The 71819-nt window shown below is 39.5% G+C and overlaps 6 protein-coding genes across 7 annotated transcripts in view; 4 read left to right on the top strand and 2 right to left on the bottom strand.

Annotated features, from left to right (window-relative positions):
- cryba1l2 (crystallin, beta A1, like 2) overlaps positions 1–447 on the bottom strand; it is a 31790-nt gene extending 31343 nt beyond the window's left edge. Inside the window, exon 1 of the mRNA XM_056371397.1 lies at positions 318–447. The gene's annotated coding sequence lies outside the window, so the exon portion shown is untranslated. The remainder of the gene's footprint in view (positions 1–317) is intronic.
- Positions 1–3164, top strand: part of rtn4rl2a (reticulon 4 receptor-like 2 a) — a 3743-nt gene extending 579 nt beyond the window's left edge. The window contains 3 exon segments of the mRNA XM_056371395.1: positions 341–567; positions 706–939; positions 1112–3164. Coding sequence (XP_056227370.1) covers positions 341–567; positions 706–939; positions 1112–1972 — 1322 coding nt within the window. The 3' untranslated portion in view covers positions 1973–3164.
- Positions 3165–16321: 13157 nt separating this feature from the next.
- LOC130167061 (N-acetylaspartate synthetase-like) lies at positions 16322–19905 on the top strand. Its single transcript, XM_056373030.1, has 3 exons — positions 16322–16394; positions 17991–18116; positions 19221–19905. The coding sequence occupies exons 1-3, from the start codon at positions 16322–16324 to the stop codon at positions 19613–19615; spliced, it is 594 nt and encodes a 197-aa protein (XP_056229005.1). The 3' UTR covers positions 19616–19905.
- A 3685-nt stretch (positions 19906–23590) lies between these two features.
- LOC130166918 (CD209 antigen-like) lies at positions 23591–28622 on the top strand. Its single transcript, XM_056372765.1, has 7 exons — positions 23591–23732; positions 24092–24205; positions 25562–25660; positions 25774–26568; positions 26772–26914; positions 27599–27708; positions 27834–28622. The coding sequence occupies exons 2-7, from the start codon at positions 24100–24102 to the stop codon at positions 27970–27972; spliced, it is 1392 nt and encodes a 463-aa protein (XP_056228740.1). The 5' UTR covers positions 23591–23732; positions 24092–24099; the 3' UTR covers positions 27973–28622.
- Positions 28623–37442: 8820 nt separating this feature from the next.
- On the top strand, positions 37443–48642 carry LOC130163496 (up-regulator of cell proliferation-like). The gene is made up of 13 exons (XM_056367753.1): positions 37443–37527; positions 37944–38030; positions 38673–38762; positions 39181–39267; positions 39788–39871; positions 40337–40393; positions 40644–40721; positions 40870–40998; positions 42341–42638; positions 42730–42775; positions 43479–43748; positions 43857–44123; positions 45199–48642. Exons 5-13 carry the CDS (start codon positions 39861–39863, stop codon positions 47670–47672), a joined length of 3630 nt encoding a protein of 1209 aa, XP_056223728.1. The 5' UTR covers positions 37443–37527; positions 37944–38030; positions 38673–38762; positions 39181–39267; positions 39788–39860; the 3' UTR covers positions 47673–48642.
- Positions 48643–48681: 39 nt separating this feature from the next.
- Positions 48682–67596, bottom strand: cabp2a (calcium binding protein 2a). Of its 2 annotated transcripts, none has more exons than XM_056367775.1 (7): positions 67462–67596; positions 66638–66820; positions 51691–51721; positions 50555–50689; positions 49671–49780; positions 49379–49526; positions 48682–49034 (listed from the first exon to the last, which is right to left on the bottom strand). In XM_056367775.1, exons 1-7 carry the CDS (start codon positions 67519–67521, stop codon positions 49009–49011), a joined length of 693 nt encoding a protein of 230 aa, XP_056223750.1. In that variant the 5' UTR covers positions 67522–67596; the 3' UTR covers positions 48682–49008. The 2 variants fall into 2 exon arrangements, with proteins under 2 accessions (XP_056223750.1, XP_056223741.1); XM_056367766.1 differs by lacking the exons at positions 66638–66820; positions 67462–67596 and adding exons at positions 55016–55237; positions 55531–56043.
- Positions 67597–71819: the final 4223 nt, after the last annotated feature.

Raw genomic sequence — 71819 nt, 5'->3', positions numbered from 1 at the left:
CATGTACAGGATGTGAAGTTGAATAGAATAAGAACTTTCTGTCAACTCTAAAAAATAGTCTCTATGTTCTGACCAGCAGTTTTGCGGTGATCCTGTGCGTAATGGTCAGTGCAAGTGTAGTGCTGAAGCGTAAACTTCATGTATCGTTGAAAGATCTTCATCCTATTATTCTAGACGCATTTACAGTAAAAACAATATCACCAAAATGAAGATACGATGTCAACATGCAGTAGAAAATGAGCCTTTGGACTGTATAGGGTTGTAGCTATGTTTGTTGGTAATGGCTGATTTCAGCATCATGGACAGCTCCCACTCACCTCTTCCCCTCTCTCTCCTCCAGGCGGTCTCTCCCTCTGGCTGGTGGTGTGGCTGGTCCTCGGCAAGCCAAGTCCGGCATCGGCGTGCCCGCACTTGTGTGTGTGCTACCCGACGCCCATGACTGTGAGCTGCCAGGCGCAGAACTTCACCGCCGTCCCGGTCGGAGTGCCCTACGAATCGCAGCGCGTGTTCCTCCAGAACAACCGGATCACGGAGCTTAGAGTTGGCTCTTTTGGCTTCGGAACTCAGGTAAGAAGGAGTGTGGAGAAGTGTGAAGCTGTCTCTTAGACTACATTTCAACATATTTTTTTCCCCCATATTTTAAAGTTGAATAATATCCACAGAGGAGAATGATCACCTTTGCATCTTTGCGTTTTCTTGCCTCAGGTTCTGTGGCTGTTCTCCAACAACATCACATGGATTGAGGCAGGGGCCTTCAGTGAGCTGAGGGACTTGGAGGAGTTGGACCTGGGGGACAACCCTAACCTCCACAGGCTGGAGGGGGGAGCCTTCCGCGGCCTAGAGAAACTCCAGAGCCTCCACATGCACCGCTGCCGGCTCACTGCCCTGCCCCATGACATCTTCCACAAGCTTTACAGCCTGCAGTTCCTCTATCTGCAGGTAGGGGCGCTGGAGAGTCATGCAGATAACTGATGCACAGTTGGACACTCACTAATGCAGCCACCCACACATGCACATACACACAGCATCACAAATGTCCAAATATTACAAATCCCAGAGTGTCTGTGCTTCTCATGCTAAACCCTTTTCCATTTCTTCATTTCTTCTTCAGGAGAATAATCTGCACTTCCTGCAGGATGACATCTTTTCTGACCTCATCAACCTGAGCCAGCTTTTCGTGCATGGCAACCGTATCCGCACCCTCTCAGAGAACGTGTTCCGCGGCCTGGTCAACCTTGACCGCCTTCTTCTCCATGACAACCGCATCAGGCAGGTGAACCGCCGCGCCTTCCGCGACCTCGGCCGCCTGACCATGCTCTTCCTCTTCAACAACTCCCTGGCTGAGCTGCCTAGCCAGACCCTGAGGGACACCCAGGGCATCGAGTTTCTCCGCCTCAATGCCAACCCATGGTCCTGTGGCTGTGAGTCCCGCGCCCTGTGGGAGTGGTTCCGTGAGGCCCGTGTCTCTTCTTCCGAGGTGATCTGCGCTTCCCCTTCCACCCGCCGCGGCCAGGACCTTCGCTTCCTTCGTGAGATGGACTTCGCCCTCTGCCCCCTGCCCGACCCCGGCTCCATCGCTGGCTCCACCACCACCACCTTCAGCACCAAGACCCGCTGGTGGTTCCACAAGAACAAGCCCCAGTCGTCCACAAAAGGCATCTTTGAGAAGGCCTCCGAGACTGTCAAGGCCGGTTTGTACGGGAAAGGCCCATCCACGACCACCTCAGTAGTCAAGTACGAGCTAGGGGAGGAAGAGCTGGCGCTGCCCAAACTTGACCCAGAAGAGTACTGGGCAAACTATGGCAACGAAGACTCAGGTGTCACTCTGCGTTGCTTCGAGCTTGAATGTCCACCTGAGTTCGACCTGCCTCCATCTTCCTCCTCTCCCTCATCCTGCTCGCCCTCTCTCTTCTCACTACTAGCCCTTTCTGTTTTCACCCTCTGCCTCAACCTCCACCTATTATTCGGCTGAATCAGACTCTTAGTACCACTCCCCATGTCCTTCCCGGCCTGTTTTAAAGGCTGTGAGGACCCCTGTTAGACTCTCTACACCCCCTTTGCCTGTGTTGCTGTAAGCCTGTTCTCAAGGCACAGCCAGGGAGATAGGGGGACGGTTAGATTCTGAATCTACCACCTACAGGGCTTAACACTTTTCAGGGCTGCTAAGAGTTCTTCAGCTATTCATATATATCTACAATACTCTACAGGTATGGCTTTCTGTGTCTCACCTGTACGATGTCACAATTCCCTGTAATCAGGGCTATGAGGGCTGAGTACATCTCTAATGTCAACATGATTTGATAGCAGTTGTGAATGATGTTGTCAATTTTGTCACCTCAGCTTAGTTAACTAACTAGTGCTATTAGTGCATCCAATTAACTGGCTGCTACAATTACTACGATTACTGTTAGAATCAGTGCACAGTAATGACAATACTGTAACCACTTAAAGTGTCATGTAAATAGTTATATATTCTGTGAGTGTTCGAACTGATATCTGTGGTCCAGCACCATCACTTTCATCTTTATCCAGGAAAACTGTGAAGGCTAGTGCTTCTACAGGACAGAGCACAATGCACAGTGAGGCTGAGTGTTTACCAGGAGAGAGAGAGAAGAGAAGAAAACATACTGTGAAGCTGGGAGGGAGGGAAGATAGAGAGAGAGAGAGGGAGAGAGAGAGAGAGAGAGAGAGAGAGAGAGAGAGATGAATGCAGGGATGTCAAAGAAGAAGGAAGAGTGACAAGGAAAATAACAGCGACAGCAGGGGAAGGGATTTTGTTTTAAAGAGACAGGATTAGAAAGAGGAAGAGAAAAAAAGGAGAAAGGAGGGGGGGACAACATTCATGCAGCAATAAGAGAAGAGGCAGCAGCGAGAGTACAGCGAGACACTGGGAGAGACAGTGCTGGTCGTAGAAGCGGCAACCTGCAGGAGAAAAGTAATAAATCCACACATCAGTAGTTGTTCCATCCATCATACCATCCACCACTTTCTGCAAATATGGTGTCGTTTGAGACAACCACAGGGAACGGTTGCTTCCTGTCTGGAAGCCAGAGATATTTGGTTGTTGGATGTCTTTCTGTGACATATTGATATAATGTGTAAAGATTGTTGACTTGGATGCAGATAAAGATCTAGATAAAAAGATATACTGAATATTTCCTGAATCATGTCTATGTCTATCATGCTTTTTTTTGGGGCAATGTTTTACAGAATGGATTTTAAAAAGGGGGATTTAAGGTGCTCTACATGGTCATTTGTTTTCCGAAAAGGAAAAGCGACAAACAAAATGTGGGACAAAAAAAACGAGTAAAGACAAAAATCCACCAAAAAGTAGCAGATTGCCGGTGTGTGAATAAGCCATGATTAAAGCAAACTTAAAAGGACTGACCACATGGACCTGATGTCGCAGCCAGAGGCCACTTATATTGGCTCTGGCTGTCATAGGCATCTGTGTGTGTGTGTGTGTGTGTGTGTGTGTGTGTGTGTGTGTGTGTGTGGATAAATGAGGATGAATGGATTCACAAGCTGGCAACACTGCAAAAGGCAAATACGTCACTAGGTTTGTTGCTCCACTGACTCATCGTTGGGCGATGCCAGATGGACAGACTAGGTGCAAATTGGCTGATTTGTAAATACGCTAAGAGAGCATTGGGAGAGCCTGGAGCTGGAGCGGGCACAGGACAATTTAAGACTGACAGACTGACATGCCGACAGACTGATGGAGAGGACGCAAAGTGATAGAGAAGTGGGCTTTAAGGACGAGGCTGCAGGCTTCGTTAACTGCTGAGGCAGCAGAAGTAGAGCAAAAATAGGAAGAAGGAGGAAGTTACCAAATATAGGCATCCACTCGTTCTCCTTCAGCAGCTTTCATTAATCGCTCCCCACATTCAAAACAAGTTTACACATTGCCTTTGGGAAGTACTATATGTGTGCTGATGTATAGCAACGCCTATCTTCTATCCTTTTATTTCCGCACAGCTTTTCTACAGCTCTTGCAATATCTCAAGGGCAGTTAAAGGATGGAAGAAAAGGGTCCGTAGCTCCAACAGAGGACAAGGCCAATATGTAGTGGGAGTGAAAGAGTAGGAGGCAATTCAAGTGAGGCACACACACACACACACAAACACACACACACACACACACACACACACACACACACACACACACACACACACACACACACACACACACACACACACACACAGATCCACTCACAAAGCCAGTTAGCCTTGCTTCAACAGAAGATTGGATTAGACTTTTTTTTTTTTTCCCTCCACCCAGTTTTCAGAGTTACTGAAAATTATTGCCTCTTTTAGATTGTTTTTTTTTTTTTTGTCAATGGAGTTCCTGGTTGAGAATTATTTTGGGAAATATTCAGTGTCATCTCGCTGTTTAGTCGCTTATTGAGTCTTGTGGAGGAGGTAGAACTGAGCCCGGGTGCTCTTCAGTGGCCATGACAGTGAGGTCACTGTCAGACGACCAAAGTGCCAGTTATGCCATTTTACCCAGTTTCCTTGTTTAGTCAGTCAGTGTGCATGTCCTGTGTTTTGTATATAAGAAAGAAACAATAATTGTATATTGCAGATTGGCTTATTTGTTATTCATTTTTACTGTAAAAGAAAAAAAGATGTTCTTGAAAGATGCATCATAAAGAAAGAATAAATTCATACTTGTTTTAACAAAACATTCTTTTTTTTATGTGAGTGTTTCATTCTGTGACTTGGCTCCTGTCCACCCAAAGCAATAAAATCTCAGATACACACCTACACACACATACATGCACACACAGACACATTTGCCATTGTGTAAGTCCTCCAGGTGGTTGTCCAGCTTTCTCAGCTATGAACTATTCAAGTGAGAAAGATGCAGAACAGGAAGTGTGGAGATGAAAACAGAGCATGAGCAGTATCAACTTCATTACTATTCACCAGCATCTCAAACACCTGCATACGACACCTGCTCTCACATTGTGCTGACAGAGCGTCTGCAAACAGGAGAAAACAACAGCAATGATAGTAATTAAACAATAATGATAATTAGCGGGGTTGAGCATCACCTACGGGAATACAACAACTGTGAAAAAAGCATTAAAACACTAAAACAGGATAAAATCAATGTGGTGCTGAGCATGAGCAGCTAGTTTGTGATATCCAGACAGGTGTACCCCAAAATGTAATGGACATATGATTATGTCTTCCTATAAGAAAAGAGAACTTGAACATGTAATGACAACTGACAAAGAGTGAAAGGATAATTTCCTTTTTTCATGTCAATATCTGTCCAAAACTCACATGGGTGAGTGAGTAATTCTTCTTCCTGTCATGGCAAAACATAAATAGTTTGTTAATATATTTTAATATGTGAGTTATGAATTTTGACCGGAAAAGGGGAAACATTGACCTACTGGTGGTGGTAAAGGAAAAATCAGAGGGTAGTCATCAGGATTCGGGACCATGAACAATCCATTCAGAATTTTCTGGACTGCACACTGACACTGACACATCTAGAGCCACGCTGCTAGCACGGCTAAAAGCTCAATAGCAAATTGTATTTCCAGGAACAATATCTGGGTTACTTTAGACACTCACTGTTCTTCATAAGGAGTATTTATTCAATAAAATAACATAACATACACACATAACAGAAGATAAAAACAAAAAACTATCTCTATAATTTGATATACTAGGGATAAGTGAGAAAAAAAGTTCCTTTTGTAATTTGATCCTGTGATGTGTGTAACAACCATACTGAAGCCAACTTTTGCCAAAACAATGTGGTAAGTTCCTCTCGAGACATGTTTTAAACTACTACCACTAAAAATACTCTGCTATGATTAATATTTTGTTGGTTTTCACACATAAAAAGTGAAAAAAAATTGGACAACTTGGCTGGAAGCACATCTAGACTTAATTCCTAATTAAGAAATTCTGGATCGGGCCTTGTGCCCCAGCCACCACCACTGGTTGCGCTAGATTGACAGGAGTAAGAGCAGAGAGTATCAAGATGGTTAGTGTTAGAGGAAATGTCAGAGAGAATCAGCCACATGTTTGAAACTCAGTCAGACTCAGACTCAGATGAGGAGTCTGTTGTGCCGAAATCGGCAACTAGCAGATATATCAGAGCGGTTAGTGTAGTTAGCATCTTTTATTAGTTTATGCTGTTTGTTAGCTTGTAACTGGCAGTGGCTGTCACAGTGTTAGCGGTTGTGCTAATGCAAACTCTAATCTATGTACTGACAAGGTCTCGGGTTCATTTTGCCCGCCCCTCGTCCCCACAGGTTGACAGGATTGGTTCATTAGGTATGTGATGTATGAAACCCTGGCTGTCTGAATCCGTTTTTATGTTTTTATGATTTTATTGGTTCACTGCAGTTCCAAGGTGGAAATACTCAGTCATGGTGGCGACTGATTATTTCACTCATGATATGTCTTGTATTATATATATAAACAGCATCTGGACATGTTGACAAGGTTATAAACTTGATTTTCATTGTAGGGGTCTTTAACAGCTGGCAGCTGTTCTGCAGCCGGATTGTTCTTGCCCAGTTCAAATGAATTTGTTTAAATGTTTGCTTATAATGAGTTCATTTGTGGTTGTTAAAAATAAGCTTTTGACTTTGTTATTGCCATGGGATCTTTTCGTCTTGCATAGAGTTATTGGGCAGACAGGTAAATATACAGACAATATTATTTGGTTGGTGTATTTATAGATATATACTTTGCTCATGCACAATTTAGTAGGAGAGGCATTCTTCAATAAAAAGAACTCTTTTTTTTTTTTTTACAACATTTTTCTTATACTCTTCCAACAATATGTTTAGAACAGACTTCATTCTGTGCGAACAGACAACAAAGCAAACAGAGAGCTGTTACATGCAAAAGTCACACTCACACTGCAAACACACACACATTGAGATCACACTGGCACGGAGCTCACACAGTGGAATCACAGCTTGTAATGCCTATATAAGGATGAAACAAGCACATCAGACAGCTCATACTTCACATTCCCATTGGTCTTCAAGCTTTTGTGTGGCAGAAAAATTCCATGACGCACCTTCTTCGCAGAGTACATAAACTGTGTGGCTTCAATTGGACGACATCCATGTCACTCAACCACCAGACACAATAGGAATCAGTGAGTGAGGTAGGGAGGTGGGGCGAGAGCCTGTCTGTGGAAGCTATGTGCAATAGATGAATATTAATGACTCGGTTTATTCATGAGAAGAGGGGGGGCAAAGCAGAGATGGGGAGGAGGCTGGTTAGTGCGCGCTTCTTCAAGTGCGTCACCAGTTGGTTTACAACTTGTCTCCACCTGCTGGGCCCCCGTCCTTCATTCTTCCTCGCCTTCTCACTCACATTAACACACACATATTCACAAACATGCAAACAATTTCTCACTTTCTCAGACGCAATTAGCATGTTGTTCATCTTTTCATGTGTTCAGGGATTGAGTTTATGCAACATCTCAGACTCCATCATAACATCTCTGTCTGTGAAGTAGAAATGTGTCACCTCTATTCTCCCATTTGTCAGTGAATCTGTTCAGTCAGTAGCTGCGCCTAATTTATTTCTATGCCCAGTCTTTGATTTCTTTTCACCCATGTTTTCCTTTTTAATTACTTAATTATTTTTAATCACTGTAACATTATTTGCTTGCAGTGTCTTCAAAAAAGCCCTTTGTGCACATTTTTTTCATTTGTGTGATTTTGTCTCTCTCTCCAGTGCTAGGATTCAAAATATTTTCCATATCAAAGAGATGAGAATAGAAGTCAGCAGCTGCGACAAGGCAACACAAAGACCTTTGATCTGGTGTGCATATCTGTTTGATGTATATGAAACACATGCAAGGCTGAGAGCATGCTTGGAACTGTATGAATATGCAATGTACGGATACATACTGTACATGAGAAAACATATGGACACGTATACAAGTGGTGGGTGTATTAAAAGCTACATCTGTACAATGCAATGCAACTCAGAACAGCAAATAATACCTTAAATAAGCAAAAATGTTGAGTCACATAATTTCTATGGCAATATCTGAGGCCGGGGTGTGTGATGTTACATGCATGATCATGTCAGACAATACAGACCCCCGTATTTGTGTGTGTGCAACAAAAAGCCAGGAAAAGGTGAGAAGACATTGACGCCAATATGGGGTGGAAAACAGAGCTCGCCGTGAACAAAATGAGATGAAAATGAGAACTTGTGTGAAAGAGAGGGAGACAGAAAGATAGCAACAGAAGAGGTGTGACGTTTGAGTCATGTTCTTGGATCTCTTCGCAGCTGAGAACATTTGGAAGGCTTAAGTGTGCATGCACACACACGTGCGAACGCACTCGCGTTGGCAGTGTTTGCCATTGCTGGTACGCCTTGAGAGAAGGCCCACTGGAAGACAGACGTTCCTCATCGCATCACACAAGTGGGATTCACGCACATGCCTGCCTACACACACAAACACACACACACACACACACACACACACAACCACACACACACACACACACACACACACACACCTACAGCTATGCAAACAAAAGATATACTCTTATGTGCATAAGTGCGATATTTTCTCAACTAGTTAGCTCCAAAATATGCACGTTTTCGAAAACATAACCATTTGCATTTCAGTATGATTTATATTTTTTCTGAGGTGATGAATGCGTCATGAATTCTGCTATTCTGTTTCAGAATATTTCAAATATATTCTTTTATAAAATTCCACCCTTGATGTACGCAAGAAAAACTCCACACCGAGCTGAGTGCAACGACATGTCATCACAAACACACAGCAAACAGATGGACACACTCATATACAGATGTCTCAGATGGATTCTGACATCATCTGTGAGGTTGTTAAAGTGTGATGATAAAGAGAGAATAGGAGGAGGAGGAAGAGCGGGGGCTAGAGAGGAATGTGAAAGACGGGCAGTGAAAACAAAGGAGAGAACAGAAAGCCAACATACAGCTGTGATTATGGGTCAAGACGCAGCAAAATAGGAATTTGATACAGGAGGCTGTTATTTGTTTCCCATTTAAAACCAACAGTCGTCATTGTTTTGTTTATTCTTGACCTTTTCACATTCTTAATTGTGTGTTTACTGTATTATTCTACTAACTAAACTACGATCTTCTCTTAAACTTAACTTAACAATGACAATATAGTATATTATACAACAGCTAGTTCTTTTCTTACTTTAGTGAGTTCCTTACTTTGCAAAGATGAATATTTTCCAGAAATAACATTTGATTTAAATGATGTCTGGTCGTCAGAAGAGGATGAAGGGAAGAAGCCTGGATACTTCAGTGCACTACTGAGGTATCGTGTAGACAGAGTAGCAAGCTAGTGTAACACTGTGCAGGTCAGGAAAATGTTTATGTGTTGCTTAGCAACAGTCCAGTACCAGTCCAGTTGCGTAACTATTTGTGTTTTCTTTGACAAATAAATTATAAAGTAAACAAACAAATCATGATCTGTTGTCGCTTATTTAACTGAGACCAATGGCTGTTTAAATATATCTATATGTATCACTTTCAAGAACTAAAGAAGAATTCAATACTGAATGTAAGACTACTGTGCACCACATTTATGTTCTCTCATTAAATATGATGGAGAGTGGCACTTGTGGTGAGCAGAGGGTTTGCAGGAGAAAGAGAAAAAGTTGTACAATGTTTCAGAAAGAAAAAGGATAACTGAACTTGCTTCATGTTGGCTTCGCTCTCAGTGTCCACCAGCATCATTAGCCCCTGAAAATCTGATTTTAAAATCCTATCCCTAACCCTTAAACATTCATGACTAAATATGCAACAATCTGAGTCAAAGGAAAAAGAAAAGCATCCCTGCGTAATATTCTTTAAGGGTTAACACTCAAAAACTGGTGTGGTTTGATCAAATTTGATCGACGGTGACCTGGCAACACAATCAAACAACCAAAGGACTGTCTTCATATTTTGATTCAAATGTTTCTCAGTCCTGATTGGTGCATGGAAATTTATGATATTACTTATTTACAACTAAGGTCTTCCCCTGTATAGCCTTGATGCAAATCAATTTCCCTTTAAGGGGCAGTAAAGACACTGTGAACCCACCTCAAACCACTGAGAAAATCACAGATGAGAAAAAAAAAAACACTATTATGTGAAATAACTAAAATAGTTCTAATTTTGACAAAACACCTGTGTGTTCATGCACCCCTGCTCGAAGCTGAATTTAAGCTAATATACCCCCCAGCTGGCCCGGGTGTAGCTCAGGACTGACCAGGACACCTATGAGGAGTTGCAAAATGACAAGAAAACTGCTTGCTTGTCAAATCATATATGACATGGAGAGACCACTTCCCCTCAGGAATTTTTCAGGATAAATAATTCATAATTTTCACCCACAGTGGATACAGAGTGGTTTGGAATTGAACTCTGCAGTTATGACTATTTTATGATCTGGAGGAAGCAGTGGTTTGTCCCACAGTAAATTCTTCAGGCTGATGTTATTAACTGCCAGAGGGCAAAAACCTCAGAGAAAATATTTTTGGAAACTAGGGGGTGGGCATGTCTGATCTCTCTATCTCATATAATCATGATACAGCACCAATAAATTAATCCTCCTACTCCTCTGTGTCCTAATTTCCTTCTGTGTCTCACTGATTAAAACGGTCACAGACTAACTACAGCACAAGCTTTAACCAAAACCTCTCCATGAAGCTGGCCCTCTCCAGATCACTGCCTCCTTCTTTTGACTTCCTGTCCACGTTTTTCAGACTCACATGGAGCCTCTCCACCTGTTTTCTCTTAATCACAGCTTTCTCTTGTATCCTGCGGCACAGAACGAAACTTTGTGTTCATCCCAACATCTTCCTACCTCTTTGTCTCTCTTTCTCTCTCTCTCTCTCTCCAACTCCTCATCTAATCTTCCTCCCCTCTGACATCCTTGAGTGCATCCTGTTCTGTTCTACCGGTGATGACTGTCCATATCACTGAGGTGTCCTTTGCACTCACCTTTCTATTGCATCTATATTGTTTCTTCATATTTTCTCTTCACATCTTTGTTATTCTGGATAGATAAAATGCAGAAACTACAAAATTAGAGGGACCTATTTAGGTCCATCTACAGATCAAACCATGAGATATTCATACAGTCATATTTATTCCAAAATAAAAACCTGAGTATATGTTTTTATAACTTAGACCAGGAGGACACTATATCACTTAATTTAAACTTGATACCTCCTTGGACATTAAATGTACCCTCAAATTTTCATTAATATAGATTTATTTTCTTCTTTTAACTCATTCTAGCTCATATCTTTAAATACCCTTACCCTCATCTATTTATATCTTCTCCTAAAGAGTAACAATGCTGTGTCTCTAATCAGATAATCCAGTCTGTACGCTCACATGTAGTACTGACTCACTACTGTAGTGCGTCACTTCCGGCAGGGTAGTATTGTCCAAAATCAAACAATGCTATTGTGCACTCACCAGAAATGACAATAGCGTCATGTGACCGTGATCGCTCGCTTGACTCGAGAATGCACGGTGTACTTTCATGTGTGTGCCCCTGTCAACGTAAAGACGTTGGTAGTGACTCCACTTCCGGTCCGCAGCTGAGATGGCGACTATGAGAAGAGTCCAGACTATCGCATCTTTTTATATATATTTTTGACTGATTTGAGTGCACCATCCGGGTACTTGCAGCGAACTGCATGTTGCCATACTTGTCAATATGAATGGCATATGCTCTCAAACTAGCTACACTGTACACTTCATGGGTCAACGTGGCCACAGGTGCAACAAAGCACATTTCTGAACTCAACCAGAGAGGGTAAAAAAACTGCTTTTCTGCCTGATGTTGTTGCTCTTTAATGTCTTTTATGTGTTATGTAAAGTACTTTGAGTGGCTGGAGGTTGAAAGGTGTTATACAAACAAACTTACCTTGCATTGCCTTTTCTTCTCTCAGTGTCTGTTCGTCTACAATGAACAGGTTTCTTCCTGTGTCTGATTCCTCCACTGTAAAGATTGATTGATCAGAGGGACCTGGTCAGAGCTAGAGCTATGAGGACAGTATTATTGTCTTGTCTCTACTACTGTAGAGCGGTTTAGAAATAAAACAATTCAAATATTGATTTGCAGGGTTATGGGTGGAATTGTTGTTTAGAAACCCAAAATCTACAAAACACAGACATCAGCAGACACTTGTCATTAGCCATATAGATATACTGCAGCCATCATCACTTCTTGCTTCTTCTTTCTTCTTCTTTAGGTTTTTTAGACAGTTAGCCAAGCAGTGGTGCGTCATTTTGGAGCGGATGTGTTGAGTGAGTGGGTAAAGGGGAGGAAGGGTGTTGTTCTGAGATGTTGATGTTGAAAACTCTATTGAGCCTTCAACTTTTGGCACATTGCACCATGTGGATGGTTAGCTGGTCAGAAAGTGAAACAGATGATTAGTTGAGGTTGACTGAAGGTGACTCATTGTCCAGTAAAATGTATTCAACAGTTGACCATAAACAAAACTCCAGGTTCAAGATGTTTGTCCGACTGCATTGAGAGCTAGGAGTCCCAAACTTTTCAGGGTTGAAAGTGCACATTTGAACCTCTTTGATTTTATTTTGTTTCTAATCAAAGTACTCAAACTACTTGAGTAAAAATAATAAAAACATAACTTTGTCTTACTCTCTGATTGCACTGTAAACAGTTTGAGGGGGTGACTAATGCTCACCAGGAAGCAGGAGAAACAGCAGCAAACACAACTTTACCAGAGGCATGGCGGGGGAACGTAGAAATGACAGACCCGCACAGAGACCTTGACACTATAGCCCTCTCAGCACAGTCTGAACAAGGCCTCCTGTGGTTTCGCCTCCGTGCAGCACTAAATAACAAACATAACAAGGACAGTTGTTTCCCTGCAGTGTAAGTGAGAGAACTGCTGCTACTCTGAAGAAACTGCGTTCCTGGCTCTGATCCAGTTCTCTCTTCTCCTTTCCAGGGAGAGCAGAGAAATTAGCATAAATGACTGAAGTCTTAAACGGCTGCTGGAGTTCACTGCCTCCCGAGCTCTTTGGGGACATGGCTTCGTTTAGAATCTTGTTTTGGTGTTTGGTCAGACAGACACTTGAACAGAAGCCTTTTTTCTGCATTTCTATATTGCTTCAGTTGTATGGTTTCAGTTAAACATCATTCAACAACATTCAACATCCTTTGCAGCCAAAGACATTAGAATAGCTGGGACCAGCAGGATAGTGCACTTATTTTTGAGGTTTTTGACAAACTGTTCTGAAACTGTTTAATCTTCTTTTTTGAAGGTGTGGGTTCCCTAGTCAAATTTTGTTCATATAAATTATGGTGTATTTACATCCTCTGTGGGAAGGTTTTTCTGGATGGCAGTACACAATTTGCATAGTTCAAATTTTACTGCATAACAAAATGTGTCTCCTGTAATGGCTTTAGCTGTGGGTGCCTTTTGAGTTTACTGAGTCACCAGCTAAATTAAGTTAAAAACATGCTATCATTTATGCCACTGCAATTCTAGGATAAACAAATGTTTAAATGTGTCTGGGGGAACACTAGATACGGATGATCAAAGTGTGGCAAATCAGTCAGAGGCTTAAATGACATCGCGGGCTGACAGGAAACTCTCCTGGCTCCGAGCAATCTTTACCCTGTCTGACCTTGAAATCAATACACACAGTGATGAAAAGCAGAAAATATTTTCTCTGGAAAGGATCAAAAAATGATGCAATGACTAACTGACTGGAAACGCTCCCTGAATCCCAGGTGCTACCACTTAGGTCAGTTTCAGTTTAGACTGAGGTTTTGTAAAGCTGTAAAACAATTCAGTGTGGCTTTAAAGGAACAAGTCCACATTTTGAGAATTACCCGACACTTCGATCAGAATACTGATACCACTTTTGTGGCTGTGCGTTAAATGCGGAGATAGAGCCAGGGGGTGTTTCGTTAAGCTTAGCTTAAAAACTGGAAGCAGGGTGAAACAGCTGGCTTAGCTTCCCTCAAAGTTAAAAAATGAGCTTATGTGATGATAAAGACTCCAGAAACTTTGATGAGAGCCAACCTAGCTGTTTCCCCCCTGCTCCCAGTCTGCTAATGCCTCCTGGCTTTAGCTCTATAATAATTGCACAGAGAAGCATGAGAGCAGTGTTCACCTTCCCGTCTAACTCTTGAATATACTTTTAACAATGCTCCCTTGAGGCTAGTTAACTAGCACTCAAAAATATGCAAGGCAGGAATTCATATGTAAATAGTTGATGATAACTGGTGAATTTACAGTACAAGATCATTTATGTAATTTCAGGTTTTTATTGCTTCACAACTGAGAAATTCTCTGTCGTACCCATTGATCCTGAACGTGCTGAATCATTCATTTCCTTATGCTAAGGAAAGTACAGCACAGAAGAAGAGGGTTAAATAAATGAAAATAAATATGATAGATATGATGCTAATCATACAGGAAAAGTCAGTGGTAGTGAGTGGGAGGCAGCGTGTGCTCATAGTATGTATATTGAAGAAAGGAATGAGGTATGAAGAGAGTTTGTGTGGGTGCGTTGTCTTCTTTGTGATCCTGTGTGTGAATATTTAAAAAACTATTCAAGGTTTGTCTTATTAATGAGCGCCCGTTTTACATTATTGAGAGATGTAGCTTCACATTTACACATTTTTTGCTGGTCTTATTATCTAATTATGTTTTCCTCTAACTTATTTGTAAAACCGAAGGAATGTGTGCCATCGCTCAGATCACGCTGACATAGTTGCAGGTAATGATCCCAGTTTTTCTTGTTTTAGCCTTTCAGTCATGCCTTCCTCCACTCCAACATACCGTCTATGTGTCAGTATCATTTCACATGCATCACAATAGGCGTCATCACAGTTAAATATAGAATCCAACTGGTCCCACCCTCATGTCACATTTGGCATGCTTGCTTTCGTCTAATATACACTGATTCTTTTTGATCTCCAAAGACCCTTTGAGAGATCTTGGACTACAAGTGAGTCACTCTCCGCCAGTATCCCTGCCTCCCCCAAACCCCTTGCCTCCTGCCATCACCACCGTGGTCTATTTTCATTCTGTGGAAGTTATGATAAAATGACTGTATTACATTAGCTACTTCCCTTTGTAGTACTAACGGCTAAACCGTATCTTTTGTGGCTAAATCTTAAGTCTTGAGCCAACACAGAAACAGTTTGTGTTTGTGCATCTTCTTTACTGTAGCCTCTCAAAGCCTGCTTCCGTCATTTGTCTGTATCATTTATGAGCAATCTGAAGTTTGGTGGTGGATTAAACATTTTCCTGAACCATATGCATTTAGTTTCAGATAATGAAGAGAATCTTATCAAACGTGATGCCATCCAAGCAGTGACTCATCATCACCACCATTATTTTTCATTAATGATCCCAGGTCCATTAACGGTGCTTTTAAACAAGTCACCCACATCACATCTAATGTATTTAATATAGAAGAAGACATAGAAATAGGAAACAAAAAACAAAACAAGACCTTTTAGTTTAATAAGCAGCCAGCGATGATGAGTGGTGATATTTACTGACCATCAACAGGTAGTTTAATGTTAGCACCTGCTGCACACCTCTCTCCAGAAATCCTCTTCTCACAGTGAGGCACCCTCCAACTCTGAACAAACCCAGGTGATTCCTTTGTGTAGCCTTACGCTCTGCTCTGTCTAACTCGAACAGCTGATCTGCAGAGTAACGCAATGCGCAAAGTAGTAATACAGTAGTTCAATGGTTCACAAACTGTAGTTCAATCAGGAGAGACTTTTATTGCCATGTTCAAAACAAGAGAAGAAAAGTGAGAGATGTGAGAGTCTTTGGCGATTAGACCCCATCGTGATGTCATCATATGTGAAAAACGGGGTGAGGCTGTGCAAAATATAGGAACCACACTTTGATGAGTTTCCCCTTTAAATGTCCTCAGTATTATTGGCTGGAACTTGCTTTGTCTCCTTTCACAGAGAGCAACGCATCTTTTAACATATGGGAACTGATAATACAAGGGTGTGTGGCCTCCAAACATGTGTCAGGGATCTTATCTCTAGCAGGCCTCACTGAGGGAAAAAAACAGAGAGAAACAGACACATACATGCAACACACAGCACAAGAAAGCATTATTGAGGAAGGTTGGCACTGGCTGTATCGTATAATTCTTTTTTTGATATGGAGCAAAAAGCACACGAAAAGAATGAGAAAATACATAACAATGGACATAAAAATGGACTTCAAACTATAGTCGTGCGTGAGTTTACGCCAGTGGATGAAGCGGACGTACAGCGGATCTTTTATGAAGGGCTGATGGAGATGGTACCGGACACTGCCTTCAGAGGCTTGAGACATCACCCTGAGAGTCTCCTGATCTACACTGCTATGACAGGTAAGATAACAACATAAATGACACCTTTCTGTGATTGGCTCTGCAGCTCGGAAACAATTTGTAAGCGGTAATAGAATTACACTGATCAGCAGCCCTGAAGAGGAGAGTGTGAAAAGAGCAACCAGAGAAGATTTTCTTCTTTAAGATATATTTTAAAAACATTTTCTTGATTGCTGCAAAAACAGCATTAATTATTGTGTTTTCCATGTATGTACAATATATACACCGCGTTCCAAATTATTATACAAATTGGATTTAAGTGTCATAAACATTTAATTTCTTGTTTTTCAATTAAACTCATGGATAGTATTGTGTCTCAGGGCTCTTTGGATCATTGAAATCAATCTCAGACACCTGTGATAATTAGTTTGCCATTACAAAGCAGCAAACAGGTATTTGAAGCCGCTTGTGTCCCGCGAACCTCAAGGTGTAGGATCCTCCAGAGATTTGCAGTTGTGCATAAACCTGCTAACCCCTAAACAATGCTCACAAGCAGAAACGGTTGCAGTGGGCTCAGAAATACATGAACTAGACTAATGTTCAAACAGTCTTGTTTACTGATGAGTGCCGTGCAACCCTGGATGGTCCAGATGGATGCAGTAGTGGATGGTTGGTGGATGGCCACCATGTCCCAATAAGGCTGCGACGTCAGCAAGGAGGTGGCGTTTTGGGCTGGAATCATTGGGAGAGAGCTGGTGGGCCCCTTTATGACCTTGGCAAAGTATGTAGAGTTTCTGACTGACCACTTTCTTCCGTGGTACAAAAAGAAGAACCGTGCCTTCCGTAGCAAAATCATCTTCATGCATGACAATGCACCATCTCATGCTGCAAAGAATTCCTCTGTGTCATTGGCTGCTATGGGCATGAAAGGAGAGAAACTCATGGTGTGGCCCCCATCTTCCCCTGACCTCAACCCTATTGAGAACCTTTGGAGCAGTTCACATCAAAACAGCAGCTCTGGGAGGCTATTCTGACATCCTGCAAAGAAATTCAAGCAGAAACTCTCCAAAAACTCACAAATTCAATGGACGCAAGAATTGTGAAGGTGATATCAAAGAAGGGGTCCTATGTTAACTTGTAACTTGGCCTGTTAAGATGTTTTTGATTTAAATAGCTTTTGATTTCAGTAAATATGACCTCCTAATGCTGCAAATTCAACAAATTACCATTTTTGGTTCTTTACTACCTATAAAATGTTTTGAAACTCTATTGTGCATAATAATTTGGAACAGTTCATTTTGACTTTTATTTTTGAAAAAAATACTGTTATCATTGGGAGGTTTGTTCGATAAAATTTTAATTATACTTTAACGATTGATGACTTGAAAATTATACTGACTGTCATTTGCATCGACTATTTAGAAAAATCGGAGAAAAATAACATTTGCATAATAATTTGGAACGCGCTATATATATATATATATATATATATATATATATATTAATCAGATATAACATTGTGTTTGTTCTTGCTCTGTTGTGTTGTTTTCTTGTTGTTGGCCTCAACTTTAGATTTTTGTCACACTCACACATCTGTCCATATCTTATCTCCGGCAGTTCTATGTTTTGTCATTACCATGTGTTGGTGGGTGATAGGACTCCTCCCAGCAATTGTGCTGTGTGGGCGCTACTTCTACAGCAGACGTGTCATCCATGGTTACCTGGAATGCGCCATGAGCAGAGACATGGGTGACATTGAAGGGTTTTACACGAAATCACCAGGTATATATTGCTTATTTTGTAATTTCATTTACATTTCATAGGCTGTATGCACTGAAAAGACTCTCTACACCTATTTCTGACTTACAGTGATTGTAGATATTGTACAGTACCCAAGTAAAATGTTTCTGAATCGTAATTCCTCTTGTATTTCCCATTAAAGCATGCCAATACATAAGAATGACCCACTGAGCATAACATAGTCAGTGTTTTCTAATCCTGTAAAGCCAGACATCTTAAGTTTTAATAAACTATAGTAAAATATCAGTTTGCATATATACACATGTATCAACTAAAATGTATTGAATCCTGTTTCCTAGTTCTGTCACAATACTTTTTTATTTCAAGGCCTGAAAAATGTTAAAGGGCCAAAACAATCAAATTTTACCTAGCAAAAACTTATCATAACTGTTTTGTTTAATTGATAATTACTACAAAAGTTGTTCTTTCAGTTGGAAGCCTTGGCATCTATGTTTACTAGTCATCTACAAATGTTAGTAGATGATGTAGATGAGATTAATGAATGAGATTAAAAATTTAAAATATATACTCTTTAGCCTTATTTTGTCGATACTGGCTGGCTTTTTTGTAACAGGATAATTTTAAAAAAAAAGTTTTTTTTTGGTGTTTGATTTTTTGACAACATCTCTAAATGAAATACAGCATCAGAATTTGTAAAGGAAATAACGTTAAAGTTCTGGACTTAATTAATTATTGTCTGTGATGTCCACCAGCTTTAACGGAGATGGAGACAGATATTCTATGTCTGGTAATATGAAATATCACAACTTATTAGCTAAAAAATATAAAATTAGATCATATGAAACACAATTACAGCAGTACATTACATCACTGAAAATTAGCAGCCATATTGCTGCTAAAGTTCACCAGTTTATTAGGATAACTGGTCTTTCTAAAGTAATGCCTGATAATGAACGAACAGGAAGTACAGACCACAAACCTGTAATAGGTTGAACATGGAAGAAAAAGGGCTTTGTTCTTGTTCTTTAACTTATTGGAAAAAATATGAATTATGATTTAAACTGAATGATTATTGGATGATATTTTGTTTTATTCGCCATGTTTATGCTGTGCCCTCCACATCAGACTCCTGTCTGTGGGTAGCAGTGCTGGAAGGCAAAGTGGTGGGTGTCGTAGCAGCAGTCGGCCAGCAGAAGTCAGGAGGTGCTGTCGAGCTGCAGCGGATGTCTGTTGACCGGAGCTGTCGGCGGTGCGGGGTAGGGGTTGCACTGGGACGGAAAGTCCTGGAGTTTGCTGCCGCTCACAGATATTCTTCGATTGTGCTGGGAACCACGGCGTACACAACGGCTGCCCACCAGCTCTACCAGCGTCTGGGTTTCCGCTGTGTGGGGGTCACCAATGGGTACGTCACACAGGACGCAAGATGGTCCTTACTGCAAAGAATATTCTATAGAGTCCACCATCACCACTACAGGCTGGATGTGCCAAATAGCAAGATCATTTCAAATGGACAACACTGATCTTTCTGACAGTGACAAACAACAGCCTTGCCAACTGTTCAAATGCTTATAGTCTGCAGCTGTGTGGCTGCGTCCCAGTTCAGGGGCCGCATCCTTCGAAGGTTGCACATGAAGACTGCCTACGTCACAGCAGCACAACTAGGTTGTTCCATTTGAAGGGCTTCAAATGTGGCCTTCTCTTTCTGGGCAACGAAGGCTCAGACGGGTTAGTCTTTCGTGGCCCGATGTATCCCAAGATTCATTGCACGCCGGTTATGAAAATAATCTGGCAACAAAGAACACCAACAGAGAGCCCGATGATTAGTTTTTAATTTTCTACTGGGTTTCAGCTCAGTTTAAAAGTTACATGTTGTCAAGGTTGCCAGGCAACACGAGCTGCACTTTGTGATACAACAGATGCACAGCTGGTGACGCAAAGCGAAAATCCTCTGTGGGCCAGACCTTGTCATTACAACTCAGCTTTTGCAATCTACGACCGCTACGAAGGGCCACATGTTCGTGAGCCACGTCCCCTGAAGGATGCAGCCCCTGAACTGGGACACAGTTCATGTCTAGGTTGCATTAACTCGCTTAATCAGGTTTACTGCATGGCCAGAACCTTTGACTTCTACGCCACAACATGGAGGCTCACACTGAACGTAAGCCTGGAACCTTCGGCCGGTTTTGGTAGTTTATTCAAACAAAATGGCCACACTCTCAAAAATGTTGAAAAAGAGAGAGTTATATATGAATGAAAATGCAGACTACATGGTCTGTCCCCTGAAGTTCAGTTCACAGAACAGTCTCAAGATACAGATTAAGCCACAAAATGTAAGATTAAAATAAAATCACCACAGTTGATAATGGATCTTCTGAAAAACTGGAAGACAGCTGACCAAAATTTCTGACATCCAGTCAATCATCCAAGAGCCAGATTGTTGCTTGTTCAGATGATAATCAGCCGTCATGACCCACCTCAAACTGCACGTCAAACAACAACTAACATGACAGAAATTCAGCCAGAATTTAAAGCTCGTTTGGAGGCCAATTCTGAGCTGAAAGCAGATTTAATCCATTCAGAGTCTGGCAATGACAAACCATTTATTTTGTTATTTAGGTTCAAGGATTTGTGAGAATTGTCATTTGTAATGCTATGTGCAACATTTTTTTTAAACAACATATTTTATTTAGTTTCAGTTATTATAGTAGGTCAGTATTGCCTGTCCCATTTGAGATTCCTTAATATAATCCAATATGTATAAATGACTAAATAAATATGTTATACAAATACAAGATGTATTGTCTGTTTAATGTGCTGTTTCTTTGTCTGCTTGTGTTTGTTGTATGTACTTGTCCTTTTGTTATATCTGGCTGTGTTTTTCTTTTTGGTCTGAGATCTTGATCTGAATGAGGTTACCTGACAAATAAAGGTTGTTATGTACTACATTTCTATAAAGGTGAGGGACTCACAAATTCACTTAAATGAATCAACTCTAAAAATGCCACATCTGCCAACTGAATATTGTCTTTCAGTAGACCTGGCCTCCTAAATTCCCACATCCTCACTGATTGTGAAAAATACAGCCGAGATAACAGTGTAACAATCGAGCAGCTCTGTCAGGACTCTTCACTTCCTCTTGCTTTGTCCTCAGTTAGACTTAATCAGTGTTAAGACATGTTGACTCAGCAAGAGTGGTAAGGGTCATCAAAGTTTCTGTCTGTTGCTTCTGCTTGTATTTTATCAACAGGTCATACCCAAGTCCTATGAAACGATAAATGAAGAAATTACCACTAACATTCATAACATGAAACTAAATGTTGTACTTTCTCATCTATCAGCACCTTAAGCGCTGTGGGTTAGTCGACCACCATTTTACCTTTCAGTTCAGTTGAATTTGGTTTAAATGTCTGGGAGAACTAGTCAGAACCGTACTGTAGGCTTATGTATATGTTATTGTGTATGTTGTGAAGTAGGCCTACAGCATTGTAATGCATTGTGTGTGTGTGTGTGTGTGTGTGTGTGTGTGTGTGTGTGTGTGTGTGTGTGTGCGTCATCATGGCAGAATGTGGTCCTGGAAACACCTACGGAAGCGAGAGCGATCAAAGAGGTGGTTTTGAGTACCGGGTGGTGTGAGCCTGCCTCTCTCCCTCCCCCTGCCTTTCCTGTCTCTCTGTCACTGTTGCTATTGGAATTAATGAAAAAATAACTTAAGAGTGAAAAGTGATGGACTCGGCTGGGACGCATTTGTTGTTCAATGCCCCAATTGTGCTCCCTGCCAGGTTCATCGCTTTCTCAGTGTCCCCTGGAAACACTTCAGTTGTGTTGTGAGTATTTGCAGCACATGTGTTCTCAAGCTGATGATGTTCTCTGAATTTGTGTGTGTTTTGTCTATTTGCATGTTTTCTTAAGTTGCAGTGTGTTGAGCTCTCAGGGCCACCGTAGTCATGAACAGAAGAGGAGTCACTGAAAAACTTTATTCAGATTTATTGCACAATATCAATTTAAAAGATGAAATGCCGTGCTATGGCTCTTTTCATATCTTACAAATTCAGCATGTTTCTTCTGAGGGTGAACTAACTTCAAACAATTTCATGCATTAAAAACTGAGCAGACTTGACCCAACCACAGGCAACAGATATACAACTCATGGTGTCCCTCAAAATCTGCTCCACAGACGATAGTCTCATCTAATGGCAAACGCTCATTATTGATGTGTGTGCGGCTCTCCAGTACGGTCATGCTCATGTACCCTGTGATATAAATAAATAAATATAAAATATTTCCTGTTTAAGATCCCACCAACAGCAGCATGTTTCTCAGTAGGCCTGTCACCCTGTAATATCAGAATATGTTTCTAAAAAATATCTACACTCAGAAATACTCAGGTGATTCGCCAACATTTTTACATGGGTGCAAACAAGTCCAAGACCATTTCAAACAGAAACACACAACATTTATATGAATGGAGGCCACATACTGCCACTGTGGTAGGGTAGTGGGGGAATGCAGCACCTACATTCCTCAATGCAGCTGTGTGTTTCCTGGTCATTGTCCTGTTGTTATTGCCTCACTGTATGTTCAGGATGGGTTGAGTCAAATAGAAAACGCTGATATGCTGTATTACCTACCGCATGTGATATTCAAACAGTAACCTGACTAAGCATGAGTTGTTGCGAATCCATTCGAGCTTTGGAAATGTTAGCTCCTTCCTGACTGTTCCACTATTGTGTTGTTGTGATCCAGAACCTTGAGCCTAATGGTGCGATTTTCAAACACAGTGGACACTGAAAATATACTGCATGTAGTGTGTAACAGTAAGAGTGATGTGGGAGCGCAACTAATGTTATGATTGAATTTACTGCATTATTAAATAATATGAAAATGTCCATCAAGTTCAAATGAATTTGAAGAAAATAAAAAAATCTCCGCCTGCTCTATGATCGCAGTAAGATTAAGAGCAGTAAGCGTTGTTTTCAACTTAATCAGGAAACTGGTTTTTGGAACAAAATTTGAGCAATCGACCTGACTCTGACTTTTCCACAGTACGTTGTGCATGTTCAGCATTTTCATATTTTGCGAAATCGGTTCTTCCTCATAACATAACTTCATGTTGTGAAATTGGCAAATAGTTGCTGCTGCACTATGTAGAACTCTCAGTGGAGCAACAAACAACAACAAACATAACAAAACAAACATGACAAAAACAACTTTATCTCCCACGATCTCAAACACAGCACGGCTCAGTGGTATTCACCCAAGTGCCACCGTGGCCTGAGAGGTGGCAGGTGTTTCATTTCAACCACGCACAAACATTCATTTCACAAATAAGTTCGTTTTGTCTGGTAAATAAAGTCAACTGCAGTTATTATAAACACTGGAGCAAACATTCACCAATCCACCATCAATTAGGGGCGAGGGAGGCTCTTGCTCCGCCCACTGACCAACCTTCAATTTCTGCCCCACCGGCCTCAAGTGCCAAGGAAAATACACAAGGATTTATTGTGAGTGCAGAATTTCATGAAGCACAAGTGAAATGCTTGTGCAGGGTGCAGTTACAGGAAGTTATTAGGTTAGGTTTTACTCTTTGCACAAAACATATTTCCAATTCTTTGACCGTGTTCATCTCTACAAGCACAGGTAAGCTATTTTTTTTATATCGTACATTCATGGAATTTGGTTCATCATTATCCACTGCTGCACTACAAAAACGCTAAACCTTGAAAACCAACTTTTATTTTAGAAGCAATCAGTAACAGAATAAGGAGTTTCAGCACCTTGACAATGTACCGAATACAGATGTTTCAATTCAAAAGTAACACAAGCTCTAGACTCTAGAGACGAGAGGAACTTAGTGGAGGCCACAAAAAGAGGAATATAAACAACAGAAATAAATGAAAGGAGATACATTTTAAGGGAACATTACTGAAAACTCAGCAGCTATTTCAGAAGTTAATGCTACTGTTTTTTTTTTTTTTGGTGTTTTTTTTTTTTTGCAGATGCAAAGATGAGTGTGGAGTACCATGCCTCTGCTGTTACAAACATGGACATGGAGGACAGTAAAATTGGATACAAACAATTTTCAGCGGATGGCAGCAAGCTCCGCTGTACAGGTAATAAAGTAGGAACTTCATTTATTACCTGGGTAATGAACCTTGGATGGCTGAGACAATGACATGACAATAAAGATGGTTCCCCTCAGCTCTACAGAGCTTTTAATCAACTTTCAGTGCCCACTTTTTTTGTTTTAGTCTGGTCTCACAGCTAAGAGATTGCTGCTTGCCTCTCTCCACAGCTGAGAAAACGTAATTGTTTTTGAAATAGTTTGGAATATTTTTCATACCTGAGAATATCCCACCTTCATAAAGTATTTGATAGAAAAGATCTAAAAGGAACACTAATGGAACCAATAAATTTACATTAATTGATTTTTTATTTTTTTGGCTTTTTGAGGGGCAGCAGGATAAGCTGTTAACACAACATTGACATACTGTTACCTTAGCAACCAATTGGAAATTTACACAAAGCCAGTAAAGCTAATAGTAAAGTTAAGTTAAAGTTAAAAATACCATAAAATTAATAAAACAAACAAACTATCTCAAAAAGTTTTTACACTTGGCTGGTAAAATAGTTTGTATATCTACAAAACAAAGTGCAACAAAGAGCAGTGGGAAGAGACTTCATCAGAAAAGATGAAAACATCAGATCTTCGGACCAATGACTGACATGTACCTGTATTTGTATCACATTTTCCTTATTCATTTCATCCATGTGATGTTTGACTGGGGCTCTTTTAATTACATACTCGCTTCTCTGAGATGGTTAATAGCATCTAACTGGAGGATTAGTGCCACCAGCTGAGGTTCATTTGTCAGATCACCAGAAACATCAAGTGAATGCTAATGTTGTTCCAGGTCTGTTTGATGCATAAAATGGCAACAATTTGCAAACAACTTCATTGCTTCATTGTCTTACAATTGTTTTACTGTTGAAACGGGGCATTTTGGCAGGACCAAGTCAAAAGAGTGGAAAAGACTAAAGAATCTAAGCTTTGGCTACTTCATTGGTACTAATCACTGAGCAGCGCTGTTTAATAGCTCTATAGGATTTATACAATTGTTGAATGAATGGGATGAGGTATATTTGAATTTAACTCTCAGGATTAACAAAAAACACACATTTATGTCTACTTATTTCATCCACACACATAATCTCAATGTAACCTCTAAATCATCTGGTAAAGTCAACATTATATAAAACTTCATATTTATGTGAGATGAGTTTTAAAGAATTAGATACATTTCTAAAATAACAATTACCTAGGCAGCGCTTTAGCTTGATGTGTATCCTCTGTATAGTATTGTGGAATACTACTGAGAATCAATCCAGATGAAGCGCGTAACCACAAGTTCCTCAGTTCACTTCATCAAATTGAAGTTTCTCTGTCTATTTTGGTTACTGTCTCTTAGTTTATATGTTGAGAAACAACCCATACAAGATTGCCACAGCCTGCCTCGGGATCCTGTGTGTTCTCCTGTTGGCTGGTGCCATAGGTCAGAGTGTCCACTGTGAGTCTTCCTCTTTGTTTCTGTCAAATAATCACATGTCGTAGGAAGCTGTCAAATGTCATGGCAAAATAAAAAACTGATTGACAACATATTGTTTTTCTCCTCTCTGGCAGACCAAAAAGTAGAGCAAGACCAACAAAACAACCTGTACGCCCTGAGTAAAGAGAAGGAGGACCTACAGGAGAACCTGAAGACAGTGCAGAAAGAGAAGAAGAATCTTGAAACCCAACGTAATCAGCTACAGCAAAATACCGAATACTTAACTAGAAGGAGAGAACAAATACAGACTAATAACAATTTACTGTCTGAGGAAACAAACAAACTGAAACTCAGCCAAAGCCAGTTACAGACCAGTAATGCTGCTTTAAGCAAAGAGCTTGAACAGCTTAAAGCCAGTAAAAACCTGTTGGATACTAACAACAATGCCTTGTCTAAAGCCCGAGACTTGTTACAAAAACAATATGATTCAGTGGTCAAACGCAAAAATGAGTTACAGACCAGCTATAACTCAGTGACCAGGGAGAGGGACAATTTACAGAACAAATTCAATAATGTAACCAGATCAAAAGAGCAGCTGCAGCTGAGTTACAATGACTTGATTAAGGACGTAGAACATTTGCAGGACAAATACAACTTCTCTAACAGTGAAAAAGACAAGCTGGCAAGCAGTCACCAAAACCTGACATTGCAAAAAGACACTCTGCAGGAGACTTTCAACACACTTAAAAAAGCAACAGATGAATTAAGGGCTAATTATGCATCCTTGGCTCAGGACAAAAAAGAGCTTGAAAGCAGCTGCGAAAACGTGACTGTGGAGAGAAACATGCTGAGGGTGAAAATCGAGAACCTGACTGTTGAGCGAGATCTTCTCCAGGGAGAAGCTGAGAAACTGAACGCAACGCTCTTAGGTAAGTTAAAAAGAAACTGACAAACATGTGTTATTTAGCAAGATGTGCTCTCACCTGGAGACAGCTGAAAGCTCCGGTAGTCATGTCATCTGAATAAAAACAAATCCAAACCTCTTCAAAACTAAACATGTACTACAATTCAAAGCTTGTACACACTTTCGTCTCAGTGTTTGGTTATTAACCAATGAATATCACATTTACAGATAAGAAGTGTCCCACTGGATGGAAGAAGTTTCAATACAACTGCTACTTCACTTCTGTCGGCAAGAAAACCTGGAGCCAGAGCAGAGAATACTGTCAGAACAAAGGAGCGGACCTGGCCATCATAAAAAACGAAAAGGAAATGGTGTGTTTATGTTTGCGCATCATCAGTCATCATGACTGTACGCTGAAAGGTCGCCATATAAATTTAAAGGCATCTTTCTACATTAACGCTTCAGTAATTAACAAAACATTTAACTGCAAGTATTAACAAACTGGAAGCTAAACGAAGCTACAGGTGCTTCTAAAAATGCAGCAAACAAAAATGTAACTATCTAATGAAGGAAAAAAAACTTCTAAATTTACTCAAATGTTTGAGTCAATGGCAAAGAATTTAATGATAACATATGTGCTAACAACAACAACAATAACAATAATGTTAAATGTGAATCTGATCCATTTATCTTAAGGGCGCATGCTTGATTTGCAGGTTTTAGGCCATATGTTAGAAAATCTTAGATAATTTGTTAGAGTTTATAATATTTTTTAGACAAGAATAAACTTTTATTCCAACCTTGAATTTAAAACAGACATATTATATATATATATATATATATATAATATAACTTGTCAAATTCTTTAATATAAAAAGATAGTGTAGCTATAGGGATGTATATACATAGGCCATATACATATACCCCATCTATAACTTTATGTATGGCATGCTAACAAAGTAAAAATATGTCTTTTGTTATCTTAATGTGCCTCTTTATTTGTGATAAACATAAAGTTTGCAATAACTTTGAAATGTATGTCTCTTCCCTCGTAGGCCTTCATCAATGGCTTGTATCAAAGTGACAAAGAAGTCTGGATTGGACTGACGGATGAAGGGGTAGAAGGCCAGTGGAAATGGATCGACGGGACACAACTGACCACAGCGTAAGAAACTAAACGCACATCCTTTTAACATACAAAATTAAAACCCTCGGAAATGTCGACTTCATCTGCCCAAGCGCAGAGCGGTATTTGTTCTTATTTTGGATGTCTCTCCTCGTCCTCTACAGGTACTGGGGTAAAGGTCAGCCCAACAGCTTTGACGGGAGGAACCAGGACTGTGTGGAGTTCTGGCATCGTGCGTCAGGGAATGGCGACTGGAATGACGAGAACTGTAATGTAGAACAAAACTTCATCTGTCAGATTTAGGTTTCCCGCACAGGGAGGACCAGAGCGTTTGGCTAGTATTGCACTAATGATCGTCATGTCATATCAGTGTATTACAAAAAAAAAAAGAAATGCAGCAGTGCTAATAGCTAAAGCCTGAAATGGACTGGTTTGCAGTGGGGAGTGTATTATGGAGTTAAATTTAGCAGGCGGCCCAGCAGATGCAGGTTGATGTCAGGTGTTTGGAGCAAACTGTCTTGGTGATTTGGAACCAGCTTGGTTTAAAGGGGACTGAGATTTCCATTGATATCTGTACACACTGTAAAAACAATTTTATGTAATAGTAATGCTGTGTAATAAGTAATATGTGCCTTTTGATGACTAGACATCCACTAACTGAATTTTCTAAAGAATGACGAATGATAGCTGGATAATTTACAGTTTACCCATATAAAGAAAAAGAACCTTCCAGATAATGTTATGATAATTTGCTGCTGTGATTAGCTGATTCAATGACTAATGAATGCAATTCCCAAGAGCAGTACTCATTAATTGTTAGTTTACTGATGTTGGCTATTTTGTACTCATTGTTGCTTCTTGTGTGACCAGGAGGACACTAGCTCACTCAGTGGTGGTTCACACTGATTCATGGGAAATGGCCCCAGCAATAAACATATTATATTACTACTGTATTAGAAATATCCATTGAATTGGTGCTTTTACTACATGTGACAAAAGGCTGTATTGTATATTTTGAACTTTTAACTTTAGTAAAAACCTACAATGCTAATGTTGCTCGCTGTAGATGGCTACATTTCAGATATTCCTGAGAAAGCTGCTCTGACCTGTATTTATCGCCACAGTGTCAAAGTTCGACCCACACTGCCCCCGAGAGGATAACCATCTGCGACCTTAAACAACAAAACGGCATATAGTGTCACAAGAAGATGAGCGTGTCGCATTGTTGCCTGAATCTCCTCCACCATTTGGCCTGGCAGTCCCATAGCCAGAGATCCTACTCATTCCTCTCCAGACCGCCTCCACATTCTTTGATGAGTGTGTTCTCATTTCTCTCTCTCTACTGTAGATTCTCCCTCCATTTTCTTCCTCCTCAGATCCTTTTGGAAAGACTTAATCAAATGCCTCACCTAACGTGCACAGCAGTTTATTAAAAACACAATATTCACCCACATCAAGTCAGGGTGACTTGATCTCTGGGCACATCTGATCTCCTTTTTAAATTTTTTTCTTTAAAGCAGCACTTGAATTAACACGTAAAGCTCGGTTTACTTGTCACTAGCCTGTTAGAAAGGTTGTATCTTTAGGTCATTAATGTTCAGTTTTGTGCATTAATGCGCTAAATGAGTGCTGTGGATTAAATGTGCTAATTTTTTGGGGAATGTGAAAATGAGCTCAAGAAGGAGGCAGTATTGCACCAAAAAGCTGTTTTCCAACTGCAAAAAAACATCAGAAGAAGAAGGGTTTTACAGCGGCACATGCGTCCTGTGTCTACTGCTGGCAAATCAAACAATGCAGCTACTGGTACTGTAGCAGTAGCAGTTTGAATGAACAGAAGAGAGACTTTAATGAACAAATCAGCGCAGATTACAACTGGAAAAAAATCCTTTTTTATGCAAATTGTGTCGACCAAGTGTGAAAAAAGTCTGAAATTACACATTCAGTTGAAGCATTTTAAAAAATATGTCTGCAAGTGAAGGATCCATGGCAGATTTAGATATGGGCGACTTGGGCATCTTGTTGAGTCAAACTCACAACATATACACATAAAACATACACTCGCATTGGTTTTTGTGACTCTATGGTAGTATACAGTATAATGTGGACATGGTGGATGGGTAAAATAAGCTAGATCTTATGAGGTGTGAACTTCCTTAACTTTTTAATTTATACATGTTCAATCTTGACCTTTTCAGTGTCATCATCCATAAACAATAGGTACCCCAAATACACTGAAAAGAATTAAAACTAGTAGAAATGCCAACTGTCTTTACGTCAGTTAATTTTGACTGAAGGTTAATTTACAACAGGAAAGTGTTAATGAATTAACTACTTTATCTCAAAATCTTTGATGGATCTGTTTGTCTGTTTTCTTAGCTTTCTTTCTGTCATCCCCCATGTGTCTGTGGCTCTTCAGTGCTTGAGCCCCATCTGCTCGGTGACTATTTCTGGCAATTATTCTTGGCTTCAGCAGCAAGTTGCAGGTGCTAGTGTTAGACAGGGGAATTATTTATTCCATTTCTGACATGCATGTCTATGTTAATTTAAGTACACAGTTTAAGTACAATTTGACCTTAGAAAAGGAAAATCTAGAAATAGAAAATGAACTAACCATCGGTTCAGAACAACGTAACTGTGGAGTCATAGGAGTGCCATAAAAAAAGAATAAATTTGTAAAAGAATAAGATAATATATGTGGAAATACAAAAACAATACAACACAATAAAAGAATAAATGAATACAAAAAATGTGTAAATATAATAAAACAATAATGCTTTTACTTATTTTACACAATAGGCCAACAATAGTTGTGCTGTGCTGCAGTAAAAGCTCTTGCTTTTACCTATGGCTTTTTATTTATTCTTTTTTATAGCACTCCTATGACTCCAGATTAAACAGGTGTGCAAATGTGACATAATATTTTACACTACATTTATTTAACCATTTATCAGTCTTTCCTTTATCATTACATTTATATTGGAAACAGATACAAATATGCTACGGGCTAAATAGCCTATGAGACTTTTAGACAGGTATGAGGAAGAGCTCAACACATTCACTTACAGTGTAGCATCACTTTATACTTCAGGATGTCAGCTGATCAGTACCAGCCGGCTCTTGTGCCACATGTACAACTTACTCCGCTAATTTGGCGAGCCAGTTTTTCTTTGATGCATTCCCTGCCTTATTTTCTTGAAGGGACAGGACCTGACCCACCAAAACAACATGGAGGCGAGTCTAGTCCTCGTTGTTTCCATGTATCCTGGCATTGTGAGCCAACAGCTGACATTTATTTCTACCTTGGTTCTTATGATTACTGAAATGGTCAAACAATGGCGAATGCCCCCGATAGTGATACCGTACATTTAGGAGGGAATGGGTTGAAAAAAAATGACATGTTACAATCATGGTATGTAATCATCTTCAATATCACAAGTGTAAACCATAATTGCACCTTTTTCTGTTTAGAATAAGCTAAAATTGTTTTCTTTTGTCAAAATCAAAATATTTTGCTCATGACTGGGCTCCTTTTTCTCACTTCTTACTTCTAATTGTACTGATGTTGCTAGTTGAATGAAAGGCTAAATGTAAAGCACATTGTATAAAAACATTATATAAATACTGTTTTGTCTTATAGGGCACAGACTGATCAATCCAAAACTTTATTGGATCAGTGCCTGATTCAGACATCATGCATTACCTACTGGACAAAGAGCCGAGTCTCTTTATCTTACAACTCTTACTAGATTTGATGTTTGGTGTACACTGTGTATAGACTCCAAAGGACAGTGATGGTCAGACACAGGTGGGTGTGGACGATTGGGTCTTCAGCCCACACACACACACGCACACACACTCACACTCTGATGTCACATCTATGTGTGTGTGTGTGTGTGTGTGTGTGTGTGTCTCTGTGTGTATTCTCCTGCCTGTCTATCTAGAACCTCCAATACCCCACCCACTCAAACAGGTAGGTGGTGAGTTCTCAGTTTGGCCGCACTGCCGTGTGGGAGCAGCTCCATGTACATTCACACCACTCCTCAGAAAGGTACAAGAAAAAGTCTCAGCCTCACATACTTTTAATATACTTCAACACACAATATCATTGATATGCTGTGTTTACACCTAGCCTAATGTAAATGCAATTATGTCCTTGTTAGGGCAGGAGCAGGAAAACACACACGTCAGCACCAGCTCACAATGAATGAATTAAACTTTAATCAAAATGTTAGCCTAAGACTCAGTATTTTTTTTCTCATTAGAAAGTAGAAGAAAAAAAGCTTTTTTCTGACTTTGAAATTCTCTTTGCCTGTCTAAGTGGTATTTTGGTGTCCACTGCAGAGCTGCAGCGTTTGGAGGAGGGGAGACTTGAGAGGCTCGAACCCTCCAGCCAATAGGTGCCTTTAAATCTGAATTTAAAAAAAAAACAGCTGCTTGAAGACTGTCAGTAAAATGCAGCCTTTACCTGAAGATTAGCATGTTATGTATTTCATGTGAAATGTATAGCAGTGCAACCACAGCTGTGCAGTCTGCTTTTGTAATACTCACTTCATCCACAAGAGGCTGAACAGCACCACTAGCCCAGACTAAATCAGACTGAGAGCATTCATGTTTCCTGTATAGGTGATTTTTAATTTCTCCATGCACTCTAAACAGCAATGTGTGCTAGCAAGTTATGTAACATTACTGTTCCTTCTTTCGGCTAGAAATGTATAGGTGAAGGCTTTCTGACAGAAACACACAGGAAGACAGGTGATATAGTATAATGAGCAACAAAGTCCACGCCGGGAGCTGGACTTTCAACTAGGAGGCTGAGTTATGAGTGTCATTATCTTTATTGATTTAGTTAACTGTTCTTTTCAGTTTTTTCTTTATTTTCATTTCAGACAAATGTAGGTTTTTGTTTAGTGGAGAAATCATCCGTGTGTGTGTGTGTGTGTGTGTGTGTGTGTGTGTGTGTGTGTGTGTGTAAAAAAAAAAAAAGTTCAAATTGTTTTTGCTTTTTACTCTGCTGCACCTACATGAACCAAAATAGCAGGTGCGCTTGGAGACACCCATAGTCTGTGAACTCAAGACTGGTGGTTGCACTTTTTGCAGTTCCTTAACCCTTGTATGGTATTCGGGTCAAATTGACCCGTTTCAAATTTTTACAAGAAGAAAAATGGTAGAAGTATAAATTTTTTCTAGCTGAAACTCAATGGCCTTAGCTTATTTTCTGTGATAAACATGTACAAACAAAAAAAAAATATTAAGCACACATGCTACTATACCCAACGCATTTACATCCTTCATATGGTCTTCGGGTCAGTTTGACCCGCATACACAGAGACACATAGAAACATGCCCACATACACAGAAACAAACACACACAGACATGCACACACATATACACACACACACACACACACACACACAAACACACACATGAACACATACACACACACACACACACACACACACACACAGATAATGTTACATTATTGTAATCTAAGTCATTCTTTGAGCTGTTGATTCCTGACACAATTCAGAAAATTATTCTGGATATGACCAATCTCGAGGGGAGATGTGTTTTCGCTGACCAGTGGAAAGAGATGGACATCATGCTTCTGCATGCCTACTTTGGCATCCTCATCCTTGCTGGTGTCTACAGGTCAAAAGGGGAGTCGACTGAAAGTCTGTGAGATGCTGAGACAGGGAGAGCGATTTTTAGAGCCACAATGTCTCTGAAGAGCTTCCATGTATTCTCAAGAATCATCAGATTTGACGACTGGGAATCAAGACCTGATAGACGGCGGGGGGACAAGTTGGCAGCAATCCACACTGTGTGGGACCAGTGGCTGGACCGGCTTACCCGTCTTTACAACCCTGGGCCCAATGTAACTGTGAACGAACAGCTTGTGGGGTTTAGAGGCTGCTGCCCTTTCAGGCAGTATATGCCCTCAAAACCAGTAAGGTATGGCTTCAAAATCTGGGCTGCCTGTGATGCTGTTTCAGCTTATGCATGTAACATGCAAATTTATACAGGGAAGCCAGAAGGAGGAGCTGCTGAAAGAAAGCAGGGGACACGAGTGGTGCTAGATATGTCACAAGGCCTCAGTGGCCACAACATTACCTGCGACAATTAATTTTTTCACGTCGTACAACCTGGGACAGGAGCTTCTCAAAAGAAAGCTGACAATGGTTGGAACAATCCGGAAAAATAGGATGGAGCTCCCACTTGAGGTTCTAACTGTGAAGAAAAGGCCAGTCCATTCCTCCAACTTTATGTTCACGGCCAACACTGCCCTGGTATCTTACATACTAAAAAAAGGAGAAAATGTGGTGCTCATGAGCACTCTACACAGGGATGGAGAGTTAGCATTCAAAATAATGAAAATCAAAACATTGTCTCACTTCATTTTTTCCAAGATAAGCATGATTTATAACACCCAAGTCTAAAGTTAAAGTGGAGTTTTAACATCAATTATAACCTTATGACAAAAAAACGAATCACACTTCCATTGTTAATTGTGTTCTAGTAGAGACTGATTGCAATAATTAAACATATATGTTATCTCTATTGTTTGAAATTGAGATAAAGACAATATATGTTGATGAATTATGAAGTAAAATTTTATTTCAGAATTGTTTTTAAAACCGCAAATATGTCCCGGGTCAATTTGACCCGAGGGATACCAGAGGGTCCAAAAAGTGAAGACAATACAAGGGTTAAGACACACTTTTGTTTTGATTTGAACTTTTGTTTAAGATCTGTACAAACACCATTTTGTAATTAACTTTCAAATGAAATAATGAAATATGTGAACGAGTTCTGGAGACTGAACTAAAATAATCATATTTTTGTTCTGCAACAGACGTTCAGGTGAAATCCATCAAAGTTGTGCAACAAGGAAATTTAATAACTTTATAAAACAAATTGAACAGTTGGTGTGTCATTCTATCGTCCTTGGAACTTGAACTTGAATGCACACACACACACACACACACACACACACACACACACACACACACACACACACACACACACGGTGTACATGTTATATCTACATATTTTCACATGCTATTTTGTGACAGGCCTTGTTGAGAGGAGTCTCTCAGTTCTGTTGCTTGAACTCGTTAAATATTACACTCATTGGGGAGAGGTTGTTGACTCTGTCTTTGTGGTATTATGCAACATTTTCTCGCTCCTTTTATCTAACTCCCTGCTCTCTATTTCGACACGTTCAGCTGTGTTCGGACTCTCCAAGCATTGATTTACCAGGTGATTCTTTCAGGTAAGCTATTTGTGTTTTATTTACTCTCTTAGCCATTAAGCATTTTGAATGATTACATTATATTAGATTGACAATACAGGTGACATTGTCTTTTTGTCTTCATATACTGTATATTGCTGCTATTAAAATGACCCTGTCCAAAAGCATTGTCGTGAAGAAAAGTCGCGAAACATAACTTTGATAGGGAGGGTCAGGTGGGAGCTTGTGACTGGTTTAGCACAGACACAAATAAATACAAATAGTAGTCGTTTCATTTTAAATTTAAATAAACCAACAACATTTTTTTTCAAGAGAACACCATTTGTAAGTGTGCTCTACCTGCTATAGTCAACCTTATTACCAGACACGATACTGGACAATTCTTCAAAACTCCACATTACATTCAGTTTGATATAAATTGGAGGCGATCACTGTTCTCAGACGTTTTAAATCCAAATTAAAGCTGTGATCTGAAAACAATCACCTCTGCTTTTATCACCTCTCGGTTAGGTTACTGTGATTCTCTGTATAGGAGGTCGGCCCATTCCGCCCTTTCTCAATACTAACGGTTCAAAATGCAGCTGCCAGACTTTTAAGTGGTACAAGAAAAAAAAAGGCAAAGCACATGAAATTACTCCTATTCTGCCACACTCACACTGGCTACAAGTGAAATAGAGAATTCATTTAAAAATCTTGCTTGTTTATAAAGGCCTTATTGGTTTAGCTCCACAATCCATTACTGTCATCCTCACAACTCTTTTTCCCATCCTGCCTTAAATCCTGCCGCACCACTGACGATTTTAAATCAAACTTAAAGACCTACCTTTTTCTTTAATCTTGCTTTTAGTTCAGTTTAAGATTGCCATATTTTCATCTTATTTCTAATGTCTTTTTTTTTTTACTGCTTTTGAATCTGATATCTTCAATCTTAAATCTCTCATTTCTCTTGCATTGATGTTGTTTATGTCCTTGTGTGTACTTGTATTGCTAATCCATCTGCTGTGATTCTAAAGCACTTTGGGTTGACTCCTGTTGTTTTTAAATATGCTAGATAAAGTTATGATTAATATGGTGATTTGACTTTCCTTTTAAGACATAGTTATTTCTCTTGTATTGCAGTTTTTGAGTACACAGTCTCCTCCTAACAGAAATTTACAGTGTTCCTCCTCAAACTTTGCCTTTACTGACAATCACTCCAACCGACAGCCGGCTAATGCAGTGACAATGACATGTCATGTGTTCACTGTGGTGTTGGAGGTGCAGTTTCTAGTACAACTCACTGACTTTTAGCATTAATCTAACGTCTGGCTGACATGGTGTCTCTGTGGCACAAAGTAATTTACATTTACTCAGGTACTTAAGTTCAAGTTTAGGGTACTTGTGCTTACATTTTACAACTATCGGTACCTCTACACCACAGAATTTCACTGGGAACTATTGTACTTTTTACAATATTGATTAACTGGTTCAGGCTGTAGAAAACATATTATGAGCTTACAAGACACTGTACATACTGTACTGTGGAATACTGTACTTCCCACAAGTACCACATCCTAGGAGACATCTTAGAAATAGGCTTAATAAACAAAAGGCCTTGTAGATGAATAATAGTCATTTTTAAAGATAATTTTTTTTACCAAATGGATAATGTTGCCAAAATCCAGAGGTGTTGAAACTCTTTCAGGGAAAATTGTGATTCAAGAACATGATTAATTATTAACCTACTATCTATTAACCTACTATCTATTAACCTACTATCTACTTTGCCTGGACGTTTGGCTGTAAATGGTCATTGTTGAGTTTAGACATGACATCACTATTGCAACTAATTTTAGTTTTTGATACCTGATATCTGGCTCGTAAATGCACTTGCAGGTTGGTAATGGTCCAGCGGCTGTACGGTCCAAACGTAGAAGGAGGTGTAAGGTAACTGACCCATAAGTCAAAAAACTGATGGATTCCTTAAAGGAGGACGATGCAAAGTAAGAATCAATCTGTCTTCTTTTTGACCGTAAGCCTCTCAGTAGAAAATGTATACTACTCGTTAATCTTCTCAACTTGTTGAACAGACCTTATTCATCTTAAAGACTTCACATAATAAATGCACTGTCAGATCAGTAGAGTAATGTCACTCCTCTAACACTTGTCAGGGTGAATGTGAAGAATCCTGTGTCTAAATTCCATGATGAAAGACTATCAGGAATGTCTGCTCGCTCAAAGGACAAAGGCAAAAGGTAGGAAGATATTTCAAATGATATGTAAAGTAATGTAGCTTATTATTAAGCAATTAAGAAATAACAAAGTTGATCATTTGTGAAAAAAGGAATTGGGGCAGTTTTTCAAAGAAAGGTGCATTAGAAAAAATATTATGTTAGAAATTAAGGATGCTTCTGCTGAGGACCGTTGTTCACCACTGAGATATTGTTGTCATTGTGTGACTAAATGTTCATATCAATTAGAGTGAAACGTATTGGTATTAAAACATTCCCTAAATTGCAAAATGAATGAATTTCAGATTGAAGCCACTACAATCAACATCCAGTGGATGTTTGAGTGTGAAGTCCGAGCAGTCCATCGAAACTCCTCTTGTTTTCAATCACAAACAGTAAGATGACACTAATATAGGACCCACTGTGATCTGTAATCTTTCTGTCAAAGTTACTTAAAACTGAATGATTCACTTTTGCTTATGTAAAAGTTTTAATGCAAAGCTTTTACTTGCCATTTGTTGAAATGAATAGTTTCCCATATTACTGAGAGAGTTAAATGAGAGGACTGATAAATTCATGTCCGAATGCTGATTATGAAGCTGTCATCAACAGCCAGTCATCTTAGCTTAGCACAGACTGGATTTCTACCTGCCATAGTGGATAGGATTCAATTTGTATTTAAGTTTTTTTAAATTTAGTTTTATTTAAGATGGTCTAAAGTTGTCACTATGTGACTAAATGTTCATATCAATTAGAGTGAAAAGTATTGGTATTAAAACATTCCCTAAATTGCAAAATGAATGAATTTCAGATCGAAGCCATGGTCAACGTCCAGTGGATGTTTGAGTGTGAAGTCCGAGCAGTCCATCGAACCTCCTCTTGTTTTCAATCACAAACAGTAAGATGACACTAATATGGGACCCACTGTGATCTGTAATCTTTATGCTAAAAATGAAGCTATCATCAGGAAACAATTAATTTTTGTGACAGTTCATATAATATTTGGACCCAGAGGCAGTCACCACACTCAGTTGGAGTGTTGGCAAGTATTTATTAGGAAAAACAGTTGAATGGGGTTGATGGATGGTGGCGGGGGTGAAGGCAGGCTGGCTCTTTGGGGACGAGGTGATAATGTGTCGGTCCGGAAACAGAGGTCTGAGGCTGTAGTCTGGCAGAAGGGGAGACAGCGTAGGCTGGAGGTCTGGTCTCGCTCAATGGATTACTGAGGCACTGGAGAAAACCAGGTTAGCAAGGAACATGAGGGAAAATACAAGAGATAACTCAAATAGATATCCTGAGGCCTAGAGGAGGCCTTGGTACCACTGAAGCAGGATAAACAATCTGGCGAGAACAGTGAAGAGACAGGGAAACACAAGGGAAGGGAGAAACATTTCTATGTACAGCCAGAGCGGTGACAATTTATTTAGTTTTATTTAAGATGGTCTAAAGTTGTCATTGTGTGACTAAATGTTCATATCAATTAGAGTGAAACGTATTGGTATTAAAACATTCCCTAAATTGCAAAATGAATGAATTTCAGATTGAAGCCACTACAATCAACATCCAGTGGATGTTTGAGTGTGAAGTCCGAGCAGTCCATCGAACCTCCTCTTGTTTTCAATCACAAACAGTAAGATGACACTAATATAGGACCCACTGTGATCTGTAATCTTTCTGTCAAAGTTACTTAAAACTGAATGATTCACTTTTGCTTATGTAAAAGTTTTAATGCAAAGCTTTTACTTGCCATTTGTTGAAATGAATAGTTTCCCATATTACTGAGAGAGTTAAATGAGCGGACTGATAAATTCATGTCCGAATGCTGATTATGAAGCTGTCATCAACAGCCAGTCATCTTAACTTAGAACAGACTGGATTTCTACCTGCCATAGTGGATAGGATTCAATTTGTATTTAAGTTGTTTTTAAATTTAGTTTTATTTAAGATGGTCTAAAAGTTGTCATTGTGTGACTAAATGTTCATATCAATTAGAGTGAAAAGTATTGGTATTAAAACATTCCCTAAATTGCAAAATGAATGAATTTCAGATCGAAGCCATGGTCAACGTCCAGTGGATGTTTGAGTGTGAAGTCCGAGCAGTCCATCGAACCTCCTCTTGTTTTCAATCACAAACAGTAAGATGACACTAATATGGGACCCACTGTGATCTGTAATCTTTCTGTTAAAGTTACTTAAAACTGAATGATTCTTTTTTGTTTAAATGAGAGGATTGATAGCAATTCCATGTCTGTATGCTATTATAAACAGCCAATCATCTTAGCTTAGCACAAAGACTGGAAACAGGTGGAAACAGCTAGCCTAGCTCTGTCTGAAGGAAAGCAATGCAGCAGCACCTACCAGTACCTCTGCAGCTCACAAATTCACAGTTGCACAGCTCATCTTGCCATTCTTTCAGATTGGAGAGACCAAATTGTGACTATACTGTCTATGAGACAGACTTGTCTTCAACTGACAATTCTCCTCATTCTGACAACCAAATCAGATCATCATGGGGAGTGCCAAAGCATTGGGGTAGAAATAGGATTTGGGACCAACCCAGGTATTGTTTCCTTTGTATAAACATGTCTGATACCATCCTGCATGTCTGTCTTATTAACTAGACCATCTGAAAACTGTGTGTGTGATGGATTTCAGGTTGACACCACAATGCCCTCCATCTGCTGTGTATCCAGTGCTAAGTACTGATCACAGAGTCCCTGTTGACCTCATGCAGAGCAGGTAAAAATCACACTTCAAATACTGCAGTAATATGTGTCAAATCACTTTGATAATTCATGTGCTGTTATTGGAAGAGCAGAATATTAATTTGTTTTTTCTGTTTGCTACAACTCAGCAACTTTGACATTTTCGAGTGCTCAGGAACGATATGATGCCAGTCAGTATCGGAAGTATTTCCATATAAATAGTTTATTCTCACACTTTGACAAAATCCGTCACATACTGTTTGTCCTCCTGGTGCGCTGGTAAACAGCAGGGAGTTGAAAGAAAACATATACTGTTGTAGAGTATTACAAAGAAACTCACAGGCACTGCAGAAACGATTTCAATCATAAACTTGATTTTGTAATTCATCTCATAATAAGAATTGTACCCTCAGTTTCAGAAGAATTACCTGACAGAAAAGCTGTATCAGTTAATTGAAATATTTGCTTTATATTATAAATTGCTTTTGTCTGATATCAGGATGAAGCTCAAAGCAACAGACACGCCCAGTGCTTCAAAAGACGCTCTTGACAAACAGTAAGAAGCCAGACTACATGTAATGTTGTTATATACAGTAAGCTAAGTGTTTGTCCTACACTGTAACAATATGTTATGAATGCCTCAGAAATGATTGATTATTTTGATATCTTCTCTGAAGTGATCTATAGGATGATTCATTCTCCACTGAAGTGTTCCAACAGCCAGTGCAATCTCTTTTTGTGACAGATGTCAATTTTGTTTTTCCTGTCATAATTTCAAAACAAATGATACATTACGTGACTTTCAGGGCAAAAGTAACCGGTCCCAGATCCAGTTTGGAGTCTCAGAGAACTATTCAGGGCATGGATTTGCGTCCACGTCCTAAGTAAGACAAAAGCATTTGGAATTTTGAAAAATACACTAGACACTGAAATCCACAGTAACTTCTTTTAGCTTCTAATCACATATTTCTGACATGGTTGGAATAAATGATATCCTTTATCCTTTTCCTATGTCTAATTCCTTTTTCTCAGTGTCAGTCGGTACTATCCAGAGACAACAGAATCCACATTCTCATCGGACCCGTCTGATAATTCATCGACTATGACTTCTGGATCAAGGGATTCCCAGTATGACGAGCAGACAGTTTTATGTGATGACATGTGAGGCACTATTTAAATTCACTATATTAAAGTTGAAGAGGTACTCCAGAAAATAACTTAAAAACTGATCAAAATTGATTCAGTCTGTCTTGACTTTTGGTCACTAAAAATACTGGGTCCTATGCTTCCCACAATGCAATTTGGCATCTTTTTCCAGACCCTCCCTACTGCTAATCAACTTTATCTTTTAATCTCCATTTGCCACGTTGGTAACACATACTTTTTGTTTGCCATCTCTTATTCCTTATGATAACCCTATTGCTCTTATATGAATTTCCATAATATTTCACCAACTGGATAACCTATTTCTTGCGTCATATCCTGTGTAACCACTACACTAAATTTGCTTCACATCCAAGCGCTGTTCCTGGGGCGTGTTTGGTAGCTTTTGTTGCACCTGCTAGGTTAAAAGGCAGAAAGGTTAAGAGAGCGGTGACAACACCACATGACATGTGAGAAAGTGTCATTATGATATATGACTTTACATGAAATAAAGGTGTAAATGGGGAAAAAACAGTTATGAATAATATATATGAATTTATATAAATAAATATTAATTAATTAATTAATCATTAAGAAAGAAAAATGATTTAAAATAATATAAAAATGCTCCAATATAATTCTGTTATTAATTATAATAACAGACAATAAATGATAAACTAACATTTCACATTTATGAGTTGGCTTCAATAATAATTTTTCTTCAATTTTCTCACTGTTAATTGTTAATTTATTTATATTTACACAGTCTATTCATTTTCATTTCATAGTGGTTTTTATTTATTACTGAATATTTTTGGGTTGCATAAGTACAAAATTGGTGCTTAATATGAATCATTTGTAGGAAAAGTTGATTGTAGGGATTTATAATAGCCTGCTTTCTCACAACATGAACAAATCTTGTCTATATTAAGAAGTCTCAATAAAGATGTTTCTGCATATAGCTTTCTTTAAAAAATGTATGTTGCAAGTTCAGCATCAAACTTCATTCCCTTACTTGACAAGAACTGTCTCTGGTGGCGGAAAGAAAAGCCAGTGATAACTCTTGTTTTGTATCTATTTATCATGTCTTTTCTTTTACTGAAGGTAGCATGCTAAATAGCTGGTCCGAGCCAGCTGGTATTATATTGTAATCATAACCAACACATGCTCCTGGCAGGAAACCACATTCACTGGGAGAGAAAACTTATATATTGCACCTTTAACTAAGAGAAACACTTGGCTATTCCTCTAATTATTATGGTTCAGTACAAGGCTATGTGCTAGAACACTTATCATACATTCCTACTACTACTTTAAGTAGTAAATAGCAGATGCATTTTATTTCTCTATTTGAAAACAGAGACGAGGAGGTCATCTGCGACATTTGCCGCCAGCGTGTGGCTGTGAAGACCTGCTTGACCTGTAACACTTCCTATTGTGAGTATCATGCCCGGCATCACTACACAGTGGACACCCTGCAGAGACACACACTGAAAGATGTGTGTGCTGAGGTCGAGGGGAAACGCTGTCTGCACTACGAAAAGTCTCTAGATTTCTTCTGCAGGACCGATCAGATGCAGATCTGCAGCATTTGTACAAAGAGAAATCACAGAGGACATGACATCATCTCGCAAAGGGCACAGCGTGCTGCAAGCCAGGTGAAAATCTGAACATGTATAAATAATGGGAAAAATATCTTGTACTAATGTGCTGTATAGGCTAATGCTTATTTATACTATTCTATCACAGATGCTTGGTGGTGAAGATTGCCAGGAACCTGATCAACCTGTTAAAGGTGAGTCAAAATATCAGATCCCTAATTACAGGCACACTGATACATGTTCAATTTATTGGATGTAAATGCATACAGATGTACAGAATACAATACAGACATTCTCCACTTGATAAATCATATACTACATCTGAAAAAACAACTGTAGAATTTTGTGAAGAGGGTCGTAGAAATTATTTCACATTATCATTTAGTCTGTTATTGGAACCAATGAAGTGCAAAAGTGATATCAAATAATCTTTGAAATTTGCCATAACAGAGCAGACTAATAAGGAAACAATGAAGACTGCCTTTGATGTGATATATTTTTATGACAGGATGACTTTGTCCTCAGGTTAGTCAACATTTTGTCCGACACGGCTGGGCAAAGGAAAATCTATAAAATGTGATTTGTGGTGTTGTACAGTATCAGTCGATCTTATTCCTACATATCCAGACTTTCTGGTGGTTACTGATTCATTTACAGTTGTAGCATTTAATCAGAATTAATTCTTTCTAATGACACTGCAACAGAAATTCAGGCACAGAGCAATAATCCTAAGAAATTAACTGGAATGAACTAATTGAATTACTTTTCAAAGTGTGGATTTGCCAGGGAGAGTTAAGTGTGTACAATCCGATATGATAAAAAAAAAAAAGTTTCTCAGCATGATCATGTTGAACAGGTGGCACAAGTGATTTTTTTGTACTGTCTTATGTTTGCCAGTGGTGCCCCCTCCTGGTAAGATCGAGTTCCAGTCAGTGAAGCCAAACTCCCTGATCCTGAGCTGGGGTTGCCCAGAAGGACTGGACGGGCCTAAGAGCTTCCAAGTGAGGTGGAGCTCCTTGATGAAGGTGGAAGGTTGCTTACCCATCAAAGATTCTCTTAAAATTGAAATAAACAACCTTCAGCTTGGACAAAAGTATTTCTTCAGTGTGGCCACTGAAGATGAAGATGGCAATTTTAGTGAATGTATCACGGCATCTGTTTTCACAGGTAATATCAGATATGCTGAGACATTTCATATTTCTTTCATTGCAGTGTGTTCACATTTCATTGAGCCAATGAAATCATTTTTTATTTCAAATGACTTCTGTCTTGCAGCGGTGCCCCCCCCTCGACATTTAACAAAAGGACATTCAGAGGCCACGGCTCTGTCCTTGAAATGGACCAAAGCAGACAACATGGAGGGAATTCCACATCAGTTCCTTATCACTGTCACAAGTCCAGGGAAAGAGTCGTCAGTGATCCACACCGAGGACTGCTACAAGATGTTCTCAGATTTAGAGCCGGACACAAAGTATAGTATATCTGTCTCAACTGTGCTGAACGGTCAGAGCAGTCAGCCAGCCTCCATCACCATACACACAGGTGAGAAGTTACATCACCTCCCAAAATCCATAACATGTCTGTCATATTGCACCATAGTTACAAGTAAGCTGAAATATTGGGAGCAACACAATTAGTAGCTTTTCATTTCATAATACAAATACTGTTTATTTTAATATTTAAACCATATTAGAGCCAAATATATTTGTGTATTTTTGTATAAATCATTTATATTATAAGAAAGTATGTATGACGAGTGAACCCAAGAGAGAGAAAGAAAAAAGAAAGGAAAGAGAGAGAGAGAGAAAATGTAAATTAGTACTGAACTTGCATAAAGTCAAGCTTAAAAATGAGTGTTACCAATTCACCAGAACAGACATTTACATATGGAGATGAGGGTGCGCCTTTTAAGACAGTCTCTCCTGAAAGGCATTTGTAGTGTTGCACACAGTTGTAAACATGAAAAGTGGCAGAAATAGCTGTGTATACAATGAAAGAAAGATAGCTTTCTCACTTCACTGCTGTTGTGGGAATGGTAGTAATGTCAAATTGTTGGTTTCACATAGTTACAGAAAGAAAAAACACCGGAAAGGTGACAATTGACAAACAGTCCTAATTTATATTACTGCCTCTCACCCTCTTAGCTCAGTGTGTTAGCATGCTAACATTAGCAGTCATTAGGATCCATCATGAGGGAACATGGATGTTTGTACAAAGTTGCATTCAATGAATCCTGTACTTCATAAAACTAGAATTTCATGGCAAAGCATCCAATGATTAAGATGTATTTCAGCCTGGACTAAAGTGGTGTACTGACCAACAGACCAACAGCATGAATTTGCCATCCATGCTTCTAGAATGAGGAACAGTATCGGCAGTTGCTCAAAACTAAACTAAACCTAAACCAAGATAATCCTGATGTTATTATTACTGGTGATTTCCTCTGACTTGAAAAAGCTCCTTAGACAGACAAAAAACATTAGATTATATACTACATTTTGACTGGCTGAGTACCATTTTCCATGTGCCAAGTAAAGTGATGAAGGGAAGTGTAAGTGAAGTGAAGAGTGAAACTGTAGCATCCTGTACATTCATTGGACTCTTGTTGATTTTACAGAGCCATGTCTCAGGGAGGTTCTGTCAAAGATGGGACTTGAAGACCAGTACGACAACAAGCTCACACTTAGCACTGTCCTAGAGATCAGTCAGAATGATACATCAGAGAACAAACTTGAAACTGCAAAGTCACTTCCTGGGGCTTTTTTGAGGAGACTTATGATGTTGAACGCAAATGCTAGAAGTGTCAAATGTGTGTCCTGCGATGTGGACACAGACAAGAGCAATGCCATCAACCCCCTGGACCTGATAACTGCATTGCTCCTCTGTTCGGACAGCTTTCTTCAGCAGGATATAGTTCTGAAAATGGCGCTCTGCCAGTTTGCCGTCCCTCTCTTGCTGCCCAACAGTGAAACAAGAGAAATCACAATGATGCTGTGGTCCATGCGCGAAATTGTGCGAACCTTCAGACCGTCCATGCAGGCATTCAGAAAGTTAAACTGTGAGGAAAGAATTGTGCACTCTGATATTCCTCTGGTGTCGTTCGTCAGGCTGGGGAGGACAAGCCTCTCCAAGTCTCTGATCTTAAACAAACTGCTAAGTAACACTACGCAGTACCACAACAGCACATTTTATAATCGTGACATGGTGTGTGGTGAAGTCCCCAGGAGGATTTCAGGCGGGCTAGTTGAAATCAGCTGGTATCTCCCGTGTGGGAACAGGAGCGTTGACAAATTCATCGAGCCACTGGCTGTCGCAAACCTCAGAGGAGACATCAGGGCTTTTGATGAGCAGTTTTCATTCCTCTGTGAGACATCCGCAGCTGTTTACATCTTCTGTGATGAATCAGAAATGGATTACTTCAAGCGTCTGGAAGGAAAAGATGTGAAAGCAAATGTCTTTTTGATCAGCAGTGTACTGGGGAAATCCTTTACACTCAAAAGGATGATAAAGGAGCCACGATTGAAGATAACTAATGTTAGCCAGAAGAAAAAGACCGATATGGAGCTGATAAAAGCCCTCCAGGAATCAATCTCCAAGATGCTAGAAAACTACCAAAACATAGTGTCGGTCGCAAATCAGGCCGACAGAGCTCGCTGGTGTGGGATCCTGGTTGATGAGGACAGCGATGAATGCCAGAGCGCATGGAAAGATGTGGACAAAATCACCAAATGCATCACTGACACATCTGAATTCAAAGACAAACAACTGCCTCTCCGGGGACACATCTGGAAAGCGCTTTCGTGGCTGGAAACAGAGTGCTGGAGATTGCGGAAAGCTGGCAACCAGAACACTGATGTCTACCGCAAATCTTTGCAAGCAAAAGAAAAAGAGCTGAAAAAGAAGCAGCAAAGATTTGAGATTACAACTGCAATGTTAAACTTCCTTCATGGGGTAGTCACCTCAGAAGTGCAGCGCTACTATTTTCTCAAATGGCTGGAAATGGAACTGGACGACCTGTCCCGGCAGCGGGTGTCATCTCTGCAGGATCGATACAAAGAGCTACTCCAGAAATCTCCCCACGATGCTGAAAAAATTGCAGAGATTGACAAGCAAATTTCTGTTTGTTCTTTACGTCTGGAGCACTTTTTTGGAGAGTGTGGGCGGCTGTATGAGTGCACGAGTTACATGCCAGAGTACAGCCGTCAGAGAAAAACCAGAGAACAACTCCCTTCACTGTATGCTCAGCTGCTGCTGGATGGTTTCCCTCTTGAGCTTGTTGATGGAGATGCAGCAAACATCCAGATGAAATGGATCACTGACGTGCTCACTGAGCTTCACTACAGTATGCAATCCAACAGCAAACTCAAGGTCGTTACAATCATCGGAGCTGAAAACTCAGGAAAATCGACTCTGCTCAACACCATGTTTGGAGTCAGGTTCGCTGTCAGCAAAGTAATATGCACCAGGGGGGCGTTCATCCAGCTGATCAATGTCAACAAAGACATGAGGAAGGAAATGGGTTGTGACTGCATCATGGTCATCGACACCGAGGGGCTGAAACCGGATCAGATGGTTCAAGACGATCACAGCCATGAACGTGACAAGGAAGTAGCGAGCCTCTGTGTGGCGCTCAGTGACGTCACAATCGTCACCGTTTCCAGAGACAACTCCAGAGAGAAAGACATCTTAGAGTTGGTGCTTCATGCTTTCACAAGGTTGAAGGATGCGAGCAAGAAGGCGCTGTGTCATTTTGTACATGCTAACATGTCTGACATGCCTGTTGTAGAGAGGAGGAGGAGAGATAAAGAGTTGATGGAGCAGCTCAGTGAACTGATCAGGAAGGACGCTGGGATGAAGAAGGCCGACATCACGAAGGTCTCGGATGTGATGGAGTTTGACCCGGACACTTGCAGCTGGTACATTCCTCCACTTTGGCATGGGACTCCACCCATGGCTCATTTTAGTGTTGACTACAGTGAGACTGCGCACGCTTTGAAAAAGCGACTGATAGGCGACCTCGCAAAGTGCAAGGAAAGAGGCGATCTGACGCATTTTGTCAGAAAGGTAGAAAACTTCTGGAAGGCTGTGTGAGGAATCTGATGTGAACTGATGTGAACTCTGGCAAAGGGAATCAGAATAATTTCATAGAAGCAGGTTTCAACGAAGTGGAAACAAGGTGATGTGAAACAAATGAAATGAACAAAGGAATCTTATTCACCTTTTATTTAATTTAAAATGCACCTGCAGAACACTGTACAAATAAAACATTAAATGTATATATGTTTGCATAAAATAAACATGCACTTCGATACAGTCTGTCAATTAATTTCCACCTGAATAGGGAAACAGAGGTATGACATAAACTGTATGTACAGCAGTGTAGCAGACACCAGAAATCATCCTCTTAGTGTCATCAAATCTGTGCCAAAAAATATCAGTGAGAATTTGGTTGAATAATTATAAAATAATAAATAATAATTGTGGTTGAATTATATCAGAATTGCACAGGATATCTTTCTGAATTCTGAATTTATCTATTAGTTTGCACAATAAAGATATAAATATATAATCTCATGTATTTGCTCTATTATTAGCAAAGCACTCACTTTTGCTATCTATACTACAGTAATATTACACAGTCACAGTCATAACAGTTTTTCAGACGCCGTATTAATGAAACTGATAATAAATCCTCATATTTACATTTACTTCAGATTCAAGTCAGGTAGTGTAGGAAACTGCATATTTAAAGGGTCAGTTCACCCAAATTACAAAAAAAAATTAAAGAATAAAATCTAGCCACACAGATTATTTGGGTTTTATTTGACCAGGATTTTAAACATATATTTTTATGCTATGACCACAACAAACCAAATGCCACCTAACTCCAGAGCTTGAGGCAGAATTCTCGGACACGGCAACTAAAGCCCAAGCTAGGGTTTGGTTAAGGGCTAACAAGGAGTAACTGTTGGTATGTGAGAAAATGTGTTTTTCTTTCTAATTTGTATGAACTGACACAAACACACACACACACACACACATACATATATATATATATATATATATATATATATATATATATATATATATATATATATATATATATATATATATATACATACATAGTATATATTGTGTTGCTGAAGTGATTCTCAGTTCAAATATATTCAAATTTAAATTAACTTTTAAAAAGTCCACAATTTTGGTTAAAGCATCTCCTCTATAATCTCTCATTACATGTTAAACACTTATTACATTCACACAATGCTAACACATTGAGGGGATTGTCTTATATTTGAGAGATGATTAAGGTAACTGAAAAAACACATACACACACCAAGAAGTCTTTGTACATCAAAAAGAATTACAAGAACATTAACAGTGTGCAGTCTGGTCCATGTCGAGTTTAGTGCAGCAGAGTGAAGAGTCAGCGAGACATCATTCGCACAAACTCTGTGGAAAGAAACAATAAAAGAAAGAAATGGTTTGTAGTTATTTAAGTGTATTTTTCTTTCTGCAGTCTCCTCTTTCTTCTTCTTCTTCTGCTTTGCTTAAACATCCACCTATGAGCTGTATTTTCTATCATTTTTGGATGCTGCATGTATCCTCAAGGAACTTCTATCATGCCTCAAAATAATCATTCATTGTATTTGCATTGTTAGGGAATATTTTACTGTACTACCTCCTGAAAGCTATTTCTGGTGCCTGTCTTTGAAGACATTTTCCCTTGTTCCTTTGCGTCATTTCCTCTTCCTCTGTTCTCAGTGTACCTACCTAAAGTATTAATAATAACTCACCTTCAAAGTCCACCTGTCCGTCTCCATTGAGGTCTACATCTCGCAGGATCTCGTCGATCTCTCGGTGGTTGAGCTGCTCCCCCATCAGCTTCTTCATGGCTTCTCTAAGCTCCCCGAGGCTGATCTGTCCATCGCCATCGGAGTCAAACTGGGAAACAAAGTGGATGGGGTAAAAAAAAAAAAAAAAAAAAGCCAAAGAAAAGCATTAAAGCTGAAAGTGGAGGAAAAGGAGGATATTTAGGGGACACCAGAGGCAAAAAAAGGAACTATATAATATTGTAATATTGTAAACCTCTCTGAAGGCGTCCCTCAGCTCCTTGACTCCAATCATATCTGCGGTCTCAGCGAGCATCTTTGGACCCATCAGTTCCACGAAATCCTCAAAGTCCACTCTTCCACCACCTGCAGGGCAAGGAGATAAGTACACAAGCATGCATGACGATCGTTTGTAACACACAGTGCCGATGGGAGTTGTAGTTTGGGCATTGATGCTAGACAGAGCTCTAAGAGTTTTGCATTATGGAAATACAGCCAGCACTCATATCACCAGCACCAGGTAAATACTACCAGGCTGTACATTGCACAACATTGCCTGGTGACATCCACATTCCTGGAAGAAGCTTGGCCTCTTTAATGACTAAGTCTATTCTAATTCTAAATCATTACATAGGTTTCTTTGGCAACAGTTAAATAACTAATACCATATACTGATGAGACCAATGATACCTGATGACATTTTGTTTGTGTTAAAAGTTCAAGTTTTTAAAGTCACAGATTGACTAAAAGCTTATTTAATCCATTGTTTTACTGTCCATATAAATATATTTATTTCACAAAATATGTATTTAAAACCATTTGCTCTCTACTCTAGGTCCTCTGCAGTGCAGAGGTCGATCAGTGAATTACTCTCTTTTCCCTCAGAGACTACCACCAAGGTGCCCTTAAGCAAGATGCAAAGTACTGCTCCCTTTCATAAATTTGAGTGTGTGGTCGAGTGTAACATCACAACTTTAAAGCCTCTAACATAACAATTGCACAGTATTTCACATTTATCTTCGGCAGCAGTTTTATACAGCTGGTGGGGGAGGGGACAACCAGAAATTTTGGGCCCTATGTCAACAACTCAATCTCTCTCTCTCTCTTTGTGCTGATGTAATGTGCTCCTGCAGGACTTACAGATCTGCTGGCTGAGTTCAATCAGTTCCATCTCTGTCGGCATGTATCCCATAGTCCTCATGCACTCCCCAAGGTCCTTACAGCTGATGAACCCGTCCTTGTCTTTGTCGAACTCCTTGAAGGCCTCACGTAGCTCTGCAGGGAGAATAAGAGTGAATGAGTGAGAGAAAGAGAGAGGTACTGCTGTTTTAAGTGTACCACACATTATTATTTATTCTGAAAAAAAAGGTCTGGAGGTTTGGAGATAAAAAGAAGTGAGCTTTATACACCTCATCTTTGCCGTAGACTGTAATGGCTCAAGGCTACATTCTGCAACACATCTGAAACTCTGACAGAACTGTCAGTGGTCAAGTTGCATTGTGGGTATAAAAACCACAATATCTCTGGTGGTTCTGATGCAACAATTTTGATCCTTTGCATTTTAAACTGTCAGTCATGAGTCCAGCCATGTTATAGGAGAGCCACGCTACGTCAGTGGAGCAGGGTATTCTTCTATGTGTCTTTCTTTCAGATCTGCTAATAGACTTTTCACAACCAGGGGAACCAATGATCTATAAAACATTGTTAAACAATAGGCCTATAACCTTCAATAAAACCATTAGTTACAACGTATAAACCCTTTACTGTAGAACAGGTGCCTTATTTGAGAGGTCCCTTGATTTGCTTTAGTCACAGTTCTAAATTGGCAGTGTTTCTCTCTATAAAAGTTTTTAGTTAGTTAGGTAGTTAGTTAGTGATTCTTTATTTTAACAAAGTTAAAATAAAGAAGTTAAAATCACCCAAAAAAAAAAAAAATCACAGTCATTTATTCCATAATGAAATACAAATTTGGTTGCTGTGAATGTGGAGTGTTAAAGTATGAGCCTGTTCCTAAACTGTTAGGAAAAATCTTTTCTGCAGAAAAATAATCCTGCACTTTGATCTTATACAGTTCAAGTAAGAAAGAAAATCTCTCTCGCTTCACATCGCTGACATTCAAGGAGAGGGACAAGTCAGGGGAGTGTACTGTCCGCCATATGCAGTAAAGCACAGTTTTCAGTCAAACACATGGTTTTGAAAGGAAAGGCATTTCAGGAAGAAGACAGGGGAGCAACGATGGAGTGAGGATTTGGATTAAGCTCTTGATATCTCTGTACCTTCCATTTCCTCTGGTCGTAGATCTCTGTCCTGCGGCGGCGCAGAGAGAAGACAGGACATACACACAGAGAAATGGACAGCCTGTCAGACAGGTTACACACACACACACTTAAAATCTCACACTGTGTATTTCACACACACACAGTCACAATGACAAAAAAAAAAAATGCTAGAAACATTTTAGCGCTTCATCTTTTAGTGGGTCCTTCTCTCCTTTTTTTTCTGTGAAGCATTTGTTCCATGTTCATCCGCCTGAGCAGAGATTCTGTTATAGGATTATTTGGTTTTTGATCTGACTGACCCTAATAACCTTTTTAGTAGATCTGCTACACAATCTCATGTCCAATCTCATTCTGCTCTTGCTGATCGAGAAGCTTTGAATGTCTGCCAAGCATATGCTCCAAAACAAGCATTCAATATGTATTATTAAAAAGAAAGCAGACGCACAATGACAAAACACAAAGTCTCCCTTCAGCCTCTTTCTCCCTTTCCAAACACACCAAAATAAGGCGCACGCATCTGTACACACACACACACACACACACACACACACACACACACACACACACACATACAACAAAGCAGATGAAATGGTTTGTATGTTGGTACATTTCTGAAAAAAACAAAGAAAGCTACCACAGCTTAAAATGTCCTGAGTTGTGCCACTGAACTTTACCAGTGGGACAAAAGTGAGTTTATACAGTAACACTTTCAGCCACACCCAAAAAAAACAGTTAATAGTTGATGCTGAATTGGCTTCAGAGTGCGTTGGCACTGACAAAAGGTGATACCAGGATAAGTTTGTTCAGGGCGTGTTCTGCGAGGCTGTGACATCAGCAGCAGGAATAATACAGACCTGGATTAGAGAATGCAGGGGACAGAACAGTGTCAGGGAGATTACAGTGGCAAATTGTATTGCAAATCGCAGAGGCTCATCAGTTTTTCATTTCCCTATCTGATGCTGATTTTTTTTTCATCTGCGTCTGTGCTGCCGTCCGGCCGGCACTTGACTGAACGAACATACACACCTGCACAGGCTGAACATGCAGCAAACAGCAAACACGCACATACCATTTTTGGTGAGACAGTCGACAAGTTTGCTAAAATATTTTACTGTCAGGTTGAGACAAGTTCAACCACAGGGTCCGGGGAGTACAAATTTAACTTGTTGTTCCTACTATTTTCAGCTTTCTGCTTTCATTTCCAAATGTCAAGTACCACTGACCGCTTCAGGAACTGTAATTCTGTCATGTAGCGGAAGACAGATGCCATCAACAACAAAGGGACAAATGCAAACAAATGCAAACTAGTACGTATATGTGCTGTGTTCCTAAAGGAGCATTCACTCCATGGCTTATTTTTTGTTTGCCAAAGGGGTTTAATAACCAGTTAAGGCTCACTCTCAGCCTGTCCATCTCATATACAAAGACCCCCATCACTTTCCTCGATCCATGACTTAAAGTAAGATCAGGAAGTGTGCTGCTGGTTAGAGAGAGTTCTACTCTATAGGCTAAATGCTACCATCAGAATGCAAACATTGCTCTCAATAAATATGCTAACATGCTGGTGTTTGGCAGGTATGTTTACTATGTTCCTCACCTTAGTTTACTGAATTAGCATGCTAACATGTGCTAACAAAAAAAAGATAGGTAAGGTTGATGGGAATGTAGAAGGTGAGAAACCTGAGGGGAACTTTAATGTCTGTACCTACATTTTACAAGCCATGGAAGCACAGTGTCTCTTGCATGCCGCTTACTGTTTGTAGTTTTCCGGCAGGTGTGAGAAACTGGGATCAATAGGAATCAACACAAACTCTGTTACCCACATGCTGTGGTGTAGTATTTGCATGAGGTTGCTTTTCTTAACTCTGTCGTCCTATGACTTGTTACCGCTTTGCACTTCTGATGCTTGTGCAAATGAGTGAGCTTATTATTTGCTTACTTGCAAAGTTACATGAGAAGACTGATACCACTCTTATGTCTGTTCTTTAAGTATGACGCTACCACCATGAGATGGTTAGCTTAGCACAGTCAAGGGGGAACGGGAGAAGGAGCTAGCCTGGATCCGTCCAAAGATAGTAAAATACACCCACAAGTACCTTTAAAGCTCACTAATTAACTCACTATATCTGCTTTGTTTGATCTGTACAAAAAACAAAGTGTAAAAATGAAATGTGGTTTATGGGGGGGTTATTTGCGCAACCATTTAAATGACTTTCTGGATTTTCTGTCTTCTTGTCATTAGGAAAGCAGTGCATTGTCCAGGAATTTACCGTACCCAGCCAGTCCAGCACAATGAGCCCTGTAAAGCCAGGCTAGCTGTTTCCCCTTGTGTCCAGTCTTTGAGCCAAGTTACGCTAACCTGCTCCTGGCTGTAGCTTCATATTTAGAAAGAAAAAAAAAGCATATTTCTCTAGTGCAACTCTTCAAGGCGGTATGCAAAAATAGTGTCAGAACAAAACACTGCCCATAGACCAAGATCAGAAAACCTTTTTCATTGGAATTGCATTTATTCATTTACCAAAGATAATTACAAAATACAGCAAATGAATTTAGAGCCTTTATGATGAATATATCATAAATAAAGAATATTCTCACGTTTATTCACAGTTGTTATATTTTTCCTCTAGACTCAGCTCAAGGTCTTCTAAAACTCAGGAGCCTATAGCTCATTAAAGCACAGTGACTGCACCACCGCCCTAATGGCTCTTTTCAATTAGCGCTGCTGACTGCACTGTCAGGAAATGACTCTGTTATCGATCTGTGACACTTCTACTGTCTCTGCAATAGGCATTAATCTGAAATAAGAGGTGAACATGATATCTCCAGTACGGTTAGAAGGTTGAATTTATGGTCTATAATACTGGACAAATTGTGTGACCAGTTAGTCTGTCACTTTAGTGCAATCTGTTATATTACCACCTATTCTTTTTTTTTATAGCTCAGGATTCCTATAGGACATGCAGTATGTGTAAGTCTTTTTTTTTCTTTCTTTCATTCTTGCTTTCACACCCTGGATCCTCCCAATGTGTTTTAAGTTTTCTTTGTACGAAACAAATTATATTCTGTGGCCATTCTCTTCTTCTACAATTGTTCACTTGGTGATATGGTGGTATATTGATGGGGGTCGGGGATGGTGGGGCTGGTGAAATGTCACTGGTGGAGATGGGAGGGGAACGCTGTGATGTCATACTGAACTGATGAGTGAGACTGTCAGTAAACTATTAAAATGGATGGATGAACAGATTTATGGGAGATTTTGGCTATGATAATTCTGTACAGTGTGTGGACATATATTATGTGTGTGTGTGAATGCCATACATACAAGCTGGCTCTGTGCGAAGCCCTGTCTGAGGAAGATACAAGCAGGCCCCACTATGTTGTGCAGCATGTTGCAGTTCTGAACCAGAGCACACAGGGGCTCCTCAAATTCCTGCTCACTCCCTCCTCCATCCTCGTCCTCTGTGTCCGCCTCACCTGCACCACCCAGTTCGCCCAGCATGGCGGCAGCCAATGGGGCGCTGCTTCGTTCTACGGGGGACACTGCCTTAGAGGAGGGGAACCAGCCGGTGTAAGAAAGAGATAAAGTTACTACTTAAATTCCACTTACTGCAAAGAAAACAGGCAAATCACACCTTAGTTTCTCTCTGTTATGGCAGTAAAATTTTTAAATATACATTTTATTGGAAACAAAATCCATTGTTGTCCAACAGGAAGTTGTAACTTTCATAAACTAGTTTAGATACATCCACAAGGCATCATCCTCAATATCTTAATCAGTTGAAACACAGTGTAACCAATCTATTTTTCGCAGCTAAAAGCAGTTGAATTAATCCTTACCTTCTTCCTTTTACTGTTCTTTTTAGAAGCCTTGTTGATGTTTCCCATCACCCTGCCTCTCTCTCTCTTCCCCTCTCCCTTTCCTCCTCGTTTGTCACCACACTTCTCTTGTCTCTCCCCCTCTCAGTTCAAATGTCATATAAAAGTCCAAAATCCATACTACATCCTGTGCATCCCATGGGCCTTTCACACCCAGTGAGGCGAACGCAAATGATTCCACTGGCACCACTACTACCAAAAGCAACTCCTCTCAGTGCACGTGCTATAATCCAAGATCCTATTGGTCCAGTGAGAGACAAGGTAGGCATATGATGTCGCATTAAATCCTTAACTCCTATAGGTTGGTGGAGGCTGACATGATGAGCTTTGAGATGTGTAGTGTGATATTAGGGAACAGCAACAGGGTGCTGGAGATTGTCAGGGTGGGGTGGGAGAACCGGGTCATATCTGGGCTGAAAACAACCTGCTGCTGCCAGACTGTGGCTCTGATTGCATGACTCGACCATTTCCTCTCTCGCTTTCTATCTCTCTTTGCTTCTATCTCTCTCTTTCTCTGAAACACACACACACACACACACACACACACACACACACACACACACACACACACACACACACACACACACTTTTTCTGTTTATCTGTCACCCCCTCTTGCCTGGGTGATCCCTTGAATTTGGACCAACTTAATCTAATCCATCCCACCCACCTTCCCCTCTCTGCCACTCAAACATTGTGCTGATGGTCTCCAAATGACTAGTCTGGCAGAACTCTAGGTATGTGTGTGTGTGTGAGAGAGAGAGAGAGAGAAAGAAAGAGAGAGACAGAAAGAGAAAGGGGGAGGGGATGGTAGAATTATGGATGGAGAGTTGGCTGCCTGTTTAATCCCTGGCATTTCAGATTAGTGGGAAAGAGTTATGTTGACAGGCCATGGGAGTACGGGCTTTGGAGGAATGGGAGGTGGGAGGAATAGAAGAAGAAGATTTATTATTATTAGTCAGCCCCTATTAATGCACAAAACAAGGGAGAAACAGTGGGATGATAGAAATGGAAAGGAAGCGACATGATACAGTATAACATCAAAGAAAGTAACTGTGTAATTATTGGAAACAGGTTGCAAAGGGATAGAGTAAATGTGAAATTTTTTTTCACATTTCTTTTTATCTGTGTTGATATCAGTTACAGGGCAGGGTTTTAGAAACACTGACATCATAAATCTTTCTGAGTTTAAAAAAGTTTAATCAATCAGTCTGTTTATTTGTACATATTACATGTTTATATCTAATCACATCTCTACATTCTGGTGGAAAATAAAAAATAAATTTTTATTTAATACATTTTAATTAAGCAAATACATTTAGTCTGAATCTCATAACCATCCTAATTAAACATATTTAGCTGACTCCCAAATGAAATGGTCTTAGTATTTAAGAATAATAACAATAATATGTCACCCATGCAACACTCTATAGAGCATGTTAACATCAGCTTGGTTGTAGAAATCACCTCAAATCTCTTTCTTTGTAGTCGAGAGAATTATACTCATCAAGACCCATGCTATTACATTTTCTGGAAGTTTTAAAAAGCACAAGTGTGATATGATGATATAATATTGAAGGAGACAGAGCTCAGCTCCAGCAAGGTGCAACTCCAGCCTAATTTAACTCCCTGATTGTATCAGTTTTATTTATAACGGTTTCCTGCCTCAGTTTAGCCTATGACTTCTTCAAATATAAAACCACTGCTCTCCAGACCAGATCTCAGGGCTGTTGAACTCTGGTTACCCCTCAGGTAATGCTTTCCACTTTTATACACATCATGAAGAGAATGAATGACAGATCATTTTAAAACTTGTCTCATTCCACTTCCAAAAATCTATATAGTGTCATGTAGCTCATTGTCTCTGATGCTGTATGTACTTTTATTTGTTTTATTTTTCACTTACACATAGAAATACACCACCTGAAGAGGCAAAACAAACTTTTCTTCCATGCTTTGATTCACAGGCCTATGGACTTCGTACTTTGCTCTAGTATGCATACTGTGTGTGTGTATATATATGCATGTGTATAGGGTTAGGGTATATATATATGTATATATATATATATATATATATATATGTGTGTGTGTGTGTGTGTATGTAAATATACATACATACATACATATACATTTACATGTACAATATGTGCGTATATCTGTATTTATATATATGTATATATATGTATTTATAAATAGACAAACCTCTATATAAAAGCTACAAAAAAGCCACCAGGTGGCACTTGTGCAGGAATAAAGCTTTACCCATCACAGTATCACAGCGTAGTGCATATCTCAAGTAGAGTGAAGCAACGCTCAGATTATTGCAATAGCTGTAATACACATGCCCAAGCACCAGGTGTCATCCTAATGCTTCACTATCAAAGACACCAGCCCATCCTTTTAATTTTAAGATCCATTTGAAATGTTTGTGCGTCACACGAAGCAGAAACAGAGAGGTTAAATACAGCACATGTAACAGTGAGTACAGAGATGAGATGTTAAGTGGGAAAACCTGATTTCAACAACCCATGGCCCAATCACAGATTCCCTACCCGCTCCACAGACATGACTCACCAACTGACCCGCAGTGTAACCCCGCTATGGATGAAAAAATTAAAGTTCCATGGAGAATCTATTAAGTAGAGAGGATAGAGAGTGATGAGATGACTTGGGACAAAGGATTTGTATCCACAGTGTCTCAGTTATGTAATAGCATGTGCCTTAGCCCACTGATCCAGCTGGACACCCACCAGATTAGCAAATGGAAGCCTCAGTCCTGTAATGGGCTTTTTCCCTCCATTGCTTTCTATCATATATTTCACAAACATGTACACTGGAGCAATGGTGTCAGTTGGTATTAAGTGGAGACATCTTGCACAAATGTAAAGAGCCACACATAAAAACGTAGACACCTTCACTTGCATAAAACCACATGCACACAGAAAGAGGAAGCATGTCTTTGTCTGGTTCAGTGATATAAAAGGGAAAATAAACAAGCTCTGACACCCCGCCTCAATCAACAGCCTGGTGTGAACACAAAGCTTTTCAGCTATAAAACCTAAAACAGAGCGTTTGGGTGAGAATTCATGCTCCATCCCTCGACAACAACAAGCACACCAGATGCCTGAAAGACAAGGATAGAAGACAGGCCAACCGAAAATCCAGTACCGGGGCAGTAAACAACATGATGGACACATTCCAAAACTCAAGATTTTTGCATTCCATGCTACAGTAACAGCTTTGGGTGGGTCACATCAAACATCTTGGCTGAGATGGGCTTTGCCCATGTGTATTTGCATGTTTCCGTATGCACACTGACATACAAACACAAATTTATCACAGAGGCTGTAAATCAGTTCATACGAGGAAAATAGGGGGGTCTATATATGAAACTCTGCCGAATTCCACTTCAACAAACCAAAATCAAAAAAATGACAGCAGTTTTGCAGTTATCATTTTGTGGTAATACACCAGTTACAGCCACATAGTGTCAATGTCCATACCATACCATAATACCATAATCCCCGTGCATTAATAAAACTCTTAATGTGCAGTATATGGAGCCTATTTGACGTCACACAGACATATCCCTCTGTTCAGTCTTTCTTTGTATCATCCGTACACATTGAACAAAGCCTTCTGACCTTGGATGTGAGCTGATCTCTCTGGCAACAGAATTTATACAGCATATCCGTTAAGACATCTGTTAGATCAGTTGTAGGCAGGTGGATCAAGTTCAGGTGAATCAAGCTGAACCCAGCTGAGTTGAAATGAGTTGTGACACTAACATGGCCCACCGCTCACAGATTTAGGCTGAAATCACCTCCTAGGTCCACATGTTTGTGAGAAAGCACCTTCAACAGGTCACATGATGAGTGAAAAAACATAAACACCTCCTCATCTCTGAATGTCAGATCTTTCTACAAGAGCAGAAACACTTATTTGTTCTAAATGTAATCAAAACTTTACATTTAAATACAGAACGGTAGGAAAAATGGTAATAATGATGAATCCAGGTCTTGAGTCCTGTATGTAAGATCCTAAAGAGATCCCAATGATAAATACATCTTTTCTTAAAGCTGCACTTGCATTTATCATTAAACCAACAATGAAAAAAAAAGTGATTTTATGTAGCGTCTTTCAGCCAGTTGTTCTTGTTCTTCGCCCCTACAACCTAAAAAAATGATGATTTGTCAGTGTTTTGTTCCCAGCTTATTTCGACTGTCACCAAATTACCAAAAATAAATTACTGCAAGTTTATAGCTGCACAAATCCATATCTACTTTAACAAATGGTGTAGATTCATGCTAAAGGTGTTGTTCATGGTGACAAACTCACAGAATAATCACTGGATGGACTGGTTTTCCAGATTAAACTCATATGCAGGCTGTGTGACAATCTTAATCTCTTCATGTGACATGCAAGCGCCTGAGCCTTGAAGAATATCAATGATGGCTGATTTATAATATGTTCATGAATCTATTACATTTGTGCTGATTATTTTACATGTGCAAGTCTATTCAAGGTTTCCCACAGCCTTTGATTGCAACACTTTTCTTGGACGGCAGAATGATTTATACTGTTTTCTTTATGTACCCTTTTGGCACCAATGAATCACACGGAGAACAATTAATATTAACAACCAAAACTGTAAATAATTACAGTTGTCCACACAATTGTCCTTGTCTCTCTTTGACTCTGTTGGGAACATCAGGTAAGATACTGTAATACAACTGATCAGACAGTTCATGTGTTATGTGTCAAACCAGCCTGTCCAGACTCATCAAAGAGCAAGCAACCAACCTACTCACTTGTTCCTAGAATACAAAGATTTTAGATAATCTCACAAGGCAGGAACAAGGCTCCTAGTGCAAATGCAAGCAGCAGTTTAAAGACTCACTATAGTCATATCACAGAGCAACAGATTTCCTTTTCTGTCTTAAGGTTTTTTGTCACTGTTACAAATACAGTTTAACTGAGATAACATTTCTGCAGGACCGGAGAATGTCCCACTCCTCTCTCTGTTACTATCAGCTTCTTCACTGTCAATTGTCAAATAAAGGAAAAAATGCCCAAAAAATAATCTTAGAAAAAAAAATCTAAGGCAACATTCAGACTGACTTTGGCCCTACAAGAAACAAAACAGTCATCATTCATTGTAATTTAGCCAGTCAGGCAGCAGGAGTGCAAACACAGATAAACCAGGTTCAACTTTTGACATTTTCTGACAGAGGTGCTGAATGATGGAGATGAAGATGGAACAGGTGACACCATGGTAATGTTAACACACATGTTAAGATATTTAGTTAACACTGACAGTATCCATCCAGTATCATCCAACAAGTCAAGTTTGCAATTAAAACTTACTAGGAACTAACTTGTTTCTGTGAACAAACTGACTCATGGGCCATGTTTGGATGCGACAGTAAGAACTAAAGCAGAGTAATTAAACACATATAAAGCGTGGATTAGCACGCAGATCACTGTGCGGCATAAGTAGTTAACTTGAAAGCTGGTAAATCTCTCTGTCACTGACTCATTCGTTTACAGTTTGATGTTCTCTATCTGACAAAAACGTATGTGTGTCACAGTTTGGATTTGACTAAAAAGCAATCTGTGCGCCATCCTTTTTTCTGTAGGATGAATGTTGTGCATCGAACTGATTTGAGTTGTGTCCTTTCACTTGTTCAAGCTCTAATCCCCCTGTACGTCGCAATCATTCTCTTTATTTCTTGATGACATCCAGCCCATCCAGCCCTCCCTTCCTTCAGTTCCTCATCAGTCACTTCATCTGTTGCTTAGTATATAGATGATTCAACTGGAGGAGAAAAAAGACAACAGAGGAGAAAAAAACACAGCAGGGCCTCCTTTTCTTTTCTGTGGACATTCAGTGATGAGTGTCTCGTGATTGTGAACAAATTTTGAGTTTTGAAAAACGTGTGATGAGAAATGTGTGTGTGTGAGTGTGAGTGTGTGTGTGTGTGTGTGTATGTATATAACCAGACATTGCTGCAGATTCTGTTTGCATATATTTCTGTGATCAATGCCATTGTAACAGCTGTGGAAAACAATAGCAGTCAAGTATCCAAATGTGGAAAGAGAGATAACCGGGTTATTTTGACAACCCGGCGCCAGCTGTTTTGGGGCACGATGGTCCAGAAGATGTCTAAAGGTTGTGTGAGTTTGATGCTTAAGAAAAGTGTCCCCCTTCGTACCGTGATAGTATTAGAATATCTAAGGAATGTAATATAGCTGACATTAGTCTGCTAAAACCTCAATGTTAGCAAGTAATTAGCTTAGTATTAGTCTTCTACAATAACAAAAATAATGGTAATGTTACAGGGTCAGATTTTTATTCTCCTAAAATAAGCACTGGTTAAAAACAACATTAAGCACAACCACATGTCCATACCAAAGTTAAAGATGCTTTGCAGCAGGAGGAAATTGGCTTTGGATGTCCTGCCCACATCATTCATAACACGGCATGAGCAGATATGGTTCCCCTTGATGGTGAGTACCTGCTCACAAAGATATTTGCATAGAAAGACTAAAGAGCTTTTGTGAGTTTGTTGGCAAGGAATACCATAACATAAGGATACAGCAATGTAATGTTCATCTGCTTTCCATATTCCCTGTTCTAAAAAGAGAGTGAAAGACAATATGTGTGTGCCACAAAATGACCTGTTGTCCTGCGAACAATGTTCGAAGATCTGCTGAATGAACTTTGGCTGAGCTTTGCTAAGGGAATGGATCTAGAGGGAAATGGAGCAGTATATAAAGCGAGTTTCCTCAAAACATCCCAATCATTCTAAACTAGACCTGTGGACTGCTTGCAATTTTGCTCATGTTCTCTTCTGCTCTTATTCTACCAGGACCACTAAATAGCTGATCAGATTGGACACTTCTGTCTTATCTGTACTGTTTATGTAATATTATTCTTTTCTATGTGTATCACAGTGTGCCCGGTAGTCTTGTCTGTCATAGTGTTTCTGTTAGTATGTCTGATAGTTTTGTCTCTCTGTTACAGTGTGTCTGTTAGTGTCAGTATAGATAATAAAATAAACTGTATTGAACCATCATAGTTTGCCCATTTTCTTTGAGTTTTCCATAGTTTACCATAGCGCCACTCACCTTGGCATATGATTACTTAGTACCCACTTTCATAATAAAAAAACAAAAACAGAAAAAAACTTCATTTATATGGCACTTTCAAAAACAACAGTTTCAAAGTACTTCACAATAAGTAATAAAAATGCATAAAAACCCCCAAAAAACAATATAACCAAACAAAACCAAATGACAGATAAAACCAACAGAAATAACCAACAATCTTTTTAAAAAAAATACCAGCCTATGCAAGCGGGTCTCTAAATGTTTTTTTTTTTTTTAAGTGGTACATTTGGAGCTAAAATGGCAAACCAGGTGCCCCTTTGTTTTGAGTCTCGACAGTGGGAAATGTAATGGCCAGATGATCTGAGTTATCCTAGTGAGGAGTACAGTGTTATGAGTTCAGAAATATAAAAGGTTGCCATGCCATGGTGGGCTTTGAATGTGAAGAGGAGTATCTTAAACTGAATTCTGAAACATACAGGAAGCCACCCCAGAATAGGGGTGATATGATCTCTTTGTTGAGTGTTTGCCAAAAGCCTGGTGTTCTGAACCTATTGCAGTTGAGAAATTGGAGACTCACAAAATGGGTAGAGCAAGAAGAGATAAAGGCAATTTCCTTAGGAACTGCTCCAGTGATTTTAGCAATAGTCTATATCTGAGTTGGAAAAAACAAGACTGAGCCAATTTCTTAATGTGAAATGTGATTAATGTGATGATTCACAGATGGTTTTATATTCCTTGCTGTTCCCAAATGTTCTTTGAGACTTGGTCTGGGTCAATGACAAATATTTCTGTTTGGTCTGAATTTAGCTGCAAAACTTAATGATATCCAGTCTTTGATAGCAGTAAATCAATTGTGAAGAATATCCAGATTTTGAACATTGTCAGATTTAAATGATACATAAAGCTGGGTTTCATCTGCAAAAAAAAAGTAGGAGACCATTTTAAACTGGCGAATAATATGACCAAAGGGAAGCTAGCATACGCAAGATGAAAACAAAATGGGACCAAGGTTGGAGCCTTGTGGAACCCCACACAACATCACGGGCTGATGATGAAACAAAATCATCAATGGTTACCCTGAAAGATCTCTATGCCAACTCAGTGCTTTAGTCTATCCAGCAAGATGTTATGATCAATGGTATCAAAGGCGGCAGACGTCTAACAATACTAAAATGGAGTGATGGCCAGAATCTGCATTCATAAGAATATCACTGGCGACTTTCAGCAGGGCAGTCTCAGTGATATGCAGCTTGCGAAAACCAGATTGATATGGGTTAAGAATGTTATTAGCTTCCACTATTTCTAGTATTTGTTTAGCAACAACCTTTCCAATGTCTCAGAGAATCATTTACAATAGAGAGAACTTGAGTTAAGTTACAAGAGTTATTCTTCTTTGTAATTATGAGGTTTGTACAATATTTGGATTTCTCTGTTTTGATAAATTAATTATAAGCAGACAATAACTGTAATTTTGTCTTCCACCTATGTTCTGCTATTCTACATTGTCTTTTTAGTTGGTGAGTATCCTCATTTACCCAAGGTGAGGTGGTGGATTTCAATGGCGCCTTGACCTAGCCTTAATCGGAGCAATACAATCTAAAACAGATCAACATAAATATTTAACTGATCAACATGAAAAAATATAAATATTTTTTGTTTAGCAGTTTAGTGACATTTTCAGTCAAAAATAAATCAAAAATAAATTTTCTAATGTAAAATCCTGACCAAAGAGTGCTAGAGGAGTTTCCTTCAGGCTGCTGTATGCCAAGCTGGACTACAGATCACAGTCCATCTGAATACACACATTCAGGCATTTTATTCAACTGCACGCTTAGACACCTGTACACATATCCTCTACTTTTAATACTGACTTTGCATCCTAATTTATATTATAGAAAATAGCTTCTTATACTGGTTATCCCATCTGTTTCTTGCTCTGATTTGCATTTTGAGCACACTCAATATGTTCCTACCGACAAATAATCTTACATGTCCTATGGAAGGCCATAGGTCAGGATCTGAATTCAGTCTGAAAGCCCTGATGAGAAACCTCTAATGATTTACTTAGAGAATGATTACTTTGTCCTTGTGTCTGACTCTCATTTAGAATTAACTTCCCCTACTCTTTCACTTTATGACTCGTACACAGTCTTTCTCTGTTTTGTTTAGATTGAGTGCAGTTTTCCTCTGGCCTGTGGTTTGACTCTTTCAGGTGATTGCTTATTTCTAATACTGAGACCTCTCTAATCTAAATTATAATTATGTGTTCATCTCCTTGCTCTTCACATGATCTTGACATGAAATGAAAAAATAATCCTTCCTGATATTTTCTGCTCTACATGATCACACACGGGGTCAGAGGAGTATTGTCAGGACACTATGGTTACCTGCTCTCTTCATTACTGCTTTCTCAGAATATTTTTTAAATACAATTTGTAGCTTATTGTGCTAAATCTTAGATGTTGATGCATTGAGGGTGTCGCATTCTTACATTCTCATATTTGTCGGTCTCATAGATGCTGTAGTTTCTCATTTTCTAATAAGAAAAAAGCTTAATAAATGAAAATCCTAAATCATTTAAGGTCTCATATTTTACACTTGAAATATTTATTTGAATTGTCCATAAAAAGACATATTTTTAGTTTTAAGCACCAAAAACCATCTCAATTTAATTTTACATATTCTCTCTCATGCTTCTTTCTGAAGCTATATCAAGAACACGGTGTTTTGTGTCGGTCTTAAGCCTCTCTCCTGATTGGTTGACTGTTTTCTGAGTGACATATAATGAGGCAAACCACAGGTAATTTAATTTAGCCTACTACTGTAGCTTGGTATAATTCACTGGTAAATGCAAATGACAATGGTCAGTCAGCGCTGAAATGAGCCAAACAGACAATCAAATTCAGACTACAATAAAATTTAGCCACTGGTTTGTAATATTACTACTCTTGAGAAGGCTGAGCAGTGATATGTTGGCTTCCTGATATCCAGCGAATTACAGCTCGATGTTATATTGTTAATGAAGTTAAGATAACAACAACAACAACAACAACAAAAGGTCTGATCATGGTTCTGGGTGGGCTATACTGGATGGCAGGATGGTGACTGTAGTTGTGACATCACAAATTTACAGAAGTCCTGACAGCTTGTTTACAGCAGCAACAGTTTTTGAATATGGGCTGTATGCATTTTTCCATGGATTGAGGGTTTTAATCCTTTACTTAGTATTTGTATAGCACCTAGACCTGATTTATAATCAAGAAAGTCTTTCTACAGTATGGGACCTTTAAATAGCACACTTGATTTATGTAATGCATAAAGTGCGTGCATAAAGTGAGCTTAACAACCGGATAAAAATAAAAATTAAAGGTGTCCTGTAAAGTTTTCTTCTAAATAGTCTCTTTTTCTCTGCAATAGGCTTTCGGCCTGCAAACACAAAGCACAAGATTTTAACACAGGATACCAATGTTCATTTCCTGTTAGAAACTGATAATCATCATTATATCTTTTAATCTTCCTTCTGGAGAAGCAGGAAACATGAGTCACACTGAATGCATGCTTGTACATCTTTTGTGAGCAAATAGAAAACAAAACTCATCAAAACATCCACACAGAGAACCTTTAAACCAAGCAAGAGTTTGATATCTTGCCATGGTCTGTTCACAGGTCTCATTTCCTCAGATGTGCTCATAGCTGTTTATATTCAGTTCAGCAGTGAAACGCTCTCAAACTCAGGATGGTCATTCACTCATTCATTAATTTACTGACAAGCATTTTGTCTAGTTGAGATTGTTAGATGTATATTTGTCAGACAGTATCCAAATAGTTAATGCCATTTTCAGCATAATGTACAGTATGTGTGTCAGCCAAGCACACACTAACAATGCCACATAGACACAGACAATTCATTTCTAGAAGCACACTTCCACTCCCAAAGAAAGCAATTCAGTATCCTACCTGCCCAAAGACGGAGTCGACGATGGGCCGCAGCTTCCTCCTGTCTCCTTCTTGCAGCCACAGATCATCGGGGTCGCCCACAGGGGAACACAGACTCAGGGTCTTGGCCTTTGGCTTTGGAGGCCTCTTCATACTTGCTGAACTCCATCGCCTCAATGACTCGATCTTCTTCTTGATGGAACCCTGGAGAATTCAGGATGAACATACGGCAGAGGTGAAGAAAAGGTGTCACACATAAAACAATGGATGGGCAGAAAAAGAAAAAAACAGCAATAGAAAGAGCAACTGAGTAAAAGATGACTTCATGCAGCAGATTTTTTGAATGAAAAATAAATGAATGAATTGAAATGAATTAACTGAAATGTATTGAACTCATTGCATGCATCAAGGTTGCATGCCTCACAATTCCTTGAAAGAAAGGCATTAGAAAAAAAGGTTGAGGGTAAAGAAGCTGCTGCAGCAAAGGTAAGACTAAAATCACAGACACTCACACAGCTACTGTCAAATATCATTAATACACCTAACATTTAGCATTTAATATAACTTTTATAATGTACCAGCTCAGAGAAGTCCCTACGTGGTAGAAACTGAAAAAGATGACAGCCTCAGAAAAACATTGTAACTGATGGAAACCTTGACTGACTACTTTCTGGCAGACATAGTATTCCTGTAAATTGTAATGTTTAAATAAATGGAAATTAAACAATAAATGAGTGTGAAAGTATGTCCACGCCAGCCAGGCCTGAGATGAACCGTGTTACTGCAGAATATCATGTTGAGTTTGTAGGTTGAACAGTGGCAGGGTTTAAAGTACATCCACTGACCTTCTTCATTAACTTCCCCTCCGGCACCTCCACAGACGATACGCCTTTCACATCAGTCATCTTCCCAGCCCAACTTGCATGAACGTGCTCTGTCTCTGTCTCTCTCTCCTGTCACGCTCCTGTCCACTCCCCCTCTTTATCTGTCTCTAGAGCATCTGACACTGGTTGATAATCTGAGGCATATCTCCTACTGTTGTCCCTCCTCCTTCTGTCATCCGACTCTCTCTACCTCTTTCATCCCTCCTGCCTACAGCCATCATTCACTTTTTCATCCGTCGGGTTGTAACCATCTCCTCTCGGTTTCTCTTCATGTAGATATAGCTGTCGCACAGATGCTAATTCATGCATGCATGTTTAACCTCTTGTTTTTAACTATTGTATTTATTAATGTGTCATTTAATGTGTTTTTCCAGGGTTTCACGTGGAAAAACATTTTTAATTGATGAATAATAAAGTCAAGTACAAAAACATCTTAATATTTTGTCAGTGTGTCAGTTTTTTTTGAGTCTGAAACTATTATCTGCCCATGTATGTGACATCTCCAGTAATCCTGTATTTATTTCCTCTCTCTCTCTCTCTCTCTCTCTCTCTCTCTCTCTCTGATCTCATTCTGATGCTGATGTAGGCTTGTCCTCAATCCTCTGCACTTCATAGTGCTTCCCATTGTTTATTACATTCACCATATGGCTGTGTGCAGTGAATGTACAAACACACACATAACATACTTCCAACATGTACAGTATTACGGCCAGTGGTGTATGATACTCCTGCTCGGGGCAAAGGACACCCTCCTGAGATGTTTTTCCTAGATGAGATTTTGAATAGATTTACATTAGTCTAAATAAAATAGGTGGGGCAGGAACTGTTAACAAGAAAAGAATAAAATAAGAGGATAAAGTGAGGAGAGATAAGTGGAGAAAAAACAAGACCCAAAGAAATGTTTGAAGAATGCAGATAGGGAGTGTCTGTGGGAGATGAACAGTAACATTTTACAATCTCTCTATCACTTAGTATGGGACCAAATAACTTTCTGCAATATGAGTATAAATTACAGGCCAAGAGTGGGTGGCCAGTAATTCTTTGCAGAGAAGGAGTTGTTGAGTGGCAAAACAATATGGGGAAGAAATTCTCAGGAACATGACAGAGTGAAGCAGCAGTGGGGGTTTTGCAAAACATTTCTGGAGCCAAGGACTTCTCCACCCTTCCAACCTTACAGCTAAACATTGTTTCACATTGTTTATTCGGGGAAGATTGATTGTGCATGCAGTGTCCTGCATGGGAGAGCTGGGAGATGTGAGCTTAGCCACCATTCGCCTATCGCCCACTACCTCCACTGGGTCGAGGGTCCCAGAACAGAGTTGACCATGCCATGCCAGCACAAGCAAATAAACAAATGCGCTACAAATTCAAAGAATATCTTCATCAATTTGACTGCAAATAAACAAATAAGATGCAAATTCCCACAACACAAACGGACGTGTTTCTAGGGGACACTAAAAGTGATGAACCTGGCTGGGGCACACTTGTTGTTCAATGCCCAACTGTGACTTTTGAAGATCAAAGCAAAAGTTTTTGAGGGGAGTCGGGGGGGGGGGGGGGGGGGAGAGAGAGAGAGAGAGAGAGAGAGAGAAAGAGAGAGAGAGAGAGAGGATGATATGGTGCAAAGGGCCACAGGTTGGACACAAACCCTGTCCTCTGCAGTTAGGATTATGCCTTCATGGTACCCCCCCACTGTCCATCCCTCAGTATCCAATACGCATATTAACAGGAAATAACAATAAAAAATATAAAATACTGCAACAGTAAAAAAAGATAAATATACATAGATACACATATTAAAAAAATAAAACAAAGAAAAAAACTATGTACAAAAGTGTTGACAAAACTCCTGCTGAGCAGGATGTGCAAAAGATCACAGTATAGACTCTGTTCTGTGCAGGGATAATATTCCAAGGTGTTACTGTAATGTGGTTGTTGATGATTGATGAGGCGAGACGCAGAAGAAAAGGCAGGTGCTGGTCCATCACTGGGGATGACTGGACTGGAATTCTGGTCCTGATACAGAGTAGATGCTACACTGACTCACACAGCATCTAGTGTGTCTAGGTGGTCTTACAACACGGGCTAGATGGTTACCATGCTCATTTCAGTAGATATCACTGAAATTAATATTATTACATTTGAAATGACCTATTGACACAAACCTCTCTAATTTCAATATGTCTTGTAATTTGTGCCATTTGTATGGTGCAAAAAATAAAACAAACAAAGACCAAGCAAAACTACAAGCTGATTTACCAAGCTCAGTATTTATCTGAGAAATCAATGGATGACAAGTTGTTTTGAGTCTTTAAAGAGAAGTAAAGGTTGAAGGGGAACTTGCCAAACAATGCCTTATAAACTAAATTGTTTTCATCATTGAGAGAAGATCAGCTATAGTTCACAGTGTTGAAATCATGTGTGGGCGGGCTGTGGCAAGGCCAAGATTTAACTGAAAAATTCGGGTACTACTGACCCCCTTTAATACCTCAGTAAAACAGTTAATCCACAGATACCTTACTGATACAGGTGACAAAAGATGGACTGAGACAAGGATTTCCCCCAAGATTACACATTTATTTAAAAGATCAATAAATAAAAACCAACAACAATTTATTAAAGTTAAGAGAAAAGAAAAACAACAATAGAAAACATAAGTGCCTCAAGTTCCAAATTGTCTCATATATAAATGAATAACAGGAACACAAAATAAAGAGAAAAGGAGCCGTAGGATTAGCAGCTGTGGCCGCAGACAGGGAAGGGAGAAAATTCACACTGGGATGCAAAGGGGATGCAAATAAATAGTGAAGGAAGTGCAAAATTTACTAAACACACTAATATGAGGGGTGACGAAGCACAGGTGAGGAACTCTACCACCAAACCCTCCACCGTCGGGCCATGCTCGCTGCCGCACCTACAGCACTGTATTGAAACAAACAAAAGAAACAGGTATTAGAACTTGAGACAGGTACAAATTCTTGGGGGTAATAACCAAACCAATACCAGGGACAACAGTGTGCAAACAATGAAACAACTAAACAGACCAAAACACAATAACTAAACCAACAAAACAAACAGAGCAAAGACAGCACACCACAGGCTCACCAGACAGCAGCATCAAGGTGAATATATAGCTTTCCCCAAACAATTAAAACCAGGAAGTGGGCGTGACTCAACCCCATGGTGACTTGGAAGGGATCTCCCACTACTTGTTACACATGCATATACACAATGTCACCATAATCTATAGGATGACATTGTTGACTGAACAACTTTCTAAAGGGAAGCATAGACTGGATCCTGTAAAGTGCCACCAGTATAATTCTCACTCACTTTTTACTTACTGAGCTGCTTAAAGTCTTTTGTGAAAAAGCTCTGTTGCTCAAACGAACAAAACAATGACAATTTGCAGTTTGGCAACACAAATATTTTCCACTTGCACTGCTCACCTTCAAAATAACTGTCATTATAAGGCACTTAGCTGCATCCTCTTCCAGTTTTTTCCCTATTCTGCACTTTCTTGATATTAACTTTTTTCACTCTTTATAATGATGGGCTTACCTGTAGGTCAGTTTAGGTTATACTTGCACAACACGACAAAACAAACACTTGGCAAAGCTCATTTACACAATGGGTAAGAATGTAGAATGTTGTTTGTTTGTTGTTGTTGTTGTTGTTGTTGTTGTTTACCAAGTACAGTAAATTGTTTTTATAGCTTTTTTAGGTTTGAATGCTCTGTTTGGTATTAGAACTTGGATTCAGTGTGTTTACTTTTAATATGATTTTTATGGGGCATTTCACATTTGTACATTATGACAGTCACAGTGTAGAGCTAGACAGAAAACATGGGGAGAGAGAGTAGGGTATGAATGAGAGTCAGATGTGAAACAAAGGTCCTCAGCTGGAATATGTGCGTTAACCATTCGGCCCCAGGGAACCCCAGGACTCCATGTGTTTATAATCCTGTATCTTTTGGTTTGAAGTGTCAAAACAGCTTTAGGTTGAGAGCAATTGGGGCAAAGTCATTCCACAATCAATATCAGTTCAACTGCAATCCTAATCATAGTTTCAATGTCAGTCAAGTTATATGGATTTAGCAAGAGAAATTATTTTATCTGGTCAATTCCTCACATCTTTTGAGATACAAGCAGCCAAGTTGCTATTAAATGTTCATTAAACACCAGGAAACAAAAAAGTGTGATTGATATAAAAAAGGTCAGGAATCTTTGCTAAACCAAGATCTTTCAACTATGTAACATTTGAAAGAAGAAATGATATATTCTTCCTCTTCAAATGAAAGATTGAATACATTTTTTTAT

Source organism: Seriola aureovittata, chromosome 3, assembly GCF_021018895.1.
Source record: "Seriola aureovittata isolate HTS-2021-v1 ecotype China chromosome 3, ASM2101889v1, whole genome shotgun sequence".
Classification (NCBI taxonomy): domain Eukaryota; kingdom Metazoa; phylum Chordata; class Actinopteri; order Carangiformes; family Carangidae; genus Seriola; species Seriola aureovittata.
This window is presented reverse-complemented; position numbering and strand designations above follow the sequence as displayed.

Coding starts and splice junctions, on each gene's coding strand:
- LOC130167061 (XM_056373030.1), top strand. CDS start 16,322: ATGGTACCGGACACTGCCTTCAGAGGCTTGAGACATCACCCTGAGAGT. Junction 16,395..17,990: donor GATCTACACTGCTATGACAG/GTAAGATAACAA, acceptor GGTGGGTGATAG/GACTCCTCCCAGCAATTGTG. Junction 18,117..19,220: donor GTTTTACACGAAATCACCAG/GTATATATTGCT, acceptor CCTCCACATCAG/ACTCCTGTCTGTGGGTAGCA.
- LOC130163496 (XM_056367753.1), top strand. Junction 42,776..43,478: donor ACCTGATCAACCTGTTAAAG/GTGAGTCAAAAT, acceptor TATGTTTGCCAG/TGGTGCCCCCTCCTGGTAAG. Junction 43,749..43,856: donor CACGGCATCTGTTTTCACAG/GTAATATCAGAT, acceptor TCTGTCTTGCAG/CGGTGCCCCCCCCTCGACAT.
- LOC130166918 (XM_056372765.1), top strand. CDS start 24,100: ATGAGTGTGGAGTACCATGCCTCTGCTGTTACAAACATGGACATGGAG. Junction 26,569..26,771: donor ACTGAACGCAACGCTCTTAG/GTAAGTTAAAAA, acceptor TCACATTTACAG/ATAAGAAGTGTCCCACTGGA. Junction 26,915..27,598: donor TAAAAAACGAAAAGGAAATG/GTGTGTTTATGT, acceptor CTTCCCTCGTAG/GCCTTCATCAATGGCTTGTA.
- cabp2a (XM_056367766.1), bottom strand. CDS start 55,578: ATGGGAAACATCAACAAGGCTTCTAAAAAGAACAGTAAAAGGAAGAAG. Junction 51,722..55,015: donor GCTTCGCACAGAGCCAGCTT/GTATGTATGGCA, acceptor GCGCCGCCGCAG/GACAGAGATCTACGACCAGA. Junction 49,781..50,554: donor TGAACTCAGCCAGCAGATCT/GTAAGTCCTGCA, acceptor CTTGCCCTGCAG/GTGGTGGAAGAGTGGACTTT.